This window comes from Nyctibius grandis, chromosome 31, assembly GCF_013368605.1.
Source record: "Nyctibius grandis isolate bNycGra1 chromosome 31, bNycGra1.pri, whole genome shotgun sequence".
NCBI classification, from domain to species: Eukaryota; Metazoa; Chordata; class Aves; order Nyctibiiformes; family Nyctibiidae; genus Nyctibius; species Nyctibius grandis.
Window position 1 is genome coordinate 1,397,150 of NC_090688.1, and position 50,508 is coordinate 1,447,657.

The 50,508-nt window shown below is 55.5% G+C and overlaps 2 protein-coding genes across 4 annotated transcripts; both read left to right on the forward strand.

Moving 5' to 3' along the window:
* Positions 1-3,039: 3,039 nt before the first annotated feature.
* Positions 3,040-19,456, forward strand: LOC137675042 (nuclear receptor ROR-beta-like). The gene is made up of 11 exons (XM_068420931.1): positions 3,040-3,445; positions 4,242-4,571; positions 12,453-12,538; positions 12,625-12,766; positions 13,381-13,791; positions 14,721-14,842; positions 15,189-15,321; positions 16,432-16,539; positions 17,586-17,696; positions 18,067-18,179; positions 19,295-19,456. Exons 1-11 carry the CDS (start codon positions 3,040-3,042, stop codon positions 19,454-19,456), a joined length of 2,124 nt encoding a protein of 707 aa, XP_068277032.1.
* A 7,659-nt stretch (positions 19,457-27,115) lies between these two features.
* On the forward strand, positions 27,116-47,558 carry SCAMP4 (secretory carrier membrane protein 4). 3 transcript variants are annotated; one of them, XM_068420532.1, is made up of 8 exons: positions 27,116-27,184; positions 32,211-32,281; positions 32,724-32,779; positions 35,587-35,715; positions 38,990-39,146; positions 42,437-42,538; positions 43,509-43,626; positions 44,351-47,558. In XM_068420532.1, exons 3-8 carry the CDS (start codon positions 32,773-32,775, stop codon positions 44,525-44,527), a joined length of 690 nt encoding a protein of 229 aa, XP_068276633.1. In that variant the 5' UTR covers positions 27,116-27,184; positions 32,211-32,281; positions 32,724-32,772; the 3' UTR covers positions 44,528-47,558. The 3 variants fall into 3 exon arrangements, with proteins under 3 accessions (XP_068276633.1, XP_068276634.1, XP_068276635.1); XM_068420533.1 differs by having other exon boundaries at positions 27,162-27,194; XM_068420534.1 differs by lacking the exon at positions 27,116-27,184 and adding an exon at positions 28,050-28,436.
* The last annotated feature ends 2,950 nt before the right edge of the window (positions 47,559-50,508 follow it).

Consider the following 50,508-nt stretch of genomic DNA (forward strand, 5'->3'; position numbering starts at 1 on the left):
GCTCAGTGGTTGCAGGTGCCTGCAGCTCCCCTGTAGCCACCCTTGCCCCCCGGCACTGGGGACAAGACCCCCGCCTGGCCCTGGGGCTGGGGGCTGCCACAGGGCACGTCCCCATGCCGGCACCTGAGGTTTGGGGGCACCGACGCCGCAGCCACCGGTAGCGGGTTCACCCCGTGACCTGCTCCCCGCTGGGAAACTGAGTCACGGGGAGGCGAAGTGACCCAGCAGTGCCCACCGCGGGGACCGGCTGGCCGTGCCAGGGCTCGGTGAGAGCGGGACAGCCCGACACAGCCCTGATGGGGGGCTCAGCGGCGCAGGGCCGGTCCCCGAGGGCGGGTGAAGGGCTGTGGGCGCAGGACGGGGTGAGGGGACGCGGTTCCCCTCTTGCTGGGTGGGGCGGGAGCAAACAGTGATTAAGGCGAGGTGGTGCCATCCCGAATTCCTGCTCGCCTCCAGCCCAGCGAGGGCCGACGGGCCCGAGCCAGGTGGCAGAGCCGGGCTGGTGGTTACAGCTCGGGCACGGCCACGGGCTGGCAGCGCCCCAGGGTCCGTCCTGGCCCTGACCACGAAGAGCCGGCGGCGAGGCCGGGCCAAGGAGGAGGGGAAGGCGAAGGGCTGGACGGTGGCGGGGCGGCAGTTTTTGCTTCTTATCCATTCCCAGTGGCCGTCTCCACCCCACGCCACTGGTGCCCAGGGCTGCTGGTGCCACCTGGGACAGGCTGGATCCAACACGTCCCAGCTGGCTCTGGCTCCCCGGCGCTGAGCCCAGCTCCAGCAGCTCCAGCTCCAGCCCCTCCAGCCCCACTGCTTCCCCCATCGCTGGGGACGGTGCCAGCCCATGCTGGGTTCAGCGGCACTGCGCCCCGCGTCACGCTCCCAGCATGGAGGGGGAGACAGTTTTTAGCGAAGGTCCAGTGACCTCCAGTGCTGCTGCCTGAGCAAGGGGAGGGGATGCTGCTCCTCTCTCCAGAGCAAATATTACCTGCGGGGCTTGACTGTCACCAGCGGTGAACTGGCTCCACCTTGGCTCTGGCTTTGCCGGGACCAAGACCCTGATTTAAACCTGGCCAAACCCGCAGGGTGAGGCCCCGGTCAAGATAAAAGCGGATCCTGCTCTGGCGTAACCCCTCCATCTCCACCACTGCGGCCCCAAAACCATGGGGCTGAGTCCCATCCACGCTCGGGTGGCCCCACAGCATCTCCTGTCTCCCCGTCGGTGTCGGAGGGTGGTGGCTGGGTGCGAAGGGTTAAGGGGAGGGTGGCGGTGGCGGGGAGCGGGTGCGTGGGTCCCGCGTTGCTCACGGCAGGTGTGGTGCAACTTACGTAACCCCATATTTTGGGCTGTGCCAGGGCACTCGGGGAGTATTTTCGCTCTTGCTCCGGCGCAATTCGGTGATGACTGTGCCAATAGCGGCAATCGGGGCCGCGCCGGGCGAGCCGGCGACCGCCTTTTGGGAGGGGCGAGTTCGCCGGGGCTGGACCCTGCGTTCCCCGAAGAGTCACCGCGTTGCTCCTAGTCTCAGTTTCCCCATCTGTGAAATGGGGCTAATGAGGCTGACCTCCTTTGGGCAGCGCTCGTGACCTTCGGGGATGGGCAACAGCCTCGCGCCGTGCACGCCGCCAGCCCAGGGGCTGCCCCAGCTGGGGCCGGTCAAGATGTGAACTGGGGTGGGATGTCAGGGGCTGCGATTGCAGAATCACAGAATCACAGACTGGTTTGGGTTGGAAGGGACCTCAAAGACCATCCAGTTCCACCCCCCTGCCATGGGCAGGGACACCTTCCACCAGACCAGGTTGCTCCAAGCCCCATCCAACCTGGCCTTGAACACTGCCAGGGAGGGGGCAGCCACAGCTTCTCTGGGCAGCCTGGGCCAGGGTCTCACCACCCTCGCAGCAAAGAATTTCTTCCTAAGATCTCATCTCAATCTCCCCTCTTTCAGTTTAAAACTGCTCCCCCTCGTCCCATCACTCCATGCCCTTGTAAAAAGTCCCTCTCCCACTTTCCTGTAGCCCCTTCAGGTGCTGGAAGGTGCTAGAAGGTCTCCCCGGAGCCTTCTCTTCTCCAGGCTGAACAGCCCCAACTCTCTCAGCCTGTCTCCAGAGCAGAGGGGCTCCAGCCCTCTGAGCATCTCCGTGGCCTCCTCTGGACTCGCTCCAACAGCTCCGTGTCCTTCTTCTGTTGGGGGCCCAGAGCAGGACGCAGCACTGCAGGGGGGGTCTCAGGAGAGCGGAGCAGAGGGGCAGAATCCCCTCCCTCGCCCTGCTGGCCACGCTGCTGGGGATGCAGCCAGGGATACCATTGGCTTTCTGGGCTGCCAGCGCAGTTGCCGGCTCATGGCGAGCTTCTCGTCAACCATGATGGACTGAAAGCAAAGCCGGTAAAGACCAAGGCGAGATGTCGCCCCGCGTCCCATCTGCGTGCCCACCCATGCGGAGCGCGGTGAGGAGGAGGGAGGAAAGCCGGGAGGAAGGAGAGAATCCGACCGGCGAGAGCAGCGAACTCGTTCCCAATCGCCATCAGCAAAATCATGTCAGACATCAGCACTGGAGCGCAGCAGGCGGCTCGGCCCCCTCCGCCCCCCCGCACCCCTCTGCCCCCCGGCGTCCCCCTCCCCGGCTGCAGCCGCTCCCGCGCCGGAGCAGAGCGAGGTGGTAACTCGGCGGGTGGGTGGGAGCACACCAAGTGCCACCGCGGCTCAGCCCCGCTGTCCGTCTGCTGCTGCTGCGGGCGAACGGTGCTGGGAGCGGGGTGGGGAGAGCCCCTCTGCCACCAGCCCGGCAGCGTCCCCAGACCCCCAGCTCAGCCCCGGGCTTTGGGGTGGGTGAGGGTTGAAATGACCCTCTTCAACTGTGCTTAAATGGTTTAATTTAAGGGCTTGGGGGCCATGGTGCCCCTTGAAGAAAGCAACCACGAGGGCAGGGGGGAGGCCTGGGAGGAGGCAGCGATGCCACGTGTGTGATACTAGTGGCAGCTACATCTGTGCCCATGGTGGATGCCACCTCCATGCCCGTGGCTGATGTGGTGTCCATGCCCACGCCATGCCTCTGGCCATGGCTGATGTCTTCCTTGTGCCCATGGGTGATGCCGTGTCCATGGTGGATGCCATACCCATATCCATGGTGGATGTCATACCCATATCCATGGTGGATGCCATGCCCACGGTGGATGCCATGCCCATGTCCACAGTTGATGCCATGCCCGTGTCCACAGTTGATGCCATGCCCATGTTCATGGTGGATGCCATGTTCATGGTGGATGCCATACCCATGTCCATGATGGATGCCATGTCCATGGTGGATGCCATGCCCATGTTCATGGTGGATGCCATGTCCATGGTGGATGCCATGCTCATGCCCATGGCAGATGCCATGCCCATGTCCACGGTGAATGCCACGTCCACGGTGAATGCCATGCTCATGCCCATGGCAGATGCCATATCTGCAGGTCTCCAGGCCACTGCCACCATCCCCAGGACTCAGGCATCCCTTTGCGCTGCTGAGCACCGTGTCCCTCACACTCTGAGCCCTGGACCAGCCGTGACACGGACCAACCACCTCCACCCCTGTGATGTGGCACCATGGGGACGCTGGTGACCTTGTGCAAGACTCGCACCGCAAACCCCAGCCATGGGGCTTTGCCCCGTGCCGACACCTCCGGCGCTGCACCACGAGGTCTCGTTGCGTGGTCCAGAGCCAGAGTTTCTGTGGCTTTGTTACAGCAGCGTGTTGGAGCACCCCGTTACCCAGGGTACGGCCCCGGGCCCCGAAGCCCTCTGTGCGCATCGCAGCGTGACGGCCGGGGTGGGAACGGCTCGCTGCCACCTCCACAGCCTCCCCCTGCTCCCACCACCGCAGGTCAGCCAGGATGTCCCCTTGGACCGTGACCCGGGGACACAGTGGGGCTGCTCGGGGAGGGGGTCCCCACGCTCCCCCCATTTCCCCAGCGCTGGGTGCCTGCACCCTCTCCAGCACCCCCCGGGCCTGTCCTGCCAGGGGGTGCCAAGGGGGGCACCCCGGGGTGGGGGGGGGACACACGGGGAACGCGGTGAAGCGGCGGTGATTCAGCGGGACACGCACCCGGCCCCGTGCCTGGGCGAGCCGGGACAGGCCGGGCCGGGCCGGGCCATGGGCGGGCACCCCGGGGGGCAGCGCCCAGCACCCCGCGGCGCCGTGCCCCGAGCCCCGGGGGGGGCCGCACCGGGGAGGCACCGGGCAACCCCCGACCCAGCGCTTGTGTGCAGCGCCGGGCACCGGCGGGGCCGGAGAGGAGGAGGAGGAGGAGGAGGAGGAGGAGGAGAAGGAGGAGGAGGAAGGGCAGGAGGTGGGGCTGGAAGTGAAACCGATTTGGGGGGGAGGCGGGGCGGGGAGGGCTCGTCATGTGAACGGCCGCATGCTCGGGCAGAAGTGGGTCAGCGGAGCCGCGGAGGGGCAGGTGCCAGAGCCGCCCGGTGCCCCCCGGTACCTCCCGGTACCTCCCGGTACCCGCCGGTACCGCCGCTGCCCGCCCCGCCGCAGGGACCCCCCCGGCGCCCCATGCGCCCCCCCCGGCGCGTTCCTGGCCACCATGCGAGGTGAGTTGGGGGGTCCTGGGGGGAGCGGGGAGGGGGGGACAGCCCGGCTGCGGCGGGGGGGGCAGCGGCAAAAGTTGTCGCCGGTGGGGAACGGAGCGGGGGGACCCGGCAGCGGCGGTACCGGGGACACGGGGGGACCCGGCGTCAGCCCCGCAAGCGACACGGGGGGACGCAGCACCAGCCCCGCCGGGGTCCGTCCGGCTCCTCCTGCTCCCCCTTTTCGTTAGGAATAAAATTCTTGTTTATTTTGCTTCGCTTTCCGACGCCGGCTTAAACCCGCTCTTAAGCTTTTCCTCGCACTAAACCCCTTAATCTCCTCTTCAATATGTTGCTTCTACCAGGGCTGGATTTATTATGGTTTTTTTTTTTCCTCCTTTTCCCCCTCTCCGCGGTGATTCGGGGGTGGTTGGGGCCGGTGCAGCCGGGGGGAGGCTTGTGCGGGGACAGACAAGGGACCACCCGCGATTTCGGGTGCCCCTTACCCAGGGAAGGGGCTGAACCGCACCAGGACCTGCTTCATTTTATCCATTATTAAAGACGATTCCTACTTTTCACCCTTCTGCTTTGCAAAGCGAGCGGTTGGGAGGAGGAGGATGGAGGGAGGAAGGCTGCGGTGGGACGATCCACCGGGGCCCGGTGATGGTGACGCAGCGGTGGCTGGACCCAGTTCTCCCCGTGCCTGTTCCCGACAGAGCTGCTGGGACCCACCACCCTGGGGTGGGCTTTTTACCCGCCTTTAAAGCCATTTCCCATCATCGCCCGCTGTGCCCGAGCCCTTCGCCTCCGCCGGGACTCGCTCGTGCACGTCCTTAGGTGTGTTTTTTGGGTTGCGTGTGTTTCGGTGTATTTTTGGGTGCGATATTTAGGTGCGGTTTGGGGTTGGACGTATGAGGACGTACGTCTTCGAGCTCCTCAAATCAATTTTCCTCCCTCCCCGGCGCGGCCGCGCGTGCTGCAGCTCTGCCACCCGCCGCACTCTTGTGTAATGGTGGGGCTGGGCGAGGCGAGCCCCCCGCGTCCCCTTCCCGCCCCGTGACATCCCGGGATGTCACCTTTATTAGTACGGAGGGCAGCATTAACGCCTGCCTAATTAATAACACCGCCTGGCTCTTACGTAGCGCTCGCACAGCCGGCACCCGGCTTAATTAGCAGCTGGGTGAACTTTTTTTTTTATTTTCCTTCCATCCCCCCCAATTACTGTTTGACCCTAATTAAGTGTCAGCCCCCCCGATGTCACATCATTTTCCCCCATCAGGCGTTCTCCCCGCAGTCCTGCCTGGCGCGGGATCCCCATCTCTCCCCAAGCCCCGGTGCCGCATGGCGATGCCGTTATCGACTCAATCTCCATTTTCTTCCCCAAAACCACCTCCGCTCTGTCCTGTTCCCCGGGGGGGCCACAGCACCTCCTCGTTCCTGTCCTTCCCAGCGCTGCGGCTGCGCCGGGGCTGGGTGAGAGGCTTTGCCTTGTATAATCCTATAGGGTTTCCAGCCCTCCCGCTTGCTTGTTTTGCAAGCGGCGTGGCGAGGAGCGTGCGGTGGCTCGGCAGCCTTTCCGACTTGTCCTAGTGACCTAGATCTGTCATTGGAAAAAATCAGAGAGGGTGGAGGAGGAGCTTCCCTTGCCCGTTTCGGCAGCGTGCACATGCTGGCGCGGGCGAGGATGGCCCGGCACCCATCGGCCCTCCCGCACGACGGCTGCGCCCGTCCCGGGTACCACGGGATGGGGATGGGGATGTCCATGCCCTTCGCCTCTCAAAATAAGGTTGGAAGGGAAAGGTGGCTGTTGTCACACGTGGGGTCCCAAGGGATTCAGCCAGGATTTGGGATCCTTGACCCCGATAACCCCAGGGAGTGGGGGAACCCCTTAACCCAGAGGGGGAAAGCGCAGTGATGGGGAGCCATCGGTCCCTGTCCCCGTGGCTGGCAGCGGGTTAACCCCGCAGCCCGGCCGGGCAGTGCTGGCAGCATCCCCTGCCCGTCCTGCCCATCCCTCCTCCCCATCACGGTTAACTTTGAACTTGGCAGCGGCTATTTAAAGAGCTGCTAAGGTCTAAATCGTTCCTGGTTTATTGGATGTGGTGAGCAGAGCCGCTCTCGCCGCCTTTATTTAGCTCCACGGAGATAATTCCCCTCTGATTTAGCCACAGAGGCAGGGGGGGTTCTCCTGCCATAGCCCGGTTTCTCCCCACCGTGGGCCCGTGGCAGGTCCCCCTCGCCGCCACCACACCTTTGCCACCCTTTTGCACCAGCCAAAGTGCAAAGGGCCGCGTCCCGCGCCGGCGGGGCTGGCCTTGGAGCGGTGCCGCCGGAGCTCGTGAGCCGGGGCAGGAGCGGGGTGGCTGCGGGGGCACCTCACCGCCCGCCTGCCGCTGCTCGGGGTGAACTGCTCGGCACGGTTTCCAAGCCGGGGACACGCACTGCACCACGGGACGGGGATAAAAGCGGCACCTTGCCGGGGATCGGCGCTGCTGCGAAGCCACCGGCCGCGTGGCCACGAGCGAAGGTGGCCGGGGGTCACCCTGGGGCAGGGGGAGAGTGGCCAAGCCCCGTTCTGGCCCAAAATTTCCAGCGAGTCTCTGCTGATCGATTAAGAAACCGGTTCCCACCTCCAGCATCACAGCCCGGCGCCGTTTCCTTATTTCCCTTATTATATAATTTCCTTATTACTTTCCTCCTTTTTTTCCTTACTTTCCTCCTTTTTTCCTTACTTTCCTCCTTTTTTCCTTACTTTCCTCCTTTTTTCCCCTTACTTTCCTCCTTTTTTCCCCTTACTTTCCTCCTTTTTCCCCCTTACTTTCCTCCTTTTTCCCCCTTACTTTCCTCCTTTTTCCCCCTTACTTTCCTCCTTTTTCCCCCTTACTTTCCTCCTTTTTCCCCCTTACTTTCCTCCTTTTTCCCCCTTACTTTCCTCCTTTTTCCCCCTTACTTTCCTCCTTTTTCCCCCTTACTTTCCTCCTTTTTCCCCCTTACTTTCCTCCTTTTTTCCTTATTTTCCTCCTTTTTTCCTTATTTTCCTCCTTTTTTCCTTATTTTCCTCCTTTTTTCCCTTATTTTCCTTATTATTTTCCTTATTTTCCTTACTGAACCGATGGGTTCCCCACCCGGCGCTGGTGCTGCCGGAGCTGCCGGTGCCCCTGCAGCGTGGAGCCGATGCTCTGAACGTCACGTCAGGGCTGTGCCGGCCGCGTGCCCCAAACCCCCCCGGCCTCGCGCAGCCCTGGCCCCTTTGGGGTCACCCACGGGGTACGCGGGGTGGGATTTGCCGGCGGTGACAGCCCGAGTGCCGGGGGACACCGGGGCGCTGCGTGACAGGAGCCTGGTTAAAATTAAACCCAAGAGCAGATGTAACGGGATGATCGTTCCCTTTATTTACGTATTTATTCCTCCTTCGCCCCCTGACCCCGCAGCCGCCTTCCCAAAATATAACGGCGGTGAATCGCTGTGGGGAGTTTTTGCTCCCGGAGGCGGCTGGGAGCAGCGCCGGGTCCTGGGGTTGGAGGTTGCCGCAGGGAATGAGGGAGCGGAGCTGGATTTTGGGGCAGGGATGGGGAGGTGGGGTGGCACTATAGGTCCCTGTGTGTCCCCGTGGGTCCCTGTGCAGCCTGGACCCATCCTCCATCCACTGCGCCGAGGGGGTGCTGAGCCCTGTGGGGGGGCTGTGATCGCGCCCCTGTGCGGGAGGGGACAGCGGTGACAGAGCATCAGTGTCCCCTTGCCCTGGCTGGGGCTGGGGGGTGAGGGAGGGCTGCGGGGCTCCTGCTCATTACCGGAGGTGCCCATCAATCGTGGCTCGGCCCCGCATTCCCAGTGGGTTCGCTGGGTAACGAGGCCGGGCACGGGGGAAGCCGCCTGCCCCAGCTCTCGCCCCGGCAGCCCAGGGGGTATCTGGGGCAGGGACGGCCACTGGGACACGGAGCCACCTCTGAAACACCCCGGGGTGGGTTTGCTCTCGTGGCCTGCCCAGGGTGGGGGGGTGGCCGTACCCTGACCCCAGCCCCATGGGTTGAAGGGTGTGCGGGCTCGCCCCGGGGTGCTCAGCACCAAGGGCTTCACCGGGACCTGCCAGAGCACCCCAAAACACCCCCCCCCAGTCCTCACCTGGGGGCACCCGGTCCCCATCGAGCTGCCTGGGAGGGGGCAGCTCCAAAAGCCTCCAGCAGCTGTGGGATTGCCGCGTGCCCCGGGGCTCAGTGGGGTGCGGAGGGTTGGGGGTGATTCCCCCCCCCAGCAGTGAGGAAATATGGCTGAGGGGAGGGATGGGGGGGAAGAGGAGGAGGATGGGGCCACCCGTAGCCCCTGTGCCACAGAGGGAGGGTCCGGCCCCCCATGGCCGGGTCCTGCGGGGTCTGCCTGGTTTTGGGGTGTGAGAGGGGCGGAGGCGATGGAGAGGAGGGTGTGCTGGCGCGGGAGGAAGGGCAGGTCTTGCTCCGGGGGGGGCGGCTCTGGCTCTGCCCAAATCGCCGGAGCCGCCCGCCCCGGTTCGGGACAAGCGGTGCTGGGCTGGAGGGGACACCCGCAGCGGGGTCCGGGGGGTGACAGGGGACCTGGGGACCACGCAGGGATGGACCCATGTCCCGGGCAGAGAGCTGCAGCTCCGGGTGGCAAACGGGTGTCCCCAGGGCCGGCTCTAGCTGTCACCCCCAAACGCCCCAAAGGCCCCGTGGCCAGCGGCGGGAGGTCGGGGGCAGCCGCGGTGGCCACGGTGGCCGTGGGCAGGGTTAACGGCGACAGCCGCGGCGTTACACAAGCGCGTGGGGCCACGGGCAGAAAATGTGTCAGTGGGACAGGATGGCTTCAGCCACGGGGCCACGCGCAGCCACCGCACTGGGGGCCAACGGCGGCCAGGCCCCGTGGCTGGACCGGGCCACGGTGCCGCTTACATAAGGGCCGGCCGGTGGCAGCGGGCCGGGAGTTGGGCAAGAAGCATTTACAGTGGGAGGAGAGCAAATACCGCGGCCAGGACATTTTAATTGCCACCTGGGGATTATTATTTAATTTTTTTAACCCTTTTTTTCTTTTCCTGCCCCCTATTTTAGTCCTCCTGGCCCTGCAAGGGCACTTTTGCTGCCTACCCCCCCCCCAGAAAGGGACAAGGGTGTCTTGAATGTGTCACCTCCACCTAAATAACCCCCCTTTTGCGCAGCGTGGCCTGTGCTCGCAGGGTTGTGGTGAGAGGAGCCCAGCGTCCCAGTGGGGAAACTGAGGCACGGTGTGGGGGGTCTGCTGTGATGTTTCCCCCCTGTCACGGTGGGGTTTGGGGGATGCGGGGTGCCGCTGTGGCCACCCCACCAGCACCCGCGTCCCTCCGTGTCCTGCTGTGTTTGCCCCAGGGGGGTGTCCGGCCCCGCGGCACCGAGGGAGCCGGCGCAGTGATTCAGCCAGGGCTAACGAACAGAGCGGCAATTAACCGCTCTCCTGGGCTGTAATTGCCACCGCGCCGGGGTTACGGCCCTATCTCCACAGCAGTTATTTGGGACAAACGTCTTACGAGCGGGTCAGGTGCCGTGTAATTAGCAGGATGCTTAATTAGAGCCCCAAGAGGCTGCGGGCACACGGCGAGCGGTTGGGGGCTTCTTTGTGGCATCCAGGGGGGATGGTTGGCTCTGGAGAGCATCGTCCCCATGTCCCCTTAGGTCTGCCCATCTGCGGGGGGCTCTGGGGGGGCTCTGGGGGTGCAGGGGAGGATTTGGCCATCGCCATCGAATTCGGGGCCCCGGGGCTCTGCCCGGTGGGTGCCGGCGGGGGCCACGCTCAGGCCGGGTGTTTTGTGGTGCCGGTGATTGTGGGGGGCTGGGAGTATCGGCCGCGGGCGTGAGGGCGAGGCGGCACCGGCGACGACGCATCACCCCGGCAGCTGCAATTAACGTTGCATAACGAACCGCCGCCACTCCCTGCCGGGGGTGGCACCACCTCCCTGTGCCCCCCGCGGTGCCACCACCTCCGTCCCGACCCCCCGGGTGACAGGAATGGGGTGTCAGGGTGGGGTTTGTGGGTTGCCCTCCTCCCTGGCAGCGGGAGCCGGGGAACTGGGGGGGGTCTCGGTCACTGGAGCCGGCTGGTGAGAGGCGGGTGGCCACACGTCACCGTGCCGGTGCCTCCGTCCCCCCGCCAAAGGGGTGACCCGGGGGCTGGGACTGGTGTGGCTGCGGGGGTGTCCTGGCCATCCCTGCCCACCCCGGGGGGGCTCAGCTCTGCTGCCCCAGGCCCAAACCTACAGCAGAGGCTTTGGGGAGGGGTAGGGGTGGGATGTGACGCCCTTGGGTCAGGGCAGGGGACACAGCGCACAGCCCTGGGGGAAACCTGGCTCAGCAGCCCTGGGAGGGGGGGGGTGAGCCCCAAAATTGCCCGATGCATTTGGGGCAGGAGCTGAGCAGCGAGTCAGTGGCTGGAGGGGAGACCCGTCCCTCCCCTTGCACCCAGACTTGGGGTAAGTCCCCCATATGGCTGGGAGCAAATCTGCCCTGGGGTGGTGGACCGATGGCATCCCCAGGAGGACCGATGGCATCCCCAGGAAGACCAGCATCCCTGGGAGGCACTGATAGCATCCCTGGGGGACCGATGGCAGCTCCAACGGGGGACTGATGGCAGCCCCGAGGGGGGGGCACTGGTGGCATCCCTGGGGGGCCGATGGCAGCCCCAAAGGGGGACTGATGGCAGCCCCGGGGGGCACCAATAGCATCCCTAGGGGACTGATGGCAGCCCCAAGGGCAGACCGATGGCATCCCTGGGGGACCGATGGCAGCTCCAAGGGGGGACCGATGGCATCCACAGGGGACCGATGGCAGCCCTGGGGGGACCAATGGCAGCCCTGGGGGACTGATGGCAGCCCCGGGGGGCACCAATAGCATCCCTGAGGACTGATGGCAGCCCGGCTGCCCCGCTGCACAGCGAGCCTCACGCTGACCCAGCAAAGGGCCCCCCAGGGTGCCAGGGTGCAGCGGCGCTGGCCAAGCACCGGGGCTGTCACCCCCAGAGACGGCAGCAAAACGTGTCCCTCGACCAGTGCCGGTGGCTCCCAGGGGAGAGGAGAGGCAGAAGGGAATTACCGGAGCCGGGGATTTGCACAGGCCCAGGAGATTTAGAAATAACCATAATCTGGCCGCGGGGGTTATTTTGGCGCAGCGCCGGCTGCCCAGGACCCCTGAGAGCAACACCCAGGGGGGTTGGAGCGGGGCTTAGGGGGTGCAGAGATGCCAGGAGGCACATACAGATCCCAGGGGTGCCCCGCGTGTCCCCCCACCCTCCAGGGCGGGCAGAGCCAGCCCGGATCTGGGGCAGCTGGAAAATGGGGATGGCTGAAGCCTATTAAGAGCTCAGTGCCAGCGAAGCAGAAGCGGGAGGGAAGCGGATTTGCGGGGGGGGGAAGGGGGCTGGGACCTTGAGCCAGCAATGGCTGTACCGGTCCTGGGTGTCTAAAGAGCTGCTGGGGGGTGTTGGGGACCCCAGACCTTCTGCGTGGGCCAGAGCCCCCCAAGGAGAGTGTCCATGGCTGCAGGGATGGGGATGGTCCCTGTGTTGAGTGTGTCCCGGCCCGGGGTGCCCCCGCAGCGTGTGCACACAGGCTGAGAAATAAGGGGGATGCTTCCAGAACGGGGGGCGTGGGGGTGGGTGCACCGACGTGCTGCGCTCTCGTGGCTCGAACGGCCTTTCTGTGCGTGTCTTGGTGCTGGGGAGGGGGGGGGAGCGGGTGGGGGTATCCCATTCCCTTTTCAGGGTCCTCTCTGAGGCACGAGCATCCTCGTGGGGTCTGTGGGAAGGGCTGAGCTGCCAGCGGGTCCAGCTCTCGTGCCTCAGTTTCCCCAGCTGCCGAGCATCTCCCTCGGTCAGTTCAGCGGCGCCCGTCATTAACCACCGTGGTTTTCCCCCTTGTTCCCTCTCCAGCCCAAATTGAAGTGATCCCGTGCAAGATCTGCGGAGACAAGTCCTCGGGGATCCACTACGGCGTTATCACCTGCGAAGGCTGCAAGGTGAGCCCAGGGGTGCCCAGGGGTGGGTGGCTGCAGGGGTTGGTGTCTCGCCGGGCGCTTTCCCAACACCTCCTTATCCCCCGCAGGGGTTTTTTCGGAGGAGCCAGCAGAACAACGCCAGCTACTCCTGCTCCCGGCAGCGCAACTGCCTCATCGACCGCACCAACCGCAACCGCTGCCAGCACTGCCGCCTCCAGAAATGCCTGGCGCTGGGCATGTCCCGCGACGGTGAGTTGTGCCCAGGGTCCCCACGAGCCCGTCCGCTCCTCCTCGGAGAGAATCGGGCTGTCCGGGGCTGAAGCTGCTTCCCCCTGCAGCGGGGCCAGCGCCGGTGAAAGGAGGTTTTTGGGAAGCAAGAAATGCTTTTGGGTTTTCCATGGGAAAATTAAAATAGGACAAGAGGACACAGCCTCAGGCTTCGCCAGGGGAGGGTCAGGTTGGACATTAGGAAGCATTTCTTCTCAGCAAGGGTCATTAGCCATTGGAAGGGGCTGCCCAGGGAGGTGGTGGAGTCACCATCTCTGGAGGGGTTTGAGAAAAGACTGGACATTGCACTCCGTGCCCTGGTCTAGTTGCCATGGTGGTGTCAGGGCAATGGTTGGACTCGATGATCCCAGGGGGCTCTTCCAACCTGGTTGATTCTGTGATTCTGTGATTCCATTCGACCCAGGGTCGGTCTGGGGCAGGGGGTGCAGCCCCTGCCCCGCTCAGGGCTCGTACACCCCCAAGCCATGCGCTGCCCCGGGGAGCCAGGACCCTTCCCAGGGTGGGGGGGTGGTTGCGGTCGTGGCTCTGCGGGGGCGAAGCTGCCCTGACGCAGCCGCCGTCTCCTCCCCGGGCAGCGGTGAAGTTCGGCCGCATGTCGAAGAAGCAGCGGGACAGCCTGTACGCCGAGGTGCAGAAACACCAGCAAAGCCAGGAGCAGAGCGGCACCAAGGATGAGCCCGAGCCCCTGAGCCGCGTCTACACCACCAGCGTCAGCAGCGGGCTCTCGGACCTGGACGACATCTCCACGCTGTCGGACGGGCTCCTCTTCGACTTCCCCCTCACCCCCGATGGCAGCAGCACCTACTACAACCTCGACCTGCTCGCCTCGGCGCAGCCCTCGCCCGATCAGTCCAGCCTGGACGTGGCCGACGCCACCCTCATCAAACAGGAGTCCATCTACGAGCTCATGCTGGAGCCGGCCCTGTTCGCTCACGGCGCGCTGGAGGGCGGCCAGCTGGCTGCCGACATCTCCGTCCTCGAGATCGGTGAGCGGCAGCGCGGTCCCGGCGCGGTGCCAGGCACGCATGGGGTGTGCGGCCCCGGGGATGGTGCTCGGTGCAGCCCTGGGTGCCTGGCAGGACGCACCCGGCCCTGCGCAGCGCCGGGCACAGGGAGGGACCGACCCAGCCTCGGCTCTCGGAGCAGCCCCAAGCCCTTGAGCACTGATGGGGACAAGGGTTCAGTTTTGGGCCCCTCACTACAAGAAAGACCTTGAGGTGCTGGAGCGAGTCCAGAGAAGGGCAACGAAGGTGGTGAAGGGTCTGGAGCACAAGTGTGATGAGGAGCGGCTGAGGGACCTGGGGGTGTTTAGTGTGGAGAAGAGGAGGCTGAGGGGAGACCTTCTCGCTCTCTACAACTGCCTGAAAGGAGGGTGTAGCGAGGTGGGGGTCGGTCTCTTCTCCCAGGTACCAAGTGATGGGACGAGAGAAAACGGCCTCAAATTGCACCAGGGGAGGTTTAGATTGGAGATCAGGGACAATTTCTTCACGGAAAGGGTTGTCAAGCACTGGCACAGGCTGCCCAGGGCAGTGGTGGAGTCCCCATCCCTGGGGGGATTTAAAAGCCGTGTAGATGTGGTGCTGAGGGACATGGGTTAGTGGTGGCCTTGGCAGTGCTGGGTTAATGGTTGGACTTGATGATCTTAAAGGTCCTTTCCAACCAAAACGACTCCCATGATTCTCTGATGTAGCTCAGTGCACCTGAGGTCGTGCAGAGTGTCCCCCCCTCTGCCCCAGGGACAGCCCCTGACACCTCATCTGTCCTCAGGTCCCCGAGACACTGCGCGTGAGCCCCTCTGCCCCTCCCGCCCCATCAGCCCCCCAGGACACCCAGGAGAGGACGGCGTCAGGGTGTGGGGACCGGGGGGGGCTGGCAGGGTCCCCGGGGCTCACCGCCCGCTGCCCTCGCCTTGCAGAGCGGGTGGCCCAGAACGTGGTGAAGTCGCACCTGGAGACGTGCCAGTACACGACGGAGGAGCTCAAACGCCTGGCATGGAGCCTCTACTCCCCCGAGGAGATCCGCGCCTTGCAGAGCAAGGTGAGCACCGCTGCCATGTCCCCCCCCCCGACCCCCCGCCACGGCCAGAGCTGCCACAGCCCTCAGCATGGGTCACCGCCGTCCCCCGGTGCTGCACCGAGGAAGGCAAAGAGGATGAGGAGGGTCTTTGGGTGCTTTGGGAGCTGCAAAAGCCCAGTGTTGGGGGTGTGGGATTGTAGTGGCAGGTCACATCCCAGATGTCCTTAGGGCCACCAACCCCCCATGGATGGCACGGGGTGGCAATGGGGAGGTGGGGGACAGCGGAGCCAGGGTGATGTGGGGACAGCAGGGCTGGGGTGACGGGGTGGCAGCGAGCCCTAAGGGTCGGTCCCCGCTGTGCCGGCAGAGCTGCGAGGCCATGTGGCAGCAGTGCTCGCTGCAGATCTCCAACGCCATCCAGTACGTGGTGGAGTTCGCCAAGCGCATCGACGGCTTCATGGAGCTCTGCCAGAACGACCAAATCATCCTCCTGAAAGCCGGTAAGATCGGGGGACCCTGCCGCCCCCTCCTCGCGCCCCTGCCGCCCCCTCCTCGCGCCCCTGCCGCCTCCTCCTCACGTCCCTGCCGCCCCCTCCTCGCATCCCTGCCATCCTCCACCTCCTCTCCTGAGCAGCAGCCGCAGTCCCGAAGGCAAATCCCATCTTTTCTCTCGCCTGCTGCTTTCATGTCGGGATCTGCCCTCCCTCGCTGCCCCGGTTGCCCCCATGCTCAGTGTCGGTGCTCGGGGAGCGGGTGCAGGGTGTGGAGGGAGTTGAAGGTCATGTTTACAGGCCATGGTGTAGGGAGGGGTGCGGGGAGCGGCCGACCTGGGCAGAGGCTTTTCTCTTTGGTCGCCCTCAAGCAAATGTTACCCAGAAACTGGGATGGAAACGAGCACAGGGGGTTTTCCCCCGGGAAAAGGGGTGCTGAACCCAAAGGGGAGCAGGGAGGAAGGAGATGATTGGCCTCTTCTCCCAGCACAAGACTGGGAAGGGGAGGACAACGGCAGCGCACACCCGCGTCCCCCACCCGTCCCTCTGCACGCCTCGCCGTGCCCAGGCGAGGAAACTAAATGTGCAAAAGCCCCAAAATGCCAAAAAAAAGGTGGAAAAGCTGCCCAATTTCTAAACTTTTGGGGCTGGGGAGTTGGGAGCCTCCCCCCACGCAGGGATGTGTCCCAGCATCCCGGCAGGGCGCTGTCCCCGAAGCCAGAGCTAGCCGTGCCCGACACGCTGGAGTTTAACTCATTCTTTCCTTTCTTCCTTCCATTTTTCTCTTTATTTATTTTGTTTTCACCCTCTCCTCTCTCGGTGCTCCACCATGACCTCGATCGACCTCTGTGTCCGGCTGCGAATGCCTGGATAATATTTGTCTTTGGTGAAATATTGTGGTTGCAATTGGAAACCTAAAAAAAAAAAACCATTAAAAACCCCAAACCCCAAACTGGATTTATTGGAATAACCATTCTGCTCTTGGGAATGATCAATCTGGACTTCAAACTTGCACTGGGGGCTTTCTTCTTTCTTACCTTTGGTCCTGGGATGATGGAACCCCCCCTGCCCTGCCCTGCCCTGCCCTGCCCTCGTCTGCGCTCTCTCTGCCTACGTCAGGTTGCCTCGAGGTGCTCCTGATCCGCATGATCCGCGCCTTCAACCCCTTGAACAACACCGTCCTCTTCGAGGGGAAGTTCGGCGGCGTGCAGATGTTCAAGTCGCTGGGTAAGAGCCACTTCGCCGTGGGGCTCTTCTCTCCTTTCCACACCCAGATCAGGGCTGGGGTTTGCAGGCATCCCCACGGCTGGGATAGAGCCCTGGGGGACAGGAGAGGGTGAGACCCACCTGCGTTTGCCACTGCTCCCGTTGGGATCGGGTTCATGTGTACCGCGCTTCCCAGCCCGAAGCCCAGCGATGCTGGGCATCCTCTGCTGCGGACCCATCCTTCACCCATCTCATCATCCAGGGGGTGACCTGCTGGGAAGCAGCTCTGCAGAGAAGGACCTGGGAGTTCTGGGGGACACCAAGTTCCCCATGAGCCAACAAGGTGCCCTTGGGGCCAGGAAGGCCAATGGTGTCCTGGGGTGTGTGAGGAAGAGTGTGGGCAGCAGGTCGAGGGAGGTTCTCCTCCCCCTCTGCACTGCCCTGGTGAGGCCACACCTGGAGTAACTGTGTGCAGTTCTGGGCCCCCCAGTTCAAGAAAGACAAGGAGCTACTGGAGAGAGTCCAGCGGAGGGGTACGGAGATGGTCAGAGGGCTGGAGCATCTCTGCTGCGAGGAGAGGCTGAGGGAGCTGGGGCTGTTCAGCTGGAGAAGAGCAGACTGAGGGGGGATCTTATCAATGTTTACAGATACCTCAGGGGCGGGTGCCAAGGGGATGGGGCCAGACTCTTCTCAGTGGTGCCCAGCGACAGGACAAGGGGCAACAGGCACAAACTGAAACATGGGAAGTTCCATCTGAAAATGAGGAAAAACTTCTTTACTGTGAGGGTGCCAGAGCCTGGGCACAGGCTGCCCAGGGCGGGTGGGGAGTCTCCTTCTCTGGAGATATTCAAACCTGCCTGGACACGACCCTGTGCGACGTGCTCTGGGTGCCCCTGCTTTGGCAGGGGTTGGGCTGGATGATCTCCAGAGGTCCCTTCCAACCCCAACCACTCTGGGATCCATGGGGAGGTTTCCGAGCCCCAGGTGCTCCTGGGTGGCAGTGTGGGGGTGCCGCTGGGCAGTGCAGAGCCGTGACGTCCCCCTCTTCCCCGCTGTCCCCCCATCAGGCTGCGACGACCTCATCGGTGCTGTTTTCGAGCTGGGGAGGACCCTGTGCCGCCTGCAGCTGTCGGACGAGGAGCTCGCCCTCTTCACCGCCGCCGTCCTGCTCTCCCCAGGTACAGGGGGGCTGTGGAGGGGACACAGCAGCCAGGACCAGGTGGGGAGGAGGGGGGGTCTCATGCCAAAGCTGGGGAGAGCTGACCCCGAAATCTCAGCGCTGCTTCCTCGGTGGATGATTTAAGTTATTTTCCGGAAAGGAGGTTGGGGGGAAAAATGCATCTAAAAATGCATCTGCCAAAACTTCTTGGTGGGAAGAGGAGCCACGTCCACTGCAGTGGGGTGGGGGGGGGTGGGGAGGGGCTGCCTGGCCGTGCCACCATCTCCAAAAGCATCCTGGGGAGCTGGAAGGGTTAAAAGAGCAAGAGGCCACCACACATGCCGGGAGAGAGACCCCCATGGCAGCACTGACCCAGCCATCTGCCGTAGATCGCCCGTGGCTGACGGAGTCCAAGAAGGTGCAGAAGCTCCAGGACAAGATCTACGTGGCCCTGCAGCACGAGATCCAGAAGAAACACTCCGCCGAGGACAAGCTCTCGAAGGTAGCGGTGCTGCCTGTGTGCGGCATGGGGAGCGCGGCCGGGGCACAGCACGTGTGCCACGGGGAGACGTGGGGACCTGGGGATGTGGCTGTGCCGGAGCTCGTTAGCCAAGTGTGGGCGTTTTTTGGGGTGCGAACCCTGGGAACTGTTGAAGGAGGAGGAGAAGTTCTTTTTTCCAAGGGCCGTGCATCTCCATGGCAGCGCAGGCAGAGGCAGCCCCGTGCTGCTGAACCCGGCAGGGTGTCGGGTGTTTGGGGCGAAAGGAGCTGTTTTAGGAACGCTTTGGGCAGGATGGAGCTGGGATGGGGTGGGGGGCACTGGGGAGCTCCTTGTGCCCTCCCAGACGCTGGTTCTCCTGCAGAAAGATGTGAGTTTGGAGACAAGGCCACGTCTAGGGAAGGGATCGTCCCTCTGTACTCGGCACTGGTGGGGCCGCACCTTGAATTCTGTGTCCAGTTCTGGGCCCCGCACTTCAAGAGAGATGTTGAGGTGTTGGAGCGAGTCCAGAGGAGGGCGACCAAGCTGGGGAAGGGTCTGGAGGGTCTGACCTACGAGGAACGGCTGAGGGAGCTGGGGGTGTTTCGCCTGGAGAAGAGGAGGCTCAGAGGTGACCTTAGTGCAGTCTACAACTACCTGAAGGGAGGTTGTAGTGAAGTGGGAGTCGGCCTCTTCTCCCAGGCAACCAGCGATAGGACAAGAGGACACAGCCTCAAGCTTGGCCAGGGGAGGTTCAGGTTGGACATTAGGAAGCATTTCTTCTCAGCAAGGGTCATTAGCCATTGGAAGGGGCTGCCCAGGGAGGTGGTGGAGTCACCATCTCTGGAGGGGTTTAAGAAAAGACTGGACATGGCACTTAGTGCCATGGTCTAGTTGCCATGGTGGTGTCAGGGCAATGGTTGGACTCGATGATCCCAGAGGTCTCTTCCAACCTGATTGATTCTGTGATTGATTCTGCTGCCAGGCTGCCCAAAGGTGGGAGGTGTCTGCTGGTGCCCCCAGCACCAGGCCGAGTTGGGTCCCCAAACCCACCCGCTTGTCCCCAAGGGAGAGGGAACAGTGGCATGAGGGATGCTGACCGGGAACCCAGTGGTCACAAGCTCCTCCTTTCTCTGCAGATGGTTTCCAAGCTGCCCTTGATGAAGACCATTTGCAACCTGCACTTGGACAAGCTGGAATTTTTCCGTCTCCTGCACCCGGAGACAGCCATGAACTTCCCACCCCTCTATAAGGAGGTCTTCAACTCGGAGCTTCAGTACAGCGACCCACGGGAGAGCTAAGGCTGGGAGCCACCAGCCCTGTTCGAGTTCCCCAAAATTTGGAGATGGAACTAAAACTTCAGAGGTTTGGGGCAGTTTATTTAAGTGAAATAATTAAACTCAAGAGAACCTGCGGGCTGGGGTATCTCCCCAGCCCCGTTTCCTCGCTGTGGATTGCAATAGCTCTTGAATGTAAAGCACCTTGAAGGAAAAAAAGCAAACGGACTTTGCCATACCAGTGAAATGAATGTGAAACCTCCACTCCGGAGAGGAGATGCTCCTGGCAGTGCTGAGGGACCGACTCCTCCCCGCAGGGCATGGGTCCAGGGGAGCGCACGCCACGCACACGCCGCCGCGCTCGCGGCACGGCCCTTCTCGCTGTCCTGGCTGCACTCTCTGTCTCTGCTTTTTAAATTTTTTTTTTTTAATTATTATTTTTATTTAATTTTTTTTTTTTTACCCAAACACAAGGCATGGGATAAAGAAGGGGCAACGCAGACTCAGCCAGATAAGGGTGAGCCAGGCCGGTGGGGGCAGTTGTGGGCTCCCTCCTGAAGCCAAGGAGAGGGTGAAGGCAGAGCCTTTGCTTTATTCCTTGTCCCACGAGGCATGGGGTGACCTCAGGAGCTTTGCCGAGAAAGGCCTGGCTGTGGCTGGAGGTGGATTCAGCACAGGATTTCCCCATGGAGGAGGCTGGTTCAAGGGAAAGGATGCCCAAGGCGGTGGGGGAGAAGCTTTGCAGGGTCTCCACGCCCTCCATCGCGGCATTTCCTAAACGCCTGGCCGATGTCCGCCCGCCTCATGCCACCTCTCCGCACGCCGAGGAGCTCTTCTCCAAGAGGGGCTTTGCCCTTGTGACTGTGGCCAAATCCCAGCTCCCGGCTGCTCCAGCCCAGAGGCAGCCGCAGGCGTTGGGGCAGGCGCCGGGACTCGGTGCCTGTTCCCGCGCGTCATCGCAGGCGAGTGGCTCTTTGGGTACTGGCTCTCGTGTGTAGTTTTCTTAACGAGACCATTAAAACTGTCCCATGGTTGAGCACCCAGAGGAGGTTTTGTGGCCTTTCCTCCGCCCAGCCCACAGCCAGTCCTGCTGCCAGGTCCCTGCTTCCCATGCCAGGACCGTGGCTGTGGCTGGTGCTGCAGGTTGAGTTGGACCCAAGCTTTTCCCTCCAAGGAGCTCTTTAGAACTGTTATTTTGGGATTTCTTCTCTATTTAGCAGGACCTGGGAGCTTTTTAGAGGGAGAAACTGCCCGTTTGGGTCAAGGGGAAGCGAAAGGTCCTTATTCCTCCCCCAGGAAGTCGCGGTGTGGTCGGGACCTGCTGCTCCGAGCTTGGGAGGCTCAAAAGGTGAAGAAGGGATGGATTTGCGGGGCGATGCTCCGATAGCCCGCAGCCGGCGGGGCTGCTTGAGGGACTCTATGGCCAGGCTCTGCAGATGGTTTTTGCGTCCCTATTCCTGCTCCTCCTGCAGCGAATACCAAAAGCTACAAGGGAAAATCCTGCTCCGAGGCAGCCCCAGTTTCTGCTGACAAAGGGCTAAAATCCCAGGCCCTTTCCTGCTTCGTGTTGATTTCTCATGCGTCCAACCCCGTCCTCCGGCAGCTCGGATCATCTCCGAACGTGAACCGAAGACCTTCAATTCCATAATTGCACCCCTTAAACTAACCGAGCAGCTTTCGTAGCAATGGTAGGGGATATTCATGCTTTCGGTTAAAAGACCTCCTAGGGAAAGACCGTGGACCAACCTTGACCAGCGAAGACTCACCGGGAAGCTGATGGGATTTGTGCTTCAATATAAGGCAGAGAGAAATTTGGGACCGTGTTATTCCCGAGCAGGTGCTGTCAGCACCGTCTGAACTGCTTCTCGGAGGAACTCGTCAGCCTCGTTGCTCTCCGATGGCGTTAGAGCCCAGGTCTCCGGTGGAGGTTGCCGACCCTCCCAGCAGACCCCCCCAATGCGATGTTGAGTGCCAACGCGTCGTTCTCCAGCGCAGCGTTCGCCGTTGCTTGTTTCCTCCCCTCTCAGATCCTAAAGCTTGTGAGAAGTGAGAAGTTAGTACTGCCTTTTTCGTCTAGAAGGTTGTGCCTTTTTTTTTTTTTGGAAAGAATCATTTCCGACAGCACCGTTCGCTTCCCGGCTCCTCTCTACAGGGAAAAGCACTCGAGAAAATGCACGTGCTTTGCGGAGGGGGGTCTCACCCTCCGTTTCTGCAGGACAGCAGCACTCTCTTTCTCGGAGGAAATGGCCGCGGGTGCTTTTGAAATGTTTGGGGGGAAAAGAGAAAGAAAAAAAAAAAGCACACACCCTTCTTTACGTCCTCGGTATTCGTCAGCCGACGTGCACCAACGGTCAACGTCACCGTTTTCATTTCATCCGGCAAAGGAACCAAGAAAGCACCTTAAATGGGGAGAAGACGGAGCCCTCGCCACCGGTTGCGTTTCTCCGGCTTGTGACACGGCGTCCACCTCGTGGGAGAGATTTGGGATTCTGAGCAATAAAAGCCCCCGTGGGAATCCAGGGAAGAACTGGAAGCGTTAAACGTGTAACTCAACCTGCCAAACTGAGGGAACCTGCACTTTTAAAGTTCTCTTTAAAGGAACCGACTTGTCGATTAGATGATTTCTTGGGAGAGGATAAATGATTCAGTGTCGATTTAAATGATTTCTTGCCCAGGCCGGGCGGCGTGCATCGAAAGGGATGGCAAGGGCACGCCCGAGGCGCAGTGCCAGGGTCCCTCGCGCTCCCTCTGTGCCACCAAGAGCCAGCGGCGCGGCAGAGCCAGGCATCGAGCTCGTAGGGAGAGGGCGAAGGGAAAAGCCTGGGTAGAAACACCTGAAAAAGGGAGATTTCCGCTCCCCCCCCCCGCGCCGGAGCTGCGTGGGGCCAGCGGAGATGATGCACGGGAGCCCCGAGCCCTCCCGACTTGCGTCAGTGCTCGGTCCGCAGCGTCTCGCAGACGTTCCCATCCCACCGAGACGGTTTTGTCGCTTTATTTTCAAAGAGCCCTCGGCGGCGGTTCCCTCGAGCGGGGCGACCTCGGCCGCGAGGGATCGCGAGTTTCCAGATGAAGATTCGTTTTGTGTTTGTTTGTTTGCTCTGGCAGTTTAGCTGAGTGTGCATTCCCACCTCCAGAACCCTCACACTGTGTATAAAAAAAAAAATGGATAAAATTATATATATATAATATATATTCTTGTGAATGTTGGTGCAAAAAGAGAAAAATATATAAAGTTTCAGTCGGTTTTATGTTATTTTTTAACTATTATGAATGAAAGGAAGAAATGGAAAACATTTTTTTTCCATTTACCCCCCTCCACACACACCTACCTGTAGATACCGGCAGGTTTTATGGAAATGTTTTACTTTAGATTTAGGAACATGCTTCTGTTCTCATGGAATGTTCTGTCTTGTAAGATTGTAATTTCTATTTTTTTAAAGAAAAGAAAAGAACTAAATAAAATTTCCTCGTTCAGACCAGTCAGCTAGGAAGGGAGGGCAGGGGGGAGGGAGAAATGTTTATTTAAGTACGAAAGCGTTGTCTGGATTTTTCATGACGTTAAATAAAAAGTAATATAATGTATGGATGACAAACTATTTCTTGAGGTGTGTTCTATAGGTGTATAGATGTGTACGGCACAAAATTTACCGGAAGGAAAATAAAGTCTGTTTTACAAGGTAAAAAATAATAATAACATTGGAAATAGCGACTGTGGATCGAAATTTTAGTGAAGGGTGAGACTGGAAGCAAAATCCTCCAAGCCATGGAAAAGCCTTTTGTTTCTTCAGCGGGCTCAGGAGCAGAAGCCCTGATCCAGCGTGGGGTTTGGACACAAGGTCAGACTTTCGATGTTTTAAGGTATTATTGGGTCCCTGAAAGCCAGGGACACGTGGGGAAGGATCCCAAGATGTGGGAAAGGGGCTTCATCTGAAGGCCAGGTTGGATGGGGCTTGGAGCAGCCTGGTCTGGTGGAAGGTGTCCCTGCCCGTGGCGGGGGGTTGGGACTAGATGGTCTGTAAGGTCCCTTCCAACCCAAACCAGTCTGTGATTGTGTGATGTCGGAAACCTCTGCTCAAACACCACCGAGGTGAGCGCAGTGACCACACTTGGCAGTATTAGGGACGCATTTTGGGGCAAGGGGGTATGTGGATTCATTTTCAAACAGAACCCAGTCCTAGGAGGGAAGGAAGGAAGATACCTGCCCCGGATAATCAAGGATGGAAGGACTCGGCTGCAAGGCTTCCTCTCCGTAGGGGTGCAGACAGCTCAAAGGTATTGCTGAGTGTGAAGCTGTGGATGTCATCCTCGTTTCCCTCTGCTTCCCTTGACAACCTCCCCTGGGCACATGCTCCCTGTGCAAACCCCGAGCAGTTTTGTCCCCTGAACTGTCCCGGAGCTGTGGAGCGGGGCAAAACAATGAAAAGGGATCCTCGTACCAACGGGGTCAGTAAATTCCCGGGGTCTCGTCTCAGCGGCTCCCCAGCCGCTACCGCTGTCGTTCCCAGGAGACAGCACGTGTCCTCCGGCACGGTTCCCACCTGCAGAGTTTATATGTTGTACAATAAAAGCTGGCTGCTGCCGAGAGCCGGGAACAGGCAGAAACAAGGCCTGGCTCGTGGCGATGTGGGGAAGGGTTATGATACGTTTGGAGAGGGAGGGAGCGGAGCTGGGGCCGGCAGGACTGCGGGGAGCTGCTGCGGCCAGTGCGGGAGCACGCAGGGACCCGCGGGAGCTGCGGGTGTAGCAGCCCAAGGGCCTGCCAAGCTGCTGCACACTGGCACGTTTATTTGGTTTTCATTTTTTAAAAGATACCCTTTTCCACAAAAACCATGTTTCTTCATTTTTTTGGGGGGGGAATAAATAAAGCATGGGAAATCAGCTTAAAAATTCCTTGCAAAGAGCCACTCTTTAAACAAAACATGTTTACGAAAAATTGCCTTTCAGTTCCAGGGGAGATGCTGGGAATTGCCAAGAGCGTTAACATCTGCAGGGCCGGGGCCGGGTTCAAGGGGCCCCCATAAGCCCAAACACCTTCAGCAAGAGGCGGCAGGATGGGACCACCTGAGCGTGTCTGTCCCACACAGGGCACAGCTGCCGGTACGAGGGTGACCCAGTTGCCCGGAGTCCCTGTACCCGGGCTCTGCCACCTGGTGCCCATCACACCTTCCCCCAGTAAGCACTCCTGCGCTCTTACTGGTCTCCAGTAGCACTGGATTGCCTGGGGCGGAGTGACCTCTACTGGTTTATAGCTAAAATATGCCCTGCAGGTCTGTGATGCTTCTAGATCAATGGACAGAGGCGGCCTGATCCCTCCCTCGCCAAAAATCTTTGCCCAGCTGGCAAATACCTCAGTGAGTGGCACTGCCTGTGCCTGCTCTGGGGAGCAAACACAAGCGAGGAACCCCAAGAGCTGTACATCAGGGAAGCTCTGCAGACCGGCTATGTGAAGGCCTCAGCATTTGACGCTGTCCCACATGACATCCTTGTCTCTAAATTGGAGAGACATGGACTTGACGGCTGGACCAAGGAATTGGCTGGATGGTTGTGAGTTGTGGTCAACGGCTCGATGTCCAAGTGGAGACCAGTGACGAGTGGTGTTCCTCAGGGGTCGGTATTGGGACCAGTGCTGTTTAACATCTTTGTTGGCAACACGGACAGTGGGATTGAGCGCGCCCTCAGCACTTTTGCCGATGACACCGAGCTGTGCGGTGCGGTCGCCATGCTGGAGGGAAGGGATGGCATCCAGAGGGACCTTGACAGGCTGGAGAGGTGGACCCATGTGATCCACATGAAGTTCAACAAGGCCAAGTGCAAGGTCCTGCATGTGGGTTGGGGCAATCCCAAGCACAAATCCAGACTGGGTGGAGAATGGATCGAGAGCAGCCCTGAGGAGAAGGACTTGGGGGTGACGGGTGACGAGAAGCTCACCATGAGCCGGCAACGTGCGCTTGCAGCCCAGAAAGCCAACGGTGTCCTGGGCTGCATCCCCAGCAGCGTGGCCAGCAGGGCGAGGGAGGGGATTCTGCCCCTCTGCTCCGCTCTCCTGAGACCCCCCCTGCAGTGCTGCGTCCAGCTCTGGGGCCCCCAACAGAAGAAGGACACGGAGCTGTTGGAGTGAGTCCAGAGGAGGCCACGAAGATGCTCAGAGGGCTGGAGCCCCTCTGCTCTGGAGACAGGCTGAGAGAGCTGGGGCTGTTCAGCCTGGAGAACAGAAGGCTCCAGGGAGACCTTCTAGCACCTTCCAGTGACTGAAGGGGCTACAGGAAAGATGGAGAGGGGCTTTTGACAAGGGCATGGAGTGACAGGACGAGGGGGAACGGTTTTAAACTGAAAGAGGGGAGATTGAGATGAGATATGAGGAAGAAATTCTTTGCTGTGAGGGTGGTGAGACCAGGTGGTGGCCCAGGCTGCCCAGAGAAGCTGTGGCTGCCCCCTCCCTGGCAGTGTTCAAGGCCAGGTTGGATGGGGCTTGGAGCAACCTGGTCTGGTGGAAGGTGTCCCTGCCTGTGGCAGGGGAGTTGGAACTGGATGGTCTGTAAGGTCCCCTCCAACCCAAACCACTCTGTGATTCTATGACTTGCTTAGCTGTTAGTGGTGAGTCCGAATCACACAGCCTGGAGCTGGGACTGCTGTGTTTACTGAAACCACAGCCCCAGGGTTTATACACGACCAACTTACCAGCATTTACATAGAGCTGGTACCTTGGAGATGGACTGGTACCTATGTTAAGGAGTCTAATGCAGTGTAAATAAGGAGTTAAGGAGCTACAGAACCAAACAGAAATGTATAAATCCAGCTGTCAGTGTGGCTGGGAGGGGCTTCCCAGTACACTGCTGTCAGCACAAACATTTCAGAGGCGTTTGTCAGTTCAACCTTCACCACCCTGTTTTGCTGAAGGAGGGAAGTTACCCAAGCACCGAGCACCAGCTCCGTTGTTGCTGCTGCTGATTTACCTGACTTACTCAGAAGTGAAATCAACGTTTAATGACAGATGTTACGAATAGCAACGTCCTCAATGACCACACAGCCCTAGCTCCCGCATCCAGCTATCACCTACCAACCGTTAGAACTAACCCTGGAACTCAAACGTGGCCACATGCAGAGGGGCCGACAGCGGGATGCCGTAACGCCGTGGGGAGCCGGAGCCCGTGGGTGCCTCCAAAGCAGCTCTGGCGCCAGCGTGTCCCCTGCAGGGTGCTGCCAGGATGGCCACGGCACCAACCCCCCGTCCCAAACCCTCTCTGTTTATCTGAAAAAAAACCCCAACACCAACATTGAGGCGCGGGGTTTTTCACAGTTACGAAGGGGTCGGGGCGAGGGGCACCCAGGCCCGCACAGGCCTGAGCCCTGCCGCCCGCAGCTCCCCCGCCTGGCGCCACGGCTGAGGGGCCTCCACCCCTCGGAGGCACCCGCGCACCCGTGTGGGGACCGGGCAGTCGTAAACCCACCCCTGAGGGGGCGGCAAAGCCTCCTCGGCGGGGACGGGGACGGGGACAGCGCCCAGGCCTGGCCCGGCCCATGGCGCCTCCCGCCCCCGCCCAATTCTGTCCCTCTCGGCCCCCGTAGCGGAGTCGGCCGCGCCTCAGCCCTCGCCCTGCAGCCGCCGGCCCCCTCACGTGACGGGGGCGTGCCGCGGGGTACGCTGGGAAGTGTAGTCCTCCCCGCCGGAAGCGCCGCGGCGGCGGCCATTGGCGGGACTCTGTTTCCCAGCGTGCCCCGCGGCGGGCTCGGGGGAGCGGGGCTCCGGCTGAGGTGGGCAGCGGTGAGCGGCGGGCCGGGGGCAGCGGGGCAGGGGAGTGTGGGGGAGACGGGGGTCGGGAGGGAGCGCGGGCGGCCGCGGGGAGTCGCGGTGCAGCGGGCCCGGCCCAGGGGAGGGGGTGACTGAGCTACTTCAGCCCTGGGGGTGTAACGGGGCCTGCCCGGGGCGGGGGAGCAGGCGACGGGGAACGGGGAGAGCCCTGGGGACGGGGCCTGAAGGGGCTACAGGAAAGCGGGAGAGGGACTTTTGACAAGGGCATGGAGTGACAGGACGAGGGGGAACGGTTTTAAACTGAAAGAGGGGAGATTGAGATGAGATATTAGGAAGAAATTGTTGACTGTGAGGGTGGTGAGACCCTGGCCCAGGTTGCCCAGAGAAGCTGTGGCTGCCCCCTCCCTGGCAGTGTTCAAGGCCAGGTTGGATGGGGCTTGGAGCAACGTGGTCTGGTGGAAGGTGTCCCTGCCCATGGCAGGGGGTTGGAACTGGATGGTCTGTAAGGTCCCTTCCAACCCAAACCAGTCTCTGATTGTGTGACAACGCGATGGGGGTAATGGGGACAGCGGGGGGGGGCGGCAGGGGAGGGGTATCGGGGCAGCCTGTGCTTGGGGAGGTATTGGGGACAGGCCTGGGGGGATGGTGCGTGTGTGGGGAGGAATCGGGGACAGCCCTGGCGCGGGGGAGGGATTGGGGTCAGCTCTGGTGGGAGCAGCGATTGGGGGCAGCGGGGGCGGGCGGTGCTGGAGAGCGGGGAGGGGGGTCCCGTGGAGCACGACGGCGGGGGTATGGAGGCGGCTGCCATCCTCGCGGGGGCTGCGAGCACCCCAGCTACGCTCTCCATCCTCTCCCCAGTGGGTGCTCAGGAATTTGCCTCTCCCAGCTGCTTTCTGCCTTGGCTGTGTAGGGCCAGCGGCCGGGACATGTCTGCCAGGGCCAGCGCTTGGGGGCTGCCAGGGGAGCGCAGGGCAGGCCAGGGGGTGAGGCTGGTGCACTCGGGGCAGGGTGAGCACAGACCGGCTGCACTGAGTGATTCTCCAGGGACTGCGAGAAGCGAGAGTGAAGGTTTTTGACGTGTGTGGTTTGGGTACCAGCTCTTTCACATATTGCCCTCAATAAAGACAGAACACAGACAATGTAATTTTTTTTCCCTCTCCCTCTCTGGTCTTAGTTTTTTGTGAGCATTAACTAGCTCAGGAAACTCTTCTCTGAACCTGTGATGAAGAGAGCAGGAAGTTAGAAATTAAGCAGGTAATTGATGGATTAATTTATCTGCTTTTTAGTGTTATTCTGGGCCAGCTAATGTTGGTCCTGTCTGCAGCCCAGGGCTTCTACATGAGGCCAGTCTGAGTAGGTGACAAGCGGTGGAACAGGCTTGTGCTGTGAACATGCGTGTTTCTGTGCTTTGTCTTTTCCTCTTGAGCCTTCTGTGGTTTTGCCCCTGAGTGGCTGAGCTTTACTTCTGGAAGCAGTTGTCCCAAAGTCAATATTTGTCTGCTGTGGGTTCCATAGTACCTGAATTAAGGCTTCAGCCCATCTGCTGAGGCACTAGATATGGCTGTGTAAACAGGCTGGGAGAGACCTGAGGGGAATTGCTTCCGATTGTGCTTTCTCACAAGCTCCAGGATGGGAGATGAGGGGGAGAGGGGGCAGGAAAATGCCCTGTACAGCCAGGTGTCCCCAAGGGGCTCCCATCACTTGGAGCTGTCTGTCGGGCTGACGTGGGAGGAGGCTAACCCTTGCTATCTGTGTTGTTCCCTGGGTGTTTTCTCAGCGACAGTGCTGCCATAAAGTTTCCCCATTCTCACTGGTTGTGCTGGGCGGCTTTTTGGGCATCTGAATGATACTTAAAAGCAGTTTTTTTCCTTAAAACCAGTGCAGAGTCACCGCTTTCTTTTTAAATGCAACTGGAGAGGCTTACGAGCAAGGCATTCGCTTGTGTTGTGAGTGCTGGAGGCTGCACTGGTTCCCTGCCTAGCCTGGGGGTTTCAAATCCACGTCTCCCGGATCCCTGCGGGGTGCCTTTGCTTTTAGGCTGTTTGCTCTTCTGAAATGTTTGGGGTCTGCTGGTTTGCAGCGTGATGTGACTTCTGAAAGCCTGGTCTGCAGTGATAGCCCTCACCAGAGGGTTAAGCTTGAACCACTTTCAGGAAATGTGTGTTGTGCCCAGGTCTTCTTGTTCCGCTTGTGCTCTGACATTGAATCATTGTCTTATGAGGGAGCGTTGGCAAGTTCTGCCGTTGCTGTTACGTGCAGATTCTGCCCCTCGATTTGCTTTCGGCAGAGTACTCTAGATTAAACCCTGGAGTACAGATCTGCGTAGAAGCTCTTGGTCTCGCTACAGTCATCGTATGGAAATGAAAATATAAAAGCAGTAGAGAAAATATCCTAAAGCAAGACTTCAGAAGCTGGTGGATTTTGCTGGATGGAAAGCTTAGGGTGTCGGGCTTTTCTGAGTTTGGCTGGGACATCTGCAGGTGGCACGAGAGGAGCCGGTGTCGGTGAATCTGGTCTTAGGGGACTTGCCCCAAGTCACCAGGTTGGTTTATGGTGAAGCAGGAATGAGTTCTGCTTTCCCACCTCCCTGTCAGCGCTCCTCTTTTGGCCTGTCCTTTATTTCTCCTACCACCTTTCTCTCTTTTTGGAGAAAGAAGTAGTGAGAAATAATCAAAACTTTAAAAACTCTTTACTGTAATATAGGCAGAACAAATTTTATATCAAACAAGGGGCCAAAGCAGTAACATACACGCGGTCATACAATGCACCTCAAGCAGATTGCCACAAAATTCCTTCACAAAATTTTCCCTCATCTGAGATGGTAAAATGTTTCACACGAAAGTCCTGTTCAAAGTACTCACGTTGTTGTCCGCCTGGAAAAACAGTGCTGCTTGCGTCCGTGTCCTGGTTTAAAAGGAAAATGCTGTCTCTTAAAATGACACGGGGCATTTTTGTCTCGGAAATACTGGTGAAGAAAAGCTCCGACTGTCTCCGGTGGGCTCGTGTGAGTCGTGTGTTGGGCTGTGAACTTGGGAGTTACTCATTGACCGCGGATGAGCACAGTGGAAAAAAGGAAGTTTGCTTCACGCCGTGGTTTCCTTAGCTTGGGTGGTTTTTTCCTCCCTCTGCAAAAAGTGGATTATATAGGAAGAAATCTCTGCAGTGACGTGCAGGGTGTTGAGTTTTGTCTATTCCCAACTAAACTACAAACGTTCCGGTGAATAGAGAGCTTATTTTATATGAATCTTGCACAAATTCATGCCTGGTTGGATGGTACCTGTTCACCTACCTGTTTATCTGTATTTGCTGCAAAATCTCTTTCCTTATGGCAGGATCTCGCAACTGGAGCGTGACTTGAGGGTGTTTAGGCTATACAGTGAATTTACCCCCCTTAAAGGAGTTTTAGCCACTGGCCATCCAAGCTGAGCAACGTCATCACTTATTACACACAAAATTTTTCCCTGACTGAACATCTGAGGCCTGTTATCCTGAGACCCTGCAATTAAGAGTTTGCAGAAATCCTGCCTAAATTAAGTGGTGAGCTGGGGAGGTATGAAAACAGTGACTCCTGTGCGAGTGTATCCAGAGCGGTAAACAAAAATATCATTGGGTCGGAGCCTGGAGTCTTGAGTTCATGCCTGCAAAAGGTTTGAGCTTGCCATTGTAGGTTCCAAACCACATCTTTCATAGGGAAATTACAGTTGTTGTCCCAGGAACTTCTGTGAGATTACTCATAAAAGCAGAGGTTGCTGAAGAGAGGAAGATTCGGTAGTTTCTGTCATAGCTTCTTTCCGTGATAAGGTACTCGGTCTTCAGAGCATTAAACCGTGGCTGAGATTTATCAGGAAATGAGCAGGTAGATGAGAAGAGCTGGGTAAGATGAGAACGGAGTGGATCACCAGAATGCTGCTTTCTCTGGGTTTTTTTATTGATTTATTTGAGTTAAAGCCACTCGACAGCACCACACTTGTCTCCCTGAGAAGGGAGGGCACAAGAGAGCTCCTGTTTGGCCACAATGCCTCTGTCAAGCCAGGATTGTGTCCCTCGGTCTTTCCTTCTGGTCCCTTTTCCAGTGGACAGACTGATACCCACCACCGTCTGCAGCTGTAAGACACTGGCACTGAAGTACCTGAACGAAATAATCCTCTTCTGAAGGTGGACCTTCCCGTTTGCTCATCTTTTGGTGAAAGATTCTTTTCTCGTAGTGCATTAGCCTGACTGGTGTTCATGTGGCGTTTGTTCTTCCCCCCCCCACATTTACAGATGTGCTGGGAGCAGCTGCAAATGGGTGGGGCGAAGTTTTAATTGTATTCTTAACTGTCTTCATACTCTATTTTCTATTCACACGTTTAAAAAAGGCAAAGCAAAATGCTTCCCTTTCTAAATCATAAGTTATAAAACGCCTGTCAGACACTGGGTAATGTCTGTAGCGTGGGAAAGCCCAGAGGCTTCAGCTGTGAAGGGCCTTCGTGCCAGCCTTTAACCAGGGAATCCCGGCCCTGAACAGCTCACTACTGACATGGCTTTCCTGTCTTAGGGGACAGGACCGGTACAAGCGAAATAATATGTTCTCCTCAATGCAGACAGAGTTAAGCTTGTGTATAACTGCATCTCTACGTACAGGAAGAATAAGCTGCCTGTGCACGTCCCACTGCTTATCAGAATGCCGTTGTCTCCACCAAGGACTGTGCTAGAACAGCTCAATTAAAAAGGAAAGGAAATGCGACCCCAACAAACTAATTGTGCCAGTGTAAACTCTGCAACCTCCAGACCAGACGCGGGGCACGCAGGAGGACAGCACAGAGGTGCAGAAAAGGGCGATGAGCTGCTGTAAATCCCGTGGGCTTTGGGTACAACGCGGCTATTCTGACCTCGGTGCCGGCAGCAGCGTGTGGCGTTTGTTGTGTTGTTGTAGGGGCAGTTTTTAGTCTAAGCTTCTTTCATTCTTGATAACTCTTGTGTACCAGCTGATTTTTTTTTTTACAGCAGTTTACTTCCCAGCTAACAGTGATTATCTGTTTGTTTCAGCGCTTGGGAAGGTCCACAGAGAGCCAGGAGCCAACAGATCATCTCAACACCTAAATGAGGCGTTAAGTCTGGTGAGCTTGTACAAATTTCTCTTCTGATGTATGTGCTTTGCTGGGTCCCACCCAGACCTGTCTGCCTCGGCGTGTTGTCTGGCTGCAGCTGGGAGGTACACGTGTTCTGGCACGGGCTCTCAGTGCACCCTCAGCCTTCGCCAGGTACCGCTAAAAGCACGTTTGTTTGCTGCTGAATAATACAAACCTGAAAAGTTGTTGACGGTGGGGTTGTGCTGAAGGAGATGCTGCCAGGTGGAGCTTTATATGAACAAGGAGAAATCGTGATCCTTTCTGTAAGGTTCTGGTGTGCCTGCTTTGGGCAACCAGAGGCAAGTAGTTTGTAGGGGGAACGCTGGGCTCACGGTCTGTCGAGCATCGTGCCGGAGATACTCCTGATTCCAGGAGATTCCTTGGGTGCTGGTTAGTGCCACGTGCTGACCTGATTTTCTTTCTCCAATAGATCTGTTGCCATCTGTCTGAAACTTCCCCGGGGAACACTCCCAATAGAAATGGCAGGTAAGAGCACCTCAAAATACGGCAATGTAGGGAGGAGAGCTTCAGAGAGTGTTTTTCAGTACGCTGTGATAGCTGTAACGCACCAGGCATGCGACATGTGTCCCTTCCTGAGATCTTAGTGATCCTAAAGCTCTTTTCTTACCTTGGTCGCATTCACTTTTACGCTGTATCCACTGTAGGTTTGTCAGCTGAAGTTACTGTTCGAGCGATAAAGGCTCAGGTGTGACTCGTCTGAAAGCTTTATGAGGATGGCATTTATTCACAAAAAAGTACATGAGAATAATTCTTTCCTTACAGAGAGGCTAAACAGCTTTCCACAGCATTCCTAGCTGTACTATTGATATTAATACATCTTAATTTTACTTGTAGTGAAATTAGTAACAAAATTCCTCCCAACTTTTTTAAGATAAGAGAAAGCCAGGGACTTGCAGACAGCTGCTCTTCCTTGGTAACACAGTCTGGTTTTTGAAAGCATGGGTTGTGCTTGCTGATCTAATGTGTGGATCCTAGCGTTGATGGGAGCGCTGTAGCATTCCAAGCTATGCAGTCAGACATGAAAGTGGATATTTTAATAGGATTTCTTTTGTCTGTTCTTGGAAATAACCCAGAACAGTTGAAAACCGCAGGGTGTCTGGGTGGGGAAAAGTGGTCATCTGGCTGCTGGGCAGCAAGAGAGAAGAGGTGTAATCCTGATCTTTGTGTACCTAGCAAACAATTGTGGAAGTACTTGGAGCATTTTGTGAGCTTGAAAAATGCCAAACTGCAGTGGCTGGTGCCCAGCAGGTCAGTTGGTTTTGGTCCCACCGTTTGGGGGCTTCTGCACTAGGGGCTGGCAGCGGCTCTATTGCCCATGACAGATCCGTGCTGTAGGAGAGAGAAAATGGAAGAGAGCAGAACCAAAGGAACTAGCTGCAGGTTGAGCTGTTGAAGAGGGACAGATGAAATTTTCCTCATCCCTCAAAAAAAAAAAAAAGGATTGTTAAAGAATCTGCTTTTAGTGGGGTTGGTTAATCTTGGTCTTCCTAACTTCCCTAGAGAGCTGTCTCTTTAGCTTTGAAAGCTGTGCCTCCTTTCTTTCCTTTGATCCAGCATTGCTGTGTCCTTTTGTAGGCTGCTGAGAGACCCTGTCCAGGAGCAAGGCCATTAGGTGTTGAGAGCAAACAGGAAATCAGTGCTGGGGAGTCCACATTCCTGTGGACTTTGAAAGCAGTGGTGGGACTTCAGCACTACGTGTGATGGGGTCAGCAGGAGGTGTTAACCAGTAACTGAGACCAGTTTTAGAGGGCATCTGAACGAATGTAAAATGCATTTAGAGGAGATGGGTGAGGAGAGGCAGAAGACTTAATGTTTGTTTTTATAAGGAAAAGTCTACTGAAAAGTCAAGTTGGGCTGGTGACTTCAGGCATTATTCCAGATTTAGTTCTGATGCCCTCACAGTGGGCGTTATCCTCACCATATTTTCTGCGTGAAAATATGCCTTTCCTTTGCATGAAGTAAAACCTTTTCTTCCCTAAAGCATGGCTGACAGCTTTAAACTCTTCCCTTACCTTCAAATGAAGCTAAGAAGCTGCTCCTATGAAATGTCTTCTCACACAGAGATAATGGCAAGAGAAGGGGAACTCTTGTGCTGACAGTTCTTGTTCAGACATTTCCTCTCGTCTTCTGTGCCATTTGGAGGTTTTCCCAGGACATTCTTCATCTCTTCCTCTGGTTGTTTTTAATTCTGTTTACTGGGGCTGAAGTAGACTAGAGACAATTAGTCACAATGCTCTGGAATCAAACTTTAATCAGCACTGGAAGGCAAGAACAAACGTTCCCAAACATGTAGAAAGGCACATCCAGGCTCACACAGATACACAGCCAACTCTGTGCCTCTGTCTAGAAGCTGACAGAAGCTTAAATGCCGAGGATTTAGGCATTTAATTACTTGATTTTAAAACATAACTTCTTCCCAAGGTAAGCTTTTCTTCACCGTTATCGCTTTTGTCAGCGTTTGATTTATTGTATCTGAATGCAGAGCTTTTTTATCCTTTGTTTTTCTGCTGGGGCTTAACCTTACAGGAAAAACTTGACTTTTAAAGAAAAAAAGGGTACATTCATGAGTCTTGTCACAACAAAATCATCCCTGATCTCTGGCTTGCCTTCCCTGAACTGGATAATATCTGAGTACTGAGTACTCAACATTCCAGTTTGAGAGATGCTTTCCAAAGGCGCCCTTCCTTACTGTCACAGGGACGTATCTACTACAGGTCCTAAGGCCAGCAAACCTACTTAATTCAGAGCTTGTGTCTGGAGGTAAATTCGCTTGTCTGGACAATCGCCAGCCTTTCCTCTTTGGTTTTCTAAGAGGTTGTAACTAAAAACCTCTGTGCAGCCTGTTCCCCCCAGATGTTGCTGGCTGCTTCCCCCCTTCACGAGGAACCTCATCCCGAAGCTTATTTTAAGGCTTTTTGTCTCGCGGCGCCTTTCACACAACTTTACACTGAGGTGTAAAGGTATCAGATCCACGTGTTGCTTATGAGCTCGTTCCTATTCCTCACTCTAAGCCTTCCATGTGCTAGTTTAAATGTCGTGGCCACTGCTGAGGAAGGAGACCAAAATGTTTGATGTCCAGAGTGAGGATGAACACGCTGCAGTGAGTGACGTGAATGGCCAGGGCTGACCGTGGTTTTCTCCTTCGATTCTTGTGAGTCCCCTCAACCTAGAGGCCCACGGGTGTGTATTGGGAAGGTGTGGAGGGTGTTACACTTGCTCAGCCATATGAGAATGTTTCTGCTCTCAGCTAATATCTGTGTTCTGCCTTGTAGAAAAGGTGAATAACTTCCCACCGCTCCCCAAGTTTATCCCTCTGAAACCGTGTTTCTACCAGAATTTTGCTGATGAGATTCCCATCGATTATCAGTCTCTGGTGAAGAGAATCTACCACGTATGGATCTGTAAGTTGAGTAAGAAACCTGTGCTGAGAAAATGTATATGTGTAGTGAAAAACCATAGATCTCAATGACTTACATGCTTTAAAGTTTTGACTGCAATTAGTTGATGAGAAACAATGATTCCTCTTAGAATACTGTAATATGACTTTATGCCCAAATTTTAAGCTGCCGTGCCTTGAATCTTTGCTGCAGAGCTGCTGTTGAAGAAAGGAGAGAGTATCAGTGCTAGAAAAGTCTACTAGTAAATTTGAGGAGGAAAAAAGCAGACCACATTTGATACCTTTATTAATGTCAAGTGATGTTTTACTGCCAAAAATAGCTCTCTTAAAGTAATTCCCAATTCACCTAAAATAAGATGAATAGGAGAATTTTAGGCAAGAAAATAAACGTGGCTTGTTTGCTTGCTGTCTCCCCACCTGGCTAAAATTCCCCCTTGTTTGTGCCATCTATAAATTTCCCTTCCCATCTGAGGCAGCATCTTCTAGCCGTGCGCTGTCTCCCCCTTAGCTATCCGTAGCCTGCAAAACATCCCCGTCCTGCTGGAGAAGGGTGCTGATCCTCTTGGTCACAGCTGGGGATTTGCTGATATTCTGGATGAACAGACCTCCTGGCTGGGGGTTGTGTTGTCTGGCTTAGCCATTCAAAAAGTCAGTAATGAAAATTGACCATTCTTCTCCAAGGGATGAAATCGGATAAACAAACATGGTGTGGCAGCCCTAGAGAACCACAGGGAAGGCTTTGGAAGATTAAAAATCTTTTTGCCTCGCTTATCTTTTTTTCCCCAAATGCTTGTCATCCTATTTACCCTCCTCACCGAAGGAAAGCTTGTTTTCTGCCAGATATGCATTTGGTGGCACGGTTTTTATTGCAGATGCATAGGATGTGTGTATGAGAGAGATTTGTGTGCACAAATAATAGCATAATCTATCGCTCCATTGTTCTTTTCATTCTTTAGAGATGCTGAAATGAGCTCTGTAATTTTCTTGCCTGAAGAAACTGCTTGTCCCTTCAGACTAACTGGTTAAACGGTGCACGCTGTAAAGCTGCCTTTGTGGGGCCTTTCCCTAAAACAAAGCGTCCCTCATTCCAGTTAGCGGCAGGCTGGAAAGGTGCCAGCCATTTGGGCAACGAGGCTATCGTGGCATTTTCACCGGGGGTTTTAAATTCCCATCTGCAGCACACTTTCTTTTGGGGTTTCCCCAACTTTTTGGGATGGGATGAAGAGAGGGAGACATGGAGGGAAGGTGGTAAACAAGAAAAGGCCGGTGTTAAAAATAGAAACATAAAAGTCGTTGCTAGAAGGTTGAATGCTCATTACGTTAATTGGATGTGAACATTTTATTAAGGTGGATGGTGATTTGGAGAAACCTGTACCAGAGCTCCCACTGCTGGAGAACAAACTCCTACCAGATACACAGGGAGAACCAGAAGTTCCTTAAAACTTTATAGGTGCTCTTGGCTTGGTGGTGTTTTTTTTTTATTAAGCAACTTTTGGAGAATAAATTACTTCTGAAAATAAAAATTTGAAGAAGTACAGCTAATTACTCTATAAATGAAATTTAAATAATTAAAATTCTTTCTTCCCACCAGTATTAAGATACATCAAGCCATTGCTTATAAAACCTTGTTGTTAGCTACTCAGAAGAAATTTTCTTTGGAGTAAAACAATGTTTTATTTTAACTCTCATGTCATGTGTATGTCAGAAGCAGCAGCTGAGTTCGGATGCTTTCCACTCTAGATTCTCCCGACTGTGGTGTCAATACTATTTTATGACCACACAACTGTGTAGCTGTTTTGCAGCCCCTGGGCTGCCTGAAGGGAGGTTCCAGAAGGAGGAAAGAGAAGAGTCAGAAGGAGAGGCCAGGCTGGTGTCGATGTCGGAGGGCGAAGCAGTGATGTGCAGGCGTGCTGCAGAGCCACCACGCGTAGTGAAGCAAGGAATGGGCAGGGCGTGTTCGCTTAGCCGGGTGAAGAGAAAGTCAAGGATTTAATTTTGACTAAATAAATGAGACCAGGGTCCAAAGTGTTACTGTGAGCTCATCACCAGGCAGTACTGAAGGGTCTGTTTTGTTTGCACCCTCCGCCTTCTCATTTCTCTTTATCGGTGCTCATTGATACAGGTTACCATGAAGTTTTTTAAGAGTTACAACCTGTTTTCCAAAACATGAGCTTGTAATTGGGCAAAGCCTCTTCGACCCTGGCAGAGCCTGGGGGGATGCAGGGACAGCTGCAGGGGTCACTGGAGTATTGAGGGGAGTGCGTGGATTTCGTGCGTGTCTACTTATCACAGCACTGGTGCGCTCTGGGGGCCGTTGTCAACGGTTCCCTTTTATCTGCGTGGCAGGAACAGGGATGTGAAAGGGCCTTTAAGCCACCCCTGTAGTCCTGTGTTTTCAGCCTGATTGGAGTTAGCTTATCCCCTTGCTCAAGGCAGCACTTGCAAGCCCCAAAGCTAACTTCCAGGCTTCCTCAGAGGCGCAGGGAAGCAGAGAGCGAGCCCGCAAGGCGCTGTGCTGGCTCTGTAGTAGCTCCTGAGGCAGCCTCAGCAAGCACAGAGACCAAAGTCGTACTGAGGCTGGGTGCAGGGCAGTGCTTTACACCCTTCTCCTCTCATAAAGGGGTTTTGCTACAAATGGGAATTAAACCTTGCTTGAAATTCATAATACAGAATCACAGAATCAATGAGGTTGGAAGAGCCCTCTGGGATCATCGAGTCCAACCGTTCCCCTGATACCACCGTGTCAACTAGACCATGGCACTAAGTGCCATGTCCAGTCTTTTCTTAAACACCTCCAGAGATGGTGACTCCACCACCTCCCTGGGCAGCCCCTTCCAATGGCTAATGACCCTTGCTGAGAAGAAATGCTTCCTAATGTCCAACCTGAACCTCCCCTGGCGAAGCTTGAGGCTGTGTCCGCTTGTCCTGTCACTGGTTGCCTGGGAGAAGAGGCCGACTCCCACTGCGCTCCAACCTCCCTTCAGGTAGTTGTAGACTGAATACTGGACTGAGTCTGTGTTGGTTGCACTGGTTGCTACCCAGCTCTGCATCCTTTGGCAAGTCCCCAAAGATGTTCCTCGCCCCTCTGCCGCAGCAGCCCCTCTGGAGATGGATGTGTCTGTGCCTGGGGTCACGCAGGAACCTGCGACTCGCTCGCAGCGGCTGTGTTCCCACTGCAGCGTGGACCCTTCCTGTTATAGTACCGGGTGTTTGTTTCCTTTTTGCATGAAGACATGAAGCTGCACAACCTCATGTTCTTTCCTCTGCCCTCTTTACAGTTTACTGCATCACCCTGGTAGTGAATATAATTGCGTGCCTGGCATGGTGGATCGGAGGAGGTTACGGGGTCAATTTTGGTTTGGCCATCCTCTGGCTCATCCTCTTCAGTCCCTGCGGCTACGTCTGCTGGTTCCGACCTGTGTACAAAGCCTTTCGGTAAGTAGAAGCCCACGAGGCAGTTTTGTTTCAGTTCCCTCTGGGAGAGAGATGTGTTGTTATTGGGGAGTGCCCCTACGGAGATCCGTCTGTCTGGGATAAAGATTGATGTCTCAATGTCTTGTTTACTTTCAAAATGAAGAAGAATGTGGCTACTTTTAAATACTAGATGTAGGACTGAGGGTCACCTGCCTGGGATCGAAGGGGAGCAGCAGCAAGTAGTTTGTCACTTCCATGAGGGTGAAATTCATATTTTACTGAAATATCTCAAGCTTAGCAGCACCCTCATATCAATACAGCATCAAGATAAATACTAATTTGGTAAAGCTTCAGTGAGGTTTATTTTGATGGAAGACTATTAAAGTTATTAGTTTTTGAGAACTCTTCTGGGTTTTGTCTCTAGATACTTGAGAGCTTGGCTGCTTTGCTTTTTAGATAAAAGCAGTTCCCTGAAGCGAGTCCTTCTGAAACTCCACAAATATTTAAAGCCATCCTACGTTTTCACTTTAATTAATAATCATTTGCATTGGCTCATGCTTGCTGTGGATCACGGGGCATTATTCAGCCATTAATGCATAATGTTTGTCAGAGCTGTGAAGGTCCCGAGCAGTTTCCAGCCTGACACAGGGAGAGGAGGCACAGAGGAGGGGAGGGACCTGCGCAGCGTCCCACTGCGGGTCACCAGCAGACCCCACACACCAGCCAGGGATTGGAACTCTGAAGGTGAAGCTCTTTCTGGGTTCCTCATTACCAGAATACTCTGGGTTTTGATTATTCACCAGATTCTGTGATGAGTTGGTTTAGATAACAGCAAAAGCAGCTGATAGAAATGGGAGCTGGCAGGTGGGGCCCTATCTATGTAACACATGCTAAATTAATTGTTTAAATGCTCTTTTGAATTTACACTCTATACTAACGACACTGGACAGTTCATGCACTGGAGGTGCTTAAAACATCAGTGACTGCATCGTGGAGTACAGGGGAGGATTATTTCTGCTGGAAACGGAAGGCCACTGGGTTGGATTCATCTGATTAAAAGACATGAAAATACCAGCTCTGAACTCTTGCCCTCTGGGTCTAGGGTTTTGTCCCCATCCCTAGTTCAGAAGCCCGAGAGCCTCCGAGTCTGGCTAGAGCTCTGTTCAAAGAGCAGTTCCCATTCTGAAGTCTGGGAAAAATTACTTCTCCCCGTTGACCTCCTCTGGGCTTCACAAGGACCGTTTCTAATTATTTCTTTAATGTTGTTTGTATGTGTTTATGCAACTGAATACTGAAAGGTCCCTGAGGTTACTCTGTGTAAAGACTTCTACAGTTAAAAAAAGAATAAGCCCTCGGGACAGGCCGGCAAGCCCAGAGATCATCGACTTCTGACATCAGTTGTAGAAGAGGCTTGAAAAACACTGCAGTGGGGCAGCACTGTTGGTCATGGGATCGCAGCAGGGTGTGATTTAAGAAAGCCAGGTCAGACCCGCTTGCTAAGCTCATCCTGGGCAGAGGCAGCCCGTCAATATTGGCATCATGTACCGCGAGGCTGCTTTCGTAAGACCTTCGTCATACGTCTGCATCCAAAATTAAATTAGCTGCAGAGCTTTGGCGCTAGGGCAAAGCTGTTGCAAATCTGCACCAGAAAGCTGGATCAGAAATCACCTTTTCTGTGTATCCTCACTAATTCCCACAGATCCTTTCAAATGAAGACTCCTCCAGCCCTTTCAGGTTGTAGTTGCAAGAGTCTGTTTGAAGGCTCAGCCTCGAGCCTAATCCTTGTTAATTGGATTATGATAGGCACTGCTGTGAACAGCCCATGTTTAAAGTCTTTCTTTCACATTGCTCTACCCTGAGGTGATATTTGAAGGGCGGGATCATGAGGATAGTCAGGGATGGCAAATTTCTTTCACAGCATCTCTGTGGCCATCTTTTGAGAGATGAAAGATAACCATACCAACGCACGTGGCTCAGAGCGGCAGGGGTCTGGCTGGAGGGGTCCTGCCTCCCTCATTTCCTCTTCAGGCATCAGGGGCTAGAATTATAATACTAATAAACATGAAAATAATAATAATTAAAATAATAAACATTTAAATACTTTCAGGGTTTGAGGAGGAGCTGGGAATGGCTGGAGCTCTTTTGTAAACTCCCCCTTGCACCAAGCTGCCTCATAAGCAACTGAAGTGGTTTTTGTAAATCTGTTCTGTAAATCATGGGCCCTTTGAGTTCCTGAGAGAACAGGAATCATTTATATAATTAAAAATGATAGTTTGGGGAGTTTTAGATGTGCCTGGGCTTACAGTGAAAGGCTGGCTCATGGACATAGCTGGTTTAATAGGATGGAGATGTTCTGCTGCAGTTCTGTAGCAGAGCCAAAACTCGGGCAAGGCAGTGCTGTGCCCCAGTGCAGCCATGAAGGAGAGACCGTGAATGTACCTGGCCAGTCTTCTCGCTTGGGTTCGTTAGCCATTGGAAGGGGCTGCCCAGGGAGGTGGTGGAGTCACCATCTCTGGAGGGGTTTAAGAAAAGACTGGACATGGCACTTAGTGCCATGGTCTAATTGCCATGGTGGTGTCAGGGCAATGGTTGGACTCGATGATCCCAGAGGGCTCTTCCAACCTCATTGATTCTGTGATTCTGTGTGATTCTATATTCATGCTGCCTGTTAGACCTGCATAAATTAAAAGACCTCACACATTCAGGACCTTCTCAACCTATACGTCCCGGAGATGTAGAGCCCACAAAGATGCGAAAGCCGGACGGGTACCACCTGCTTCTCTTGGGGCTGTTTTTCCTCCTGTTACATCCCAGAGCTGGATTATTAACCGTGGGCATGTAAGCACGATGACGAGCAGCCACTGAGACATTCCCAGCTGGAATTCTCATGCTCAGTGATCACTTTTAGCGTATGGGCAAACTCTGCCTGCCAGTGTTCAGGCCCCCTTGTGCCTCCTTGCCCGTGGCTGAGCTGCACAGGTATCGGGCTGCTCTGTCTTCAGAGGTTTGGGGAGAGAAATGATTCAGGCACTCTGTGTTCTGCAGGAGACTGCTTCTCCTCATGCGTCATCATACGCAATTACTTTGGTAGAGCAATTGCAGGAGCCAGGGGCATTGGAAGAGATTAGGCGCTGATGATTCATGGACCTGCGTGCTTCCACTGCCAGGGAAAGAGGAGTAGCCTTCAAAGCACATAGCTGTAGAGGGATCTCTTCTGAGCTACCACATTTGAGGGTTTGTACGTCATGGGGTCACACATAAGTGTGAAGCCAGGTGCCAGTCTCCCCCTAACTTCCTCTCTTCCCTCACAGGTCGGACAGCTCGTTTAATTTTATGGCCTTTTTCTTCATCTTCGGCGCACAGTTCGTTCTCACGATCCTGCAGGCGATTGGTTTCTCCGGATGGGGAGCGTGGTAAGGAGGATGCTCCTACAGTCTTAGAGCTGAGTACGCGGCTCCCGTGCCTGAGAGTTTCAGGCTATGGGCTTGTTTCCGTGAACTTTGGAGAAACTGGTGGGAGTCTGTACAGGGTGGAGTGGAAGAAGCTTTCTGTTTTCCTCTGTGGCATAATTATATTTGCTCTTGGAGTACACAGTTCTGTTTTCATTGCTGTATCGGCAGAAGTCAGATATCTTCATCTGCTTGTTCTTTTTAGCACCTTCCTACAACGTCCATTTCTTTTTTACCATTTAACCAGCCAGTTTCAAGATTCATCTGATCCTCTCTTAGCATTACCCTCAAATTATTCGCAGCACATGGTGAGCAGCGCACGATGACTCACCGTTGGCCTACAGAGCAAGTATTGTGAGAGTTGTCCTAAAATAAATGGGAGCATTTTAGTGTCTGTCCCTGGTTATGTTATAATTGTTTGGCATTTTAACTTTCTGCCTCTAGAGACTTGAGAGCAATTCCTGCTGAAACTACAAATAACAGAAAGTCCTAGCACTCCATATAGCATTTTATTTTCGTAACTGCTGATGTTCTCCCATTGCCCTACCTGGTTATTGCCAGCAAAGGAACAGAGATGCAGTGTAAATCATAGGACCCTGATGTTCCCTGTTGCTAGGTCTGGTCTCTAGACACACGACCTCTGCACAACCAAAAGCACCTTGGGAATAAATCTTCTCTTCGCAAAGTCCGTGCAGCCGGCTGTCCCCTGAAGGTCTGAGACTGGATTAGCCAGGGATGCTGGCAAGCGAGATTTGAGATCTAGGGGAAATACCTGCCTGAGCTGCATTTAATTCTGTCCATTTTCTCCATTGTTCTTTTCATTTTCACGAGCTTTAAAGCTGCCTTGTAATTTCTGGGTGTGAGTAAACAGTTTTTCTGATAATAAGGACACTTAAGAGAGCACTATAATGATGTTTCTTTCTGTTTCTTCCAGCGGATGGTTGGCAGCCGTTACTTTCTTCAGCACCAGTGCTGCAGCTGCTGTGTTCATGCTTTTTCCTGCCATTATGTTTACAATGTCAGCGGTCGCAATGTTCATCTGCATTTTAAGGGTGGGTGCTTCAGATGTCTCTCTGACTGGGAGTATCTGCACTTTGTATCACAATTATGTGAACAGGCAGCTTAGCAGCCGCTGTTAAGCCATCGCTGCATTTAAAGGTTTTATCGTGTAGTCAGTTGGTGTCTCTCAGAGTATCTAGAGGACAAATCCAGATAACACGAGACAGCTGGGGCTGGGTGTTGTCACCATTTCGCGTGGCGATGTTACTTTACGTCACTCGAAGCAAGCTTCATTGCTCATTGGGATGGTCATGGATGGTAAAGGTGAAGCATCTCGAGATGGCCTGCAGTGGGGATGGGTGGCAGGGTGGGAAGTGGTCCTCACGTCTCTGCAGAAAGAAGGATTTGGAGGTAGGGCTGTCTGGGAAGCTTCCGTAGGCTGATGGCAGAGGAGGAGAGAAGGCAGAAGCCCTGCTGAAGCAGCAGTGTTGGTTTTACAGAGGTTTCAGCCCGCTGGCCTGGGTTAGCTGCCTTGCCGTGGGATCCCCAACCTGAATCCCAAACATGTGGCTGAAATGGCTTCAGGTCTTGGGTTGATATTATCTATTTGCACCTCTGTGCCCTGTATTATTACATTTTGTTCCTTGGAAAAGTAGCTCTTTACAGAAAGAGAGAAACAAATACATGCTATAGTACCAAAGTGACTATAGCTCTCCTCAGGAAGGGGTGTGGGTACCTCTTGCTGATTTTCCTCTTGTTCTCTTGTTCATCCATTAGGTACATAAAATCTACCGAGGGGCTGGTGGAAGCTTTCAGAAAGCTCAGGACGAGTGGAACAGCGGCACGTGGAGGAACCCCCCCAGCAGGGAGGCCCAGTACAGCAATTTTTCTGGGAACAGCCTGCCAGAGTATCCCACGGTGCCCAACTATCCCCCGGGAAACCAATGGCCTTAAGCAGCAACAGCTGCAAACTGCCTGGATTCTCTTCTTTTTGGTCTTTTTATTATTGTTATTTGAAAAGATCATTTGCATTCCCCCCCCCACCCCAAGCACCCCAGTCATCCTGGGGACTTGTTTTGGTTTTTTTGTCTCCTCATCGCTGCAGAAGATCTGTGCTGTCAGCCCTTGCCGCCTCGGGAGCTCTGCACGGCCTTATCAGAAAGTTTTTTTTTTCGTTTGTGTTATTTGTCTTGTTGCAGACTGAGGAACCAACCGTTCACTGCCCTTGCTTGAGGGACTCCTCTCATGACCACACGTGGAAAGGCTGACTTCCCCTCGACGGCGAACACTACTCCGATCGCTCCTTCTCCCGCCTCCCTGCTTGGTTCCCATCAAACGCGCAGCGTTGTAACGAACACAGAGCATTAGTAGCAGCTGGTGTTTACTCTCCCGGATGAATAATCTGGAATTTGTCACTCTAAGGGAAATGCAACACCTAAATTATTTGGTACTAGTGATATCGAAGGTATTTGTAAAATCTACAACCTCATTCGCTTGCGCTCTCTGGTGAAGAATCCTTTAGGTGACGGTGCTTGCTGTGGGTGAGTGGTGTTCAGATGTGAAGTCCACAAGAGTCCTCGTTTGTCTGGCTGGGACTCTTGTCACGCTAGAAGTCTTGCTTTCCCTGCTGCCAAAAGTTTTTGCCAGATCTGTGTGCTTCAAAGGTGCAGATTCATCTCATTTGGTTAATGATTGCTCGCTAAAAGCCCGATTCAAAGCCCACTGGAAACTGTTGAAAAGCTTGCTGGCATTGGGCTTTGGACCTGGCTACCTGGGTGATGTTCACCCTGTTACAGGTAGGCAGCACGAGACCTCTGTGCCATCTAACTTCCACAAACCATCCAGGTTTTGTGCTGACCCAAGAAACACAACTACGGTACACACCTTGCCCCGTTGGGACATCCTTTTTTCTGGGCTCCCAGCCAGTAGCTGGATGCAAGAGAATTATTGATCTCAGTGTTGGGGCCCAAGTGTGGTTTGGGAGTAATTCTATTACAATGAATAGTTTTAATTCTGCCTTTTGCTGAGGTAGTTGAAATCCAAACACGATGCAGTGGGGTCTGGTAGACCAAGGAAAGCTCGTTAGTCCTCGTAACTGATGTTAGCTGTGCAGACCTGGTCTGTGTCTGTGCAGACAGAAGCGCTTCCCTTCCATGTACAAGCAGGGAGAGAGAGATTTTTGCCTTTCTCCAAGAATCAGCTAAAGAGAGGATAAAGCTGTTGTGAGGGATTGTTTTCCCTGAGAGCTTGCATCCATCTCATCATTCATCTCTATTCTATGCATGCACATCCAGGACTCCTGTAGCCTGAGCCATCCAATTCCCCCGTGTCCCACAGCGATCCAAGCAGCCAAGGCTGCAGTTTTTTCTTCTCCCCCAACAGCCTGCTGTGAATTTTTTCAAACCTGTCAAAACTGGGAGGTCAGTTCCCAATATTTTTAAAGGGAGTGAGTGTTCAAAGTCTTCGGCTCTGAAAGTTTCGGCCAATGATCCTGTAGAGGATGGAGTGCTCCACTGGGGAGGCTTGGGAGGTGTTGGGCACCCCGTGGGTCAGACCCAGAGCCTGTCCGGCTTGGCAGGCTGGCGGCTGGGATGCCAGAGATGTTATGGTGTAAGTGGAGTCACTCCAAATTCACACTGAGTAAATGGAAAACAAAATTGGCTTCTGGAAGGGGACAGGGAGCTTGTCCTAGCTAGGTGGAATTGATTTGCAAGTGATCTTTTGAAAACTCTCTACATGTGCCTTATCTAATAAAATAATAGTTCACGAAGGAGAACTTTTCCTTCCCCATCGCCCCTGCAGAACTTCCCGTTTGCTCCATTAGCTTTCCCCGTGTCATACTGTAAATACTAACTGCAGTACAGCTTGGAGTCTGCGTGACACCTTTGGTACTGGGGCCAAACCGAAAGCAAACATGAATCAGAGGGCAGAGCCTCCCTGAATTTCCGTTTACAAGCAACACCGACGCCCTGCTGCAGAACCAGCCTTTTGCTGGGTCTGGGTTATTTAACGTCCTCCGAACACGAGGAGGTTTTTTCTTGCGAGTGTGCAACGTGCTTGTGAGTAGGAACGCTGAAAGCCTTCTTAACAGAACACGACCCCATGGCGTTGTCAAGCTTTTAGGTGCCTCTGTCTTGTGTCAAGTGTAATTTTAAGTGTTCTTTGTCGCTTGCCATCAGAGAGTGATAAAAGAACTGCCTGGAAATACGACTGCACTAGGGGAGAGCGAGGGGAGGTTAACGGGGCCGAAAGCGAGGTTGGCCACACTTGGAAGCTAGAACGTGGTGCACCCCTGTACCACGCTCCCTCCAGCCCTGCCCCTCGCCATCCTCAGCCTCTTGCCAAAATTTTTTGAAAGCGATTGGTGTTTGTCCTTTTTTTAGTGTGTCAGGCTGGAGATTTCAAAGGAACCAAGAGGAGAAGCACTGCTGGGAACTCTGCATCCTGCTGCTCTTGGTTTGTGGGGTTTTTTTTCCCTTGGATAATCTGGGGGCTGTTTTGAAGCACCCACATTCAGTCACCTTGAAAATGCTTGATGCAAGGAGAGGGGGTACTTAGGAGCATGCTCCCCAAAATACTTGGAGCTGGACCCCAGAATCGTGCCCCATTAGCTGTCACTGCCTGAGATCTCTCCAGAGCTTAAACAACCCCCTCTGGATGGGATCTGCCATCTCTCAGCCCCCCCCTCCATCCTTTTCAGTGCCAGAAACCGTAATTCCAGAAAGTTGACTCAACACGCTGCCGGAACTGCCATGGCTTATTTTTTTTTTGGACTCCTCTGTATGGTTTTAAATGTTTACATTCAATTTCTAAGAATTCTTAACACCGTTAACCTGGACCCGGCTCCCGGTTTTGTTCACACGTGGCGTGTACGTGTGCGATGTTTCATGTCGCTTGTGGAGCTCTGGGGTTTGTTTGTGTTGTGTTTTTTTTTTCTCTCCTGATCACAAGACAATAAATGCTCATCCTGTGCTTGATGAGAACTGGCCGCATCGGAGAAGTGTGTCTGTTCCTAGGTAACCGGAGTTATCTGGCAGAGGGGAATGGTGAAATCTCGATTTTTCCTCCAAAGTCTCCCACCACATGTTGGTTTTTTCCCTTAAAAGAACAGCCCGTTTACGGGTGAAGCTCATCCTCTGTGCTCGGGACTGGTGCGAGGGTGGCACACTGTGGTTTGTACTCTTACAGACGCCTCATAAGCCTTTACCAAAGGTGCTGCCGTTATTTTCTAACAAAGGGAATGGAGGACAGAGGTGTGGGTGGTGGGGAGAAAGTCCCATCTCCCGAGTGTCGGGGTCGAGGTCTTTTTCCTGGCCTCTCCTTAGCGGGGCAGAGACTCACACCAGCCCCTTGCAGCGCTGGCTTCTGCCTTCTCTGGTTTATTGCCCTGAAAGAGATGGTTATTCCTGGAGTAAACGGGCTGTTTGACAGCAAAGTGAGTTGAATCCCTCTATTTAGCCCCAAATTACCTGAATTACTCTGAATTTATTGCCCCAAATCACCATATTGTGGCTTCGTACCCCAGTTCCGCTCCATAGCAGATATTTAATCCTAAAAGAGCCATTTTCATTACAGCTGCTCGATATGACATCTGCTAATCTCAATGTCTTCCTTATCTCCAAAGCCTTGTTGCCAGGTACCCCCTTGCCCAGCCATCAGCATCTCACTTTTCCCCCTACAGCTGCTCGCTGCTGTGCCAGCCGTGTGTTGAGCACCAGCCTCAAATGCCTTTTGCTCAAATTCTTCCTCCGGGCCCTCAAAATCGAAGCACAGAATCACAGAATCACAGAATCAATCAGGTTGGAAGAGCCCTCTGGGATCATCGAGTCCAACCATTGCCCTGACACCACCCTGTCAACTAGACCAGGGCACTAAGTGCCATGTCCAGGCTTTTCTTAAACACCTCCAGAGATGGTGACTCCACCACCTCCCTGGGCAGCCCCGTCCAATGTCTAATGACCCTTGCTGAGAAGAAATGCTTCCTAATGTCCAACCTGAACCTCCCCTGGCGAAGCACGAGGCACAACTTTTAAGCTCCTGCTCCAGCTGCTCCTAGGGCAGGTCCTTGGCACTCGGGAGCGAAGGGTTGTTCGCCTCCGCCGCGCTCCCTGCGCAAGAGCCGGGGCTCGGCAGGAGGACGGGGCAAGGTTCATGGGGAAGGAGCCCGAAGCGTGGGGGTGGAGGGGGTGGTTGTGCAGCCAGGCTCATCCCCCCCACCCCGAGGAGCTCCCCAAAAGTCTCGGGGTCCCCAGCGTCAGGGTGGGGGCTCTTCCCCTGGGGGTGCATCGGCACTGCGAAGGGCCCGGCTTTTTCTTTTGTCTGGTTCTTGATGTGTTTCTGTCGCTCTTCGGTTTTCCCAGGCCCTGAGTGCGAATGTTTCACGGCACGAAGGTCTCATCCGCCCGCCCCCAGCAGCTTGTTCTGTGCGTGACCGAGAGCGGTGCGTGATCGAGAGCGGTTCGTTCTGTGTTGTCTGCTTGCAAATTAGCCCTAATTAACTCGTGCCCGCGGGAGGAGGGCAGGGTTTGGAGCTGGATGTTTTCCCGATAGAAATTCCCCGGCTTTTCTCGCTAATTCGACGGTGTTGAGCCGGTTCCGTAGCATGAGCTGTACAGGTCTCTGCACACCACGCCTGGCACACCCCGTGTTCACCGCTGGAGATATGCCTTGAAATAAAATCAAAACTATTTCCTTTCCCTCTCTCCCGCTCCAGAGGATGGGTAAATTCTCAAACCAAATGTCTGAACAACTCGCGTGTTCTCAAAGTGCTGGACGTCGCCTCTTTCTGCAGTGCGGGATGGTGCAAATAAAAATAGGGAAGGACGTCGGGTACTTTGGGGCAATTTTATTATTTATTCCCCTCCTCTGCCTTTGGGGTCACGGCCCCTCGCTGCCCTCCTGAGCCGGGAGCAGGAGGAGGAGCGCCGTGTCGCAGCATGGGGACGGGATGGCAACATCTGGGCTTTATGTGTGGAGTAACTTATTTGATTTTCCTAATTTTCAAAAATAATTGCATTTTCTTCTAGAAGCAAACACCTACGGGGGGGAAAAGTACTTTAGACAAATGCTGGGGGGAGAGCGTTTCCCTGGAACTGCGAGAGAATCGATTCAGCAGCTGGAAATGCCGAAATGGGTATTTGGGGTGATGCTGGTGGCTGAAGACCTGAGTCTCCCCCAAAACCACCCAAACTCATTTGCTGGAAAATATTTTTGAGGTGAATCCATTCCATGCTGTGAAGAAGATGAGACCAGGGGGATTGTCCAGAGGCGCCTCCTGCTGCAACATTACCCTGAAAGGCTCAAACAGGGACGGCTCTTGTGCCACCGAGAGAAACGATTCTCCCGGCTGTGCCCTCCTTCGCCAGGTGAGCGCAGGGAGAGAATTTTTATGGCTGAATGATTGATCAGAATAACTCCAAAACTAAAGAAAGCAAAAGGCTTTTGGAGGTGGCACTGGCTCCCCTGGAGCTCCGTCCCATTGACCTCCCCTGCAAGGCAGCGGGGACGGCAGCGGCTTCGTCTCCTGCTCGGCACCAGCAGCTTTGCTTGGGGCTGGTGTCCCCAGAAAGGCTCCAGCATCTGTAAAATCCTGGCCCCCAACTTCCCTCTGCTTCACAGGATGGGGTGGGGTGGGACGGAGGAGTCCACAAGGCTTCAACCACTGCTACCGTGGCCGTGTCCCCTCTGTGGGACCCCCCAGACCCAATTCCCCTCCCCAGAGATTGCCCTGCCAGGCCCTAGTGCCAGCTGGGCCCTATAGCGGGGCTGTATGTTGTATTGGGGGCTGTACCCCATACCGGGGCTGTACCCCATACCGGGGCTGTGCTCTAGCATGGGGCTCAGTCACAGATTAGGGCCTGTCCCCTATAACTGGCTCAATGTCCCCCACACCGGGGCCTGTCCCCTATAGCAGGGCTGTGCCCTATATGGGGCCT

What these genes read in the sequence shown, in the direction of transcription:
- LOC137675042 (XM_068420931.1), top strand. Translation starts at nt 3,040, where the DNA reads ATGCCTCTGGCCATGGCTGATGTCTTCCTTGTGCCCATGGGTGATGCC. An exon ending in GCAGATGTTCAAGTCGCTGG is followed by an intron (nt 16,540 to 17,585) that starts GTAAGAGCCACT and finishes TCCCCCCATCAG; the next exon opens with GCTGCGACGACCTCATCGGT. An exon ending in CGCCGTCCTGCTCTCCCCAG is followed by an intron (nt 17,697 to 18,066) that starts GTACAGGGGGGC and finishes CATCTGCCGTAG; the next exon opens with ATCGCCCGTGGCTGACGGAG.
- SCAMP4 (XM_068420532.1), top strand. An exon ending in AATCTACCACGTATGGATCT is followed by an intron (nt 35,716 to 38,989) that starts GTAAGTTGAGTA and finishes CCCTCTTTACAG; the next exon opens with TTTACTGCATCACCCTGGTA. An exon ending in TTCTCCGGATGGGGAGCGTG is followed by an intron (nt 42,539 to 43,508) that starts GTAAGGAGGATG and finishes TGTTTCTTCCAG; the next exon opens with CGGATGGTTGGCAGCCGTTA.